Raw genomic sequence first — 72,089 nt, 5'->3', positions numbered from 1 at the left:
GGTTCTTGACACGTTCGAGGATGAATATTTATTTAAGAGGGGAAGAATGTAACGACCCGACTAGTCATTTTGAGAATTCACGTCCCGTTTGGTGGGTTAAGTCTCGAGCAACTTCGTATTATGTGTTATGACTTGCCTGTGTGGTCAAGTTCGGTTTTCGGATGGTTCAAGATTGATTTAGAATAACAATTCTTGTTATAGAAGCTTAAGTGAAAAGAGTTGACCAGAGTTTGACTTTTGTGTAGACGACACCAAAATGGTGTTTTGATGATTCCAATAGCTTCGTATGGTGGTTTTGGACTCAGGCGTGTGTCCGGATTTGGATTTGGAGGTCCGTAGGTTAATTTGATGCATTTTGGCAAAAACTGAAAAGTTGAAGATTTGGAAGGTTGGGAGTTGACTTTGTTGATATTGGCCTCGGATATTGATTCCGGGAGTTGGATTATTTCTGTTATGTCACTTGGGATGTGAATGCAAAATCTGAGGTTATTCCGGGCCGATTTGATGCGAATCGGCGCGAGTTGGAGAAATTTAAAGTTTATTAAGTTCGATTTGAGGTGCGATTCCTAGTTTCGATTTTGTTTGATGTGATTTGGGACCTCGAGCAGGTACGTATTATATTATGGAACTTGTTGGTATGTTCGGAAGGCGTTTCAGGGGCCACAGGTGTGTTTCGGCCGAGTTTCGAATTATTTGGATCATCTTTGGTGAGGTTGGATTAGGTTGAGATCTGGTGTGGTCGCACCTGCGGACCACTGGCCGCAGGTGCCGTGGTCGAAAGTTCGGACGTGAAGGCGCAGAAGCGAGCTGATGGGGAGTTGCGGTTTTTAGCATCTACAATGAAACTCCCGCTGCTGCAGCTCCCCAGGTGCGAGTGTTTATGTGTAGGTGCAAGTTTGAGCTTGATTGGAAGGTTCTGGAGATGCGGAGTTTTTGTCGTAAAAGCGACTGCGCAGGTGCGTTTCAAGGTTCACAGAAGCGACACCGCAGATACGATGTCTTGGACGCAGGTGCGATCAGATGGGATTTTTGTTATATGCACATCTGCGATGAATATTCCGCAGATGCGAAGCTGTGAGTTCGCAAATGCAGAAGTGATGGGCATAAATTTAAGTTTGAGGGTTTGATTTCATTACTCATTTTGGACATAGGGAGCTCGGTTAGTGACGATTTTCTGTGGGATTTTCAAGCAATTCATTAGGGTAAGTGTTCTTTACCCAAATTTTATTATGTTTCATGAATCCATTGTTATTTTCATCATTTAATTAGAGATTTAAGTTGGAAATTTGGGGAAAATTGTGAAAACTTCTTAGACTACCTTTGGAGATTTGAAAGGCGATTTAAGGTCGGATTTGAGTAATTCTTGTATGGTTGGACTCGTTATAGAATGGGTGTTCGGATTTTGTAATTGTGGTCAAGTTACGAGATGCGAGCCCGAGGTTGACTTTTTGAGTTAACTTCTTATTTTCCTTCAAGATTGAAGCTTTATTATCCGGAACCATTTCCTAGGATTTTTATTTATGATGTTAAGTTATTTTGGCTAGAATTGAGCCGTCCGATTGTAGTTTCACACAAGAAGGTCATTCTAGAGTATCGATCTAGCTTCTTTGAAGTAAGTATCTTGCCTAACTTTGTGTGGGGAACTACCCCTTAGGACTTCAATCATTTGTGCTAATTGTGTCATGTGAAGGCCGTGTACGCAAGGTGACAAGTGCACACTCAGGCTTATTTGTGGGAATTTGACCGTTTTAGGCTCTTAGGTTCTTATGTTCATTAAAAATGAAGTTGTCTTATCATGTTAAATCCTCTATTTACTAAATTCATCCTTAAGTGTCTTATTTGGAGTTGATTGATTCATGTTCTACCCTTGTTGCCAATAAACTCTTACGTGTCTTAATTGAAGTTATCGCCTCTTTATTACCATGTTGTCTTTTCCATAATTGTTTAAACTTATGTGAAGTTATTGTTATCTTTTCCATAATTGCTTAACCTTAATTTAAGTTATTGTTGTCTTTTTCGTAATTTCTTAGCCTTAACTGAAGTTATTGTTATCTTTTCCGTAATTGCTTAACCTTAATTGAAGTTATTATTATCTTTTCATAATTGCTTAACCTTAATTGAAGCTATTGTTATCTTTTTCATTGTTGACTATCCTTATTTGGAATCATCGATTCGTGTTATCTCTCTTATCATCGAGTTGTACTTATGTGGAATCATTGTTACACATTATCTCTCCCATTGTTAAGCTATTCTTGTTGAAACCATTATTACATGTTGTGTCTTTCGTTGTGAGCTTGTTCTTCTATTTCTTTGTGTTCTATAGTTCTTGTGTTGATTTAGTTGTCGTACTCTCGTGTTATTGTTGTTGTTGCTGTACTCAGTGTTGTTGAGCCGAGGGCTATGCGTGGTTGTGGTATTGAAATTGTTTTGACGAAAAGTTTTGGCATATAGGCACATGTGGTGAAAGATCTTATATTGTGTTGTTATGTTTTTGACACATGTGGTATTGTTGAGAGGATTGTCAAGGTGTTCGCACGTGAGTTGTCCATTATATTGTTATTATTGATATTTGTACATGTGCCATGACAACGCAGGCTATATATATGGGTTTGTGCATGTGGCTAGACAACGCAGGAATATTATTATGTGCGTACGCCGAGACAAGGCGAGCATTTACTTTATTGTTGCGCACGTGGCTAGACAAGGTAGGGTTTGTCGGGGAATAATTTGTGAGGACTTGTGATGGCCTGGGGGCATTGTTATTGACGATATTTGTGTAATGGTATACCTACCATGTGTGAGCTATACATTGCACATTTCGTGGTGATTGTTTCTTATGTTCCATTCGTCGTCTCTACTTGTATTTGTTGACTTGAGTTGTGATAGAACAATTGCACAAGCATACATATAATTAATCGCCCGTGTCAGGTTAAGAGGACGAATCCTGATGTTATGAACCATTTACATGTAATCTTGTTTACTTGCCTTCTGTGTGAGAGTTGTTCTAATTGCACGTGAGTTGTCCGTGCAGTCAAAGGTCATTGTTATTGCTGGCATGTGAGTTGTCCGTGCTGATATGAGATATTGTCACACCTTTGGCACGTGAGTCATCCGTGCGGTTATAAATTGTAATATGGCATGACTATAAGGTGAAGTACCACGGGGAAACCCTTGAACATATCTTGTGTGAAAGAGGTTACTCTTATTGAGTTGATACTTGTTCCCTTTACTTGGTTTTATCGGACTTAAACTGTGTTCAGCTTACTCTATGGCATTATTACCTTGTTGTTCCATGTTGCTAATAGTTGTTTCTAGTACTTTATTGTGAGTATTGTTCTGTTATCTTTACCATGACTAATCAGTATCACAACTAGCAAGCAGTAAAAGATCATAAGAGTTGTTGAGAAACACCCCATGATCAGGAGTGCCCTTTAAATACCTCAAAACATGCAAAGTGGCAATCATGTGAGAATTCCTAGGGGTTTGTAAAAATCGACTTAAATAATGCACAGTAAAACACAACTTGGTCTAGTATGAGTCAAGAAATGTAACTTCCCAATTAAACTGTTATATCTGTCAGGTTGTGGCAGTAAATCACCAAGGTCAGAATGTAACTTGTGAAAGATATCTAATGGAAACCTCAAAAACATCAAAACAAATGTACTCAAGAAGAGAATCAGCTAAAGCTTCTTTTGATGCAAAATTACACTTGAACTGTGATAATAAACCTTAATATCCAAAAAGTAATTAAGCAGACCTAAGTTTTTAATTCGCAACAAGGCATCCAAGAATGACTTAACAGCAGAAATTTCAGAAAAGTCATTTCCAGTTAGTATAATATCATCCACATAGACAACTACGAAAACAGTAGAACCCCCACTCTTCTTAGCAAATAGATAATAATCATTTAAGGAGTGAGCATACCCTCTAGAGCAAAGAACTTGAAATAACTTGGCATATCACTACCTAGATGATTGTCTAAGCCCATAAAGTGACTTTTGAAGCTTGCAAACTAAAGGGGCAGAACTGAAAGAATAAGAAGTAAGAGAAGCCCTGGAGGAAGTTTTATGTAGACCTCTTCATCCAAGTCACCATGCAAAATCTATTATTAACATCTAATTAGAATAAAGGGCATTGTTTCTTAATGGATACCACAATCACACACCTCACAGTGCACATTATTACAATACGGGAGAAAGTTTCATTGAAACCAATCCCATCTACCTGAGTGTCCCCTCTAACCACCAATCTAGCCTTATATCTTTCTACACTGCCATCAGCCTTATACTTGATCTTATACACCAACTTACAACCGATTGGTTTCTTGCTAGTAGGTAGTTCTAAAATCCTCTAAGTATGATTAGCTTCAAGAGATTCAAATTCTTTGGTCGTAGTTTTCTGCCAAGCAGGGATGGAAACAACCTGAATGTATGAATGAGGCTCTATATGAGCATGTTGTGCAGCAGAAAGGGAGGAAGTAGTGGAGCAAGAGACGAAACAAGGAAGTTGGACAACATAGTCTTTTAAATAAGATGGGAGTTAATGTGTTCTAGTACGTGAGTTAGAGTGGTTGATTGAGCAGGAGTAGGTTGATCCATAAAGGTTGGAGGATAAAGTATAGGGGAAGCAGTAGGAGTTACAGTAGGAACAGAATCAGGTGCAACAGTAGAAGAAGTATCACAAAAGAAAGGAGGAAAAAAGAGAAGGATTAATAGAAAAATAAGATGTAGAGAATACTAACTGATATGTGAAAACAGATTCATGAAAGATGACATCTCTGAAAAATAAAACAGATTTAGGGTGTGTTTGGTACGAAGGAAAATATTTTCCAAATTTTCCGTGTTGGGTTGGCCTAAATGTTTTGAAAAATATTTTTCTCCAATTGGAGGAAAATATTTTCCTATTAAGAGAAGGGAAAACACTTTCCACAACTCCTTCTCAACCTTCCCCACCAACCCCCACCGACCCACCCCCACCACCCACCAACCCCACCCCACCCCACCCAACCTCAACCCAAACCCCGCCCACCCTACCCACCCCACACCCACCCTAAATAAAAATATTATTAATAGTACTTTCTTTTCATGTTATAGATAGATTATTTTTTTCATTTCAACAAATGAGTATTTTTTCATGATATAAAAAGTAATTTTTTTTTTTAACAAAAATACTTTCTTTTCAAGTTGAAAAAGTATTTTTTTTCATTTCAAAAAAAAATCTTTTTCATGATGTAAAAAGAAGTATTTTTTTCATTTCAGCAAAAAGAATATTTTCTTTCATGATATAGAAAAAGTATATTCTTTTATTTCAATAAAACGAGTAATTTATTTTCATGTTATAGAAAGAATACTTTCTTTTTCAACCAAAAAGAGTATTTTTTTTAGTGATTTTTTTTAATTGAATCCACTAGGCATTGTGCCTAGGGCTGATTTTCATAAATATAAAATATAGTACAATAAAAGTGGAGGGGAACCTGTACCATACCTCCACACATAAGATGAAAATGCATTTGGTTAACCACATATGGTAACCAAATGACATCTGAACACTATGAAGGTTTAGACCTATAATGTTGGCCCAATTGTCTATCCAACATTGATAGACAATTGGAAATACAAAATACAAGAGTAGTAGGCCTAGGTCAACTATACAAAATTGCACATGAGATCCTAATTCTACTAAAAGATGGAGTTGGAAGATATTCTTCCATATAAAACAAACTCTATTTCTAACTAGAGAGTGAGTGTACCCTAGATGTTAGACAAAACCAAAGTGATAATGAGGGGATTTATCTTTAACCTTGATTTGACATTGGAATCAAAGAAAGCAAGCGTGAAGATATGATACAAAAGGGGCCCAAAAAATGGGCAGAAAACTTGCTGCTGCCTGCAGTTTGTGACAGAGGAGAGGGAGCACTTCCTTGGATGTACTGCTCCAATAATCCTGATTTCTGCATATTGGTGAAGGTGATGTGAGTGTGGCTGCTTCAGGAACTCAAAGGAGCAGATGGGCTCCAGCAGGTGATTGGTTGGTGGAANGCACATAGTCTTGTGGTTGTGTGAGTTTTATTGGGTGGGGGGGAGGGAGGGATGGGTGAGGAGAGTAACATAAAAATATATTTTCCTAAAAAAATATTTTCTACTCTCTAACCAAACATTAGAAAAGATTTTTCACTCACCAACCAAACAAGGAAAAATAAGTGATAAAACCACTCATTTTTCATGAAAATATTTTTTAGGAAATATTTTTTCATGAAAACATTTTCCTTCATACGAAACACACCCTTAGTGTGCAAGTTGTATATCTTGTAACCCTTCTTAGCATAAGGATAGCCATTGAATACACAAGGAAAAGCCCTGGGTTGAAACTTGTCCCTTTGACACTTGGGCACAGTAACATAACATAGACACCCAAAGGGCTTCAAACGTGAATAGGAAGGTGAGCTGCCGTATAAAATTTCAGATGTGGTTTTGTTTGATAATACTGAAGAAGGAAACCTATTTATAAGGTATGTTGTTGTTAAAACACAATCACCCCCAAAAATTGGTAGGAAGTTTAGACTGAAACAATAAAGCTCTTGAGGTTTAAAGGTTTGTGTTTCCTTTTTACCACACCGTTCTGTTGTGGTGTGTGAGGGCAGGTGGTTTAATGTATGATATTAGTGTAAGAAAATAATTGAGTGGCTGAACTAGAAGAGCCAAGTTCTAAAGCATTATCTCTCCTAATTCTTTTCACAGGAAGCTGGAATTGAGTTTTTATCATTGCTATGAAAGCTTTAAGCAGGGTGAAGGCATAATTTTTAGAGTGAATTACGTGTGTCCAGGTTGCCCTGCTGTAATCATTAACAAGTCAAAAAAATAGTTGGCCCCAAAATATGTTTGAGTATGGTAAGGCCCCCAAGTGTCAACATGAATAAGTTGTAACAAAGTAATGGAATGAGAAGAACTATTTGGCAAAGATAATCTAGGGGACCTAGCTTAAGGGCAAATAGGGCAAATAAAGGTTGCTTAGTTGACAAATGTATGACCCGACCGGTAGTTTTGAGCATTTGAACTTCGCTCAGTGTTTTGAGGGCATGAATAGCTCCGTATGATGTATTATGATTTGTGCTAATCGTCAATTTTGGTTTTCCATGTGTATCGGAATTGATTTGGAAGAATGATTCTCGTTTTTGAAGCTTTAAGTTGGAAGAGTTGTCCAAGTTTGACTTTTGTATATTTGACCCCGAACCAGAGTTTTGATGATTCCGTTAGCTCCGGATGGTGATTTTGGACTTGGCGTATGCCCAAATTTTCTTTTGGAAGTTGATAGAAGGTTTTAGCACTAATTGGCGAATGTTGGCCATTTGAAGGTTTGGAATGTTCATAAATTTGATCGGGAGTTGAGTTGAATTTGGTGATATCAGGTTCGGATTGTGGTTTTGAAAATTCGACTAGCTTAGTTATGTTATTTGGGACTTGTGTGCAAAATTTGAGTTCATTTTGAGTTGATTTGATATGTTTTGGCACGAGTTTTGGAAGGTGAAAGTTCAAAAGTTCATTAAGTTCGACTTGAGGTGCGATTCATGGTTTTGATGTTTTTATGTGTGATTTGATGTCTCAAGTAGGTCCGTGTTATATTTTGGGACTTATCGGTATGTTCGGACGAGGTCCCGAAGGGCTCGGGTGAGTTTCAGATGAGTTTCGGATCATTTCCATGTTCTTTGGCACTCTTGATTTCTGGTGTTTCAGACCTTCTTCACGATCGTGAAGATTGGGTCGCGACCGCGTAGTGTATTGAGGGAGCTGGCTTTTCCTTCATCGTGTTCACAACTGGTTTATTTTATTTGCATACCTTCGAGAGGGTTGAGCATCACGTTCGCGTTCGCATAGAGTTGACTTGTGAAGATGGGAAACGAAGGAGATGTCTTCGCGTTCGCGAAGTAGCCACCGCGTTCGCGAATGTTTGGATCGGTTATGCATCGTGTTCGCAAGGAATATGCCGCGAACACATGGGGTATTTTTGTGGCAGTGAGTTTTTGTGCATCGCGAACGCGATGGCCCTTCCGCGTTCGCGAAGTGTATACCTGGAGCAGACCGCTAAGTGCTTTATTTCAAAGGTTTCGGATATTTTAGCATATTTTGAGCTATGGAGCTCGGATTGAGGCGACATTTCACCACATGGATTGGGGTAAGTGTTTCCACTTGATTTTGATTATATTTCATGAATCCATCTTCGATTTTGGCATTTCATTGATGATTCTAAAAGCGCAATTGGGGGGTTTTTTCTAAACTTTCCTAAGGTGAATTTTGAGTTTTGAACATCGATTCGAAGTCATATTTGAGTGAAACTGGTATGGCTGGACTCGTAATTGAATGGGTTGTCAGATTTTGTGTGTTTTGTCGGATTCTGAGGTACGGGCCTAGGTTTGACTTTTTGGTTGACTTTGGGCTTTTGATTAAAGATTCAACCTTTATCGATTGGGTTCGTTTCCTTTGGCATTATTTGATATTTCTAAGTTGTTTTTGTCTAGTTTCGATCCGTTCAGAGGTCGATACGCGCAGGGTGGCATTTCTAAAGTATTGATTGGCTTTCTCGGTATTGGATTCGGCTCGTTCGAGGTAAGTAACATATCTAAACTTGGATTTGAGGGTCTTTAATCCTGGAAACTGTGGTTGGTGTTGAGGTGGCAGACGTGTGGACGTGCACCGTGGAATCCCTATGTGTTAGAGTAATTGAGCTGCGATCCATGATACAAATCAAATTTAGGCTATATGTGTATTCCACTAGGACCCGCTGAGGTCGTTTCTGCTAGTGGTGGGCATAATACTGGCCGAACCGTAAATTTTGGTTTTTCGGTTACGGTTTAATCGGTTATTCGATCGGTGTTCGGTTTTTAAATTATTAAATTTTGGTTTTTCGGTGCGGTTTACGATTTTGGTGTTTCTATTTTCTGTTAAACCGAAAAACCAAAAGTTTGGGTATAAGTTGAGAAAAATAGGTTTGAACATATGGGTTCTTGAGAGTCCAAAACTTATGTTACCCATCTGAAGCCTACCCAATTTACCCAAACCCTAAGCCTAATTAGCATGCAGACTAAGACTTACGTTACTTCCCATTTCCCTTCCTTGGGTTCCTCCTCTGTCACTCTGTGGCGACTGTTGCAGTGCTGCCGACGCCCGACTGTTGTGATGCCTTCTTCCTCAGTTCGTCACTCATCCTTCTTCCTCAAGTTAGTGGTTACCTCCTTCTTCTGAGTTTTCCTTATTCAGAAATCATTTAATGGCACGTCTATCTATATTCAATTACATAAATGGTGTATCTCTTGGTTTGTATTTCCATTTTCTGTCTTAGAATGTGTCACGATCCAAAAACCACTACGGGTCGTGATGGCGCCGGGCACCTCTGTCAGGCAAGCCAACTAAATTATCAATTAAATTCTCTTTTAATACCTTTGGAAAATCTAGGGTTTTTCCTTCCATTTTTCATAAATAAAACAATCTCTGCTTCAATTCAAATTAAGAAATAACTATTTGTACACATCTTTCGAAAACCATCCCAGAACCCGGTGTCACAAGTGCATGAGCATCTATTAATAAGGAAAATAAAATACAACATCTGTCTGAAATACAGTGGACAGGGAATAAATATAAAAATGCTAAAAGGAACTACACTAGCTGCGGGTCGCCTCGAACAATGCAGCTCACCTAGTCCTAGAGTCATCTGCGCTGCTACGCCAGTAGGCCACTAGAGTTACTTATACCTGTGCAACAAAAATGTACAGAAGTGTAGTATGAGTACGTAATCAACATGTACTCAGCAAGTATCTCGTCTAATCTCAAAGAAGTAGAGACGAGATGGTCAACTTTGACACTTACTAGAGGTCCAATGATAATATACTAAATGTACAAGCAAATCAGGGATTTTATATGGCAGTTCTAACTTACAAAGCCGGACGACAGGCAAAACACCTTCAACAATTAATAAAGGATTTTAAAGGTTACTCTTCTTTATCTTATCAATTTAGATCAAGCCATGAAAGGCAAAATTATCAATTAAAATTTCTCATGCATCAATATACATAAATATCATGCGCAAATCATGCCGAGGTCGACGGCCCGCTCCAGCAGATATGTAAATTATGCACTGCCGAGGGTCGAACGGCTCGAACCATAGATGCATCTATTTAATCTGCCGAGGCGTTCGGCTCGTTCCATAAATAAACACATACCCTGCTTGCGAATCATGGATGCGACGCAGGTACACATAGGGATACATGCTCAATCAGTCAAGTAAGAACTTATCAGGGAATATTTATCAAAATATATCAAATTCTCTTTTAACAAATTTTAAGAAGTAAAGTTTAATCCCTTTAGAAATTCATTTACAAATTCCATGTGATTTAAGCAATTCAAGCTACCATAGGGTTTACAAATAATCCAAGTATTCATACTTTAGGGTCCTAGCTACCCGGACAATAGCATAATAGCAGCTACGCACGGACTCTCGTCACCTCGTGCGTACGTAGCCCCGCAAGTAGGAGCACTTAATCAATTATATTCACCTATGGGGACAATTCCCTCTTATAAGGTTAGAAAGGAGACTCACCTCGCTCCGAAGACTCATAACCGGCATTCTACATCCCTCCGAAGATTTGCACCAACGCACAATGCTCCAAAACTAGCCAATGATTATACAAATCCATTAATATATGCTCAATTAAGCTTTACAACCCAATTTGTAACAATCCCTAACCCCGAACGAAAAGTTGACAAAAATGCCCTTGGGCCCACGTGCCCGAAATCCGAAATTTCTCGAAGATAAAGTTTACCCATGAACTCACGAACTCAAATATATGATTTTCTCTTACTTCCATGCTCAAAATCGTGATCAAAATTCAAGAACACTAATTTTCTAGGTCTTCCCTCAAACCCCCAAGTTTTTCTACAATTTTCATGCCCAAATCCATGTATAAACCTTGTATTTAACTCAAAGGTAGCATAAATTACTTACCTCCTAACAAGTGACGAAAATGGCGCCTCAAAGCTGCTCCCCATCGACTCTAATGGAAGAAAAATGGGGTTGAAATGAACTCAACCCCGAATTTTTAAAGACCTAACTGCTCCAGTCATTTCTGCTTCTGCGAAATTATTTCCGCTTATGCGGATTCCGCTTATGCGGTCAAAACGCCGCTCTGCGGCTCCTTCCCAAGCCACCCAGCTTCCGCTTCTGCGCTTCCTTTTCCGCAGGTGCGGTCCTGCATCTGCGGCTCCCTGACCGCATCTGCGGTCCCAGCTCCCCTCACCAAAATCCGCATCTGCGGTCTTCCTGGCCGCTTCTGCGGCTCCGCTTCTGCCGTCAAACCTCCGCAGAAGCGAAAATACCAGCAACCAGATTCCTTCAGCTGTCCACAAATCCCATTTTCGATCTGTTAGCCACCCGGAATCCACCCGAGGCCCCCGAGGCCACAACCAAACCTACCAACCAATCCCAAAACACGTTACGGACTTGCTCGAGGCCTCAAATCACATCAAACAACACTAAAACCACGAATCGACCTCCAATCCAAGCTTTATCAACTTTAGAATTTCCAACATCTATTCCTGATGCTTAAACCTATCAAATCACGTCCGAATGACCTCAAATTTTACACACCAGTCTTATTTGACATTACGGACCTATTCCAACTTTCGGAATTGGATTCTGACCCTGATATAAAAAAGTCCACTTCTGGTCAAACTTCTCAAAAACCTTCAAATTTCTATCTTTAGCCAAATGGCTCCAAAATGACCTACGGACCTCCGAATTCACTTCCGACCGCGCTCCCAACTCCAGAATCACCATACGGAGCTATTACCAGACTCGGAATCCCAAATGGACATCGATATCACTGAAATGAACTTCCACCCAAACTTATGAAATTTCTTCCAATATGCTAACTTCCACAATAGGCGCCAAAATGCTCCCGGGTTATCTGAAACCCGAACCGGGCATGCGCCCAAATCCGAAATCATCATACGAACCTGCTGGATCCTTCAGATCCCGATTCCGAGGTCGTTTACCCAAAATTCCAATCCTAGTTCATTCTTTCAACTTTAAGCTTCCGAAATGAGAATTCCCTTCCCAAATCAACCCTGGACTTCCCGAAATTCAATTCCGACCACGCGTACGAGTCATTATACCTAAAATGAAGCTGTTCATGGCCTCAGGCTGCTGAACGGAGCGCTAGAACTCAAAACGACCGGTCGGGTCGTTACAGAATGCATGCCAAAGAGACTAGTCACTGTTACAGCTTTCTAATTTTCATATGGAAATTGGAAATGAAAAAGCATTTCTTTGCAATTTTGTTTAGCTATAATCGCTAGCCAGAGGCCAACCTAAAGATTCGTAGTCTAATCGGATATAAAAATCTTGAACTGTTAATAACTAAAAAACTAAATCAGAAATAATCAAACCGAACCTTGAAAAAACCGCATCGGACCGTAAATACTCTGGTTTGATTTGGTTATTAATATTATAAAACCGAAAACCAATAAATCGAATACTTTTATAATAATCGACTGAACCGACTGACGCCCACCCCTAATTTCTGCTATTGAATTATATACTTAAACTACAATTATATTCTCAGTCACATTCATCATATGCATATCATATCTTAGTCTTTGTTGTCATTTATTATTACATCATGTTATCATTGTTTGGGCTGATATGCATGAGATTTGTGAGCCCGAGAGATTAGAGAGATTGATGACTGAGTTAGGGCCCGGGGGCCGCATTGTGAGTGATATTTATGGGATCGTGTTGTATGCCACAATAGGTTTTATTAATATGTGATAGAATCGGGCTGCATGCTGTAACAGATTTTATTGATTCATGATGGGATCGTGTTGCACATCGCATCAGGCCATATTGGCTTTATATTAGCACTTGGGCAGGATCCTTCCCCCCCCCCCCCCCTCCGGAGTCTGGCATATCAGCGGTGATCGCAGGTATCGAGTGTCGAGTGATTGAGTGTGAGATAGTGAGATTGAGCACTCTAAGAGTGTGAGTACATGAGTTCATCACTGTGATGCACTACATTTGACATGCATACTTGACATACAGACATAGAGATGCATTTTCTCATGCTATACGGTATTGTGACATTTGTGACTTCACATGCACATTGACATGTAGGCATAGAGATGTACTTTCTTCATGCTATCTGGGAATCAAATATCTTATCTGGTGTGGAAAGTTTTTGGAAAAATCACAGTTTTTCTGATATAATTATATTTTGGTGACTTCGGAGAAAGATTTGGGATTTACTATTATATTTGAAAATCATGCCTATTTTCCTTAACTGTGAACGAGTCGAGCATCATATCTTTGAGTTATTATACCTGAAAAGCATGCCTATTTTCCAGTTATAGCTGCCTCTTGGTCTTGGTAGCTTTAGATTTATAAATCTGTTTATGTATATTTCGAACAGATGACGTATTTATTTCATACCAGCTTTGTAAACTCTAAATCTTAGAAGCTCATAATTTTTACTACCAGTACTTGGGAGCTTGGATAAAAGTTCAGTTATTCCTTCATTTATTTTTCCCAGTAAATCTCATTTGCTTTGTGTTTTTGTTAATTGTCTTACCTAGTGGGTTGGGTTATGTGTCATCACGACTAGTTGAATTTTGGGTCGTGACAAGTTGGTATTAGAGCTCTAGGTTCATAGGATTTGTGAGTCATGAGCAAATGTCTAGTAGAGTCTTGTAGATCAGTACTAAGACGTCCATACCTATCTTCGAGAGATTACAGGGCATCTAGGTTGAACTTCTCATCTTTGTTTCCTTATCATGCTACATGGATTCAGCTTGAAGCGTACCTCTTTAATATACTTTCCCTCACTCGTATGTTACGTGAGTGCTCGATATCAGTTGTGCATCAACAGCTTGTGGTTCCATAGATGAGATGCGAGATGTGTTTGTCATGTTTTAGTGATGGGCCAGTCTAAAAGACTTGAGGCCAGATTTTGACCGTAGCTTGGGCTCGGTGATTTCAGTTGCGTGAGTATGTGCTTTTAGACTTCTACATATGGTTGTGTCACTAGGAGTGAATTTGTAGCTTGTGAGTGGTTGGATGGTCATACGATGAGTGTGATGTGATAGCGAAATGTGTTCAGATGGCTTGGATGTGAAGAGAATAATTTTCTTGGGATGTAAAGAGGACCATCGGGTGCTTGATTTCTTTCTTGATATATTGTAGGGTTTTGAGTTGTGAGAATGTTGAGACATCATTCAAATATACATTTATGGCATGATGTAGCTTTTTATGTCTTGTTGACGAGTTCAGATTCGGGAGGATTAAGTAATCGCAGAGTGGTGATGACCATGTTAGAGCATAGAGAAATGCCAGTTTGAGGCTAAGCAAATGGGTTATCTCCTACGGGATGTTCTGAGGTTGTGTGACCCTTATGATGTTATATGAAGAGTTTTCTTTCTATCAGTGGGTTATATGTGTTGTAATTTGAGTTTGGATTGCTTGAGAATGTTAGCTTGATTGTCATGAGGATGAATGTAGGTTTATCGGAGGAGTTGAGGTATTATGGACCTAGTGATATATGAGTTCATGAAGAATTTAGCTGAATTTCGGTGTGAGATCGTGGTATTCATGAAGCAAAGGTATCGTGGGTTATCAGATGATTTGTTATATGGCTTCGAGCCAAGTCGGTGAGCTTTCGATCGATGATCAGATTGCATAGCCATGTGTTGTATTGGTTTCCGTCTGAGGTATGTTTATGAATCAGTTATGACTTGCAGAGATTGAGATCGAGGATGACTCGAGTAAAGTTATTTCTAGATACATGATATATATTACACTTTATGGGTATTTGGAAATCATGGAATGATTTGAGTTTCTTATTCATACCGGATATAGTGCGCATGGAATAGGAATTTACTCGGTTGCATTAAGGCAGGGTTACTTCTTTGGGTATCTATTCTGCCAATGGAGCACATGTTATTCGGCCCATTTGGGTGGTGCAATTGAGATTTGAGTAGAGTGGATGACTCTCAAGAAGGATCGAATGGATTCAGGATTCATATGTGACATTTGAGGAATTTTGGGAATTGTATAAGGATAAGATCTGAGATTGCATTAGATGGTGTTGGGACCCGCGGAATTTCTATATCATTATGGATTATACATTTTAGCATCAGAGAGGTTAAGGAAACAATGCCAGATTCACATAAGGTCTCCTCAAAGTGGGTATCTCGGTAGTGGTACTTTGGGGAGCTTAATAGGGAATACAATGGCTTATAGGCTTCGGGGCGACTTGATTTCATGCTAATATCTCTTGTAGTGAGCTTTGGGTTGAGAATCATAGTCTTCTGGCAAAGAGAAGTGTTAACTTGAAGGCAATTCGGAAGGAACTCGGAGAAGTAGGACAACTTGGTGGTAAACTAGGTTAGCATGGTAATGGAAATGAACGGTTCTTTTGGTTCATATTATGTGGTGAGTCTCTTCATGTGTTTTGTGGCAATACTGTTGGGTTTGGGGACCTACATGGTTTGATTATGTGCAAATGGGTTTTGAAGTGTTCTCGATGATTTCTACCACGGCTTGAGATAGGTATTTTCTACTGGCATGAAGAGTATGTTGCGTATTGTGACTTTTCTCCTGGATGGAATCAAGTGGAAGGTTTCTAGCTGATTGAGAATGTATTCTACTTGTGACTCGGAGTTGATAATGGGGTTTTAGTGCTTTCATATGACGGCAGGATAGATGCGGTGCGTCGTATGAGATTGGGATTTGCATGCACAAGGCGGCGATTCAGTTTGGGAGAAGGTCATGAATTTTAGACAGCATGGACGGCTTCAGATGTTTAGATGAATGCTATTACCATTTGGTATTTCATGTGAAGGATGTGCATTTCAAAAGGCACACCGAGTTATGACTTACGGACGCTTCATTGGTATTGCGATACTCGCCCGGTTGATCGACTACTGATGTTCAAATTTTTTCCATATGGCGCGTGGGAAATTTTAGAAGTATTTCTTATGGGTTGATTGTGTATGAGAGATGTGTTATTCATTTGAGTGGTGGAATTGGGATCGGCTATGGTGATTCATGTGTTCTATGGATTTGGAGACTAGGAGTTCTCAGAAGGAGATTGTTTAGGGGTTGCAGACTGTGAAGATGTGGCCAAAGTTAGCCATATGGTTTTACATGTTATGGTCAGGTCATTGTAGGCTTTTGGAGTGCTATTTGTTCGTTTTGGGATGACATTTTACACTGGGTCGGATTTATTGACTCAGAATTGTTAGTGTTGAGGGGTGTGGCATTCGGTTAGATTTGAGCTTGTACGTGTTCTGATATGTTCTATGTGTTAGTCTTCTATGCTAAGAGGGGTTGTGATTTGTTGGTTATATGCACACATGATGCGGTTCTGTTTGGGCCTTTTAGTGGAATTCGAGCGAGATGGTTATTGGGGTGTTGAATGGTTGACTATGCCTTCGTTGTGGTATTTCATATTTGTGGTATATGGTGCTATCCATTTCTCCATGGTTATGATTATGCACTTGGTATACTTGAATTGCGTGTAGTTATTGATTTTGAGCATTGTGGCTTGAGGTATTTCATAGGGACCTGTGTTTGGATGGGGTCACACACTGTAGCAGGGGTTATGTTGGGGTACGATGCTTTGTGATAGATTCGTGTGTCTTGGTTCTACTGTGTGTGATGGGTTCATAGTGTTGCGTTGTGGTGGTACTTGTTGAGCTTGTGGGTCAGTTCTCTCATTTGAGTCATTTCCCATTTTTGGGTACATTTGAATTATTGCGTATTGGTGCATGGATTTCACGATTTATGGCTTAGGGTCGTATTGGTGTGGCATGTCAATAGAATGGTTGTGTTTGATTAGATAGGGTCATTGCACCTAGAATGGGTGCTATCGGATTTGATTGCGGTATATTTGGAAGGATAATGTCACTGATCGGCTTAGAATTTGGCTTTGGTTCTTGTCAGAGAAGAGAGAGCTCCATAACTTATTGATCAGATGAATGGTTATGACTTTCTGTGTGTTTCTTTCATCATCTGAAATGTATGAAGGTTTTGAACGAGGTTTTATTTGATAAGAGATTTGTTACCGGTAGCGGGTTTGTTTTGACATCTATTGTGATCGAAAATTATTGCTACGAGTGTGCGATTTATCTGGTATATCATGTGAATACATCTTGCGTTATGGTTATGGCTTGACACAACTTGTTCAGACCTATACAATGTGTAGATGCGAGATTCGAGTCTTGTAAGGAATTCCAGATATTGGATATTAGGTTCCAAGGTTTATAAGCTAAGGTTGAATTAAGGATCTTCAGTTATATTGTGTTTTCTGGATTATATGGATCGGGTTGAAGTGGGATCACCCCCGGGTATGTGCACGGTATGGTTACACAGTGGTTAGATGGCACTCTTTACACGTTCGAGGACAAACGTACGTTTAAGTAGGGGAGAATGTAATGATTCGACAGGTCGTTTTGACCATTTGCACTCCGTTCAGTGGTTTGAGTTCATGAGTAGCCCAGTATGATGTATTATGACTTGTGTAAATCGTTGTTTTTGGTTTTCCATGTGTTTCAGAATTGATTTGGAAGAATAATTCTTGTTTTAGAAGTTTTAAGTTAGAAGAGTTGGCCAAGTTTGACTTCTATGTATTTGACCCGGGTCGAAGTTTTGATAACTCCCCTAGGTTCGGATGGTAATTTTAGACTTGGGCATATGCCCGTTTTTGCATTTGGTGTTTCTAGAAGGTTTCGGCACTAATTGGCAAAAGTTGGAAATTCGAAAGTTTGTAATGTTCATAAATTTGACTGGGAGTTAACTTTGTTGATATCAGGATCGGATTGTAGTTCTGGGAATTGGAATAGCTTTTTATGTCATTTAGAACTTGTATGCAAAATTTGAGTTCATTCCGAGTTGATTTGATATGTTTCAGCACGAGTTTTGGAAGTTGAAAGTTTAAAAGTTCAGTAAGTTCGATTTGAGGTGTGATTCGTGGTTTTTATGTTGTTATGTGTGATTTGAGGCCTCGAGTAGGTTTGGTTATATTTTGGGACTTGTTGATATGTTCGGACGGGGTCCCGAGGGGCTCGGGTGAGTTTCGGATCATTTTCATGTTCTTTGGCACTGCTGATTTATGGTTTTTCAGACCTTCTTCAGGATCGCGAAGATTGGGTCGCGATCGTGTAGTGTATTGTGGGAGCTAGCTTTTTGCTTCATCGTGTTCGTGACTGGTTTATCGCATTCGCGTACCTTCTTGAGGCCTGAGCATCGTGTTCTCATCCTTAAGCTCGCGTTCGCATATAGTTGAGTTGTGAAGCTGGGAACCGAAGGAAATGTCTTCGCATTCGCGAAGTAGCCGCCGCGTTCATGAAGTAGCCAACTCAACTGCTATGCATCGCGTCTGGATTTGTTGTGCATCGCATTCGCGAGGTCTATGCCGCGAGCGCGTAGGGTTTTTTTATGGCGGTGAATTTTTGTTCATCATGAACACAATAGTCCTTTCGCGTTTGCAAAGAGTATACCTGGAGCACACCTTTAAGTACTCTATTTCGAAGGTTTTGGGCATTATAGCATATTTTGAGCTATGAAGCTCGAATTGAGGCAATTTTTTACCACATGGATTGGGGTAAGTTCCCTACTCGGTTTTGATTATATTTCATGAATCCATCTTCGATTTTGGCATTAGATTGATGATTTTGAAAGAGAAATTGGGGGGGTTTGTCTAAACTTTCCTAAAGTAAATTTTTGAGTTTTGAACATTGATTCGGAGTCAGATTTGAGTGAAACTAGTATGGATGGACTCGTAATTGAATGGGTTGTCGAATTTTGTGTGTTTTGTCGGATTCCGAGGTACGGGCCTGAGTTTGACTTTTTGGTTGACTTTGGGCTTTTAAAAGATTCAACCTTATCGATTGGGTTCCTTTTCTATTGCATTATTTGATATTTTTGAGTTGTTTTTGGCTAGTTTTGAGTCATTCGATGTTCGATACAAGCGGAATGGCATTTCTAGAGTGTTGTTTGGCTTTCTCGGTATTGAATTCAACTTGTTCGAGGTAAGTAACATATCTAAACTTGGATTAGAGGGTATTTAACACTGGAAACTGTGGTGGTGTTGATGTGACGCACATGCTAGGTGACGAACATGTGGGCGTGCACCGTAGAAATCGTGTTTAGGCTATATGCTTATTCCATTGGGACCCGCTGAGGTCATTTCTAGTGTTACAATATTTGCTTAAAATGCAATTATATACTTAGTCACATTCATCATTTGCATATCATATCTCAGTCTCTATTGTCATTTCTTGCTACATCATGTTATCATTGTTTGGGTTGATTGGCATGAGATTTGTGAATGTGAGAGACTGGAGAGATCGATGACTGAGTTGGGGCCTGAGGGTCGGATTGTGAGTGATAGTTATGGGATGGGGTTGCACACTGCAACAGGTTTTATTGATACATGATGGGATCGGGCTGCACACCGCAGCATGTCATATTGGCTTTATATTAACGCTTGGGCAGTCTGACATACCAGTAGTGGACGCAGGTACCGAGTGCTGAGTAATTGATTGTACCAAGTGATTGAGGTGCCGAGTGCCGAGTGATTGAGTGTTAGACAGTGAGATTGAGTACTCTGAGAGCGTGAGTACATAACTTCATCACTGTGATGCATTACATTTGACATGCAGGCTTGATATTCAGGCATAGAGATGCATTTCCTCATTTTATACGGTGTTGTGACATTCATGACTTTACATGCACATTGATATGTAGGCATAGAGATGTACTTTCTTCATGCTATCTGGGAATGAAATATCTTATCTGTTGTTGAAAGTTTTCGGAAAAATCACAGTTTTTATGATATACTCATATTTTGGTGACTTCGAAGAAAGATTTGGGATTTACTATTATACTTGAAAAGCATGTCTATTTTCCGTAACTGTGAACGAGCCGAGCATTACATCTTTGAGTTATTACTTGTACTGTTTTATTATATTGTTACGAGTTGTTCTTGGTTATTGGTGTTGGACTCTGACCGTTGTCCAAGCTCATCACTGCTTTCAACCTAAGGTTAGGTTTGTTACTTATTGATTATATGGGGTCGGTTGTACTCATACTATACTTCTGCACCTTTTGTAGATTTTGGAGCTGATGTTGTTGCATATGGCGGGAGTTGGCACTGAAGATGTACCTGCATTCCAGTTATAGCTACCTTTTGATCTTGGTAGCTTTATATTTATAAATTTGTTTATGTATATTTTGAATAGATGATATATTTATTTCATACCAGCTTTGTAAACTTTAAATCTTAGAAGCTCATGTTTTGTACGACCAGTCCTTGGGAAGTTGTATAAAAGTTTTATTCCTTCATTTATTTTTCCCAATGTATCTCATTTACTTTGGATTGTTATTAATTGACTTACCTAGCAGGTTTGGTTAGGTGTCATCACGACTAGTCGGATTTTGGGTCGTGACAACTAGAAGAAATGGAAGGTATATTCTTCATTTGCACAAAAGGAACATGGCCCAGTTTATGATGCCAAAGAATATAATTTTTATTCTATATTTTGGTGAGTATTACAAGAAGGTAATGAAACATTAGTGTGGAGAGAATCCATAACATCTACATTTGCATTAAAATGAAATTCATCAGCTTGTGCGATAGTGTTAAAGCTAGAAACATTTGCATCATAAATAACAAGAGAAGATTGTGTAGTACTATGTACCACATTATTGGAAATAGAAGCAGAGTTATCAATAATAGCAGAAATGAAATGTGCAGGAGAAGCAGAATGATTGAGGTAGAATTTGTATAGTCCTTGCTCCATTCTACCAAGCTCCAGAAGCTTCTTCATAAAATGGACTTGTAGAAGTATACAGGAATAGGAAGTGAATAAAACATAACAATTGAATTGAGCAATCAACTTACTCACTGAAATCATGTTGTAATGAAAAGTGGGAATGTATAAAACATGATGAAGAGCGAGAGAGGGTAGCAAAGTAACTAGTACATGTAACCTTTACTTTGTAACCATTAGGTAAAGAAACTAGATGGGAAACATGAAGAGGAGTAATATCGAAAAGAAGGTTCTTATTTGAAGTCATATGGTCAATGGCTGCAGAATCCACTATACAGACCCTTCATCTACACTAGTGCACATGCACACATTAGAACTACCATTTAGACACATAGGCATCAAGAAATACTACTAGAAAAATTTGCAGAACCCATAAAGACAGGTTGAGATCCTAACTCATTCAGACCAGACTGCTGAAGTAAGCTCATGAATTGAGTATACTGTTCTTTGTTTAGTCCAAGTACCAAGGAATCTTCTCCAGGTGAAGGAAAGTGTGGAGCACTACCAGAAACCCCAGATGTTTGCCCCTCAACATTAGCAGCAGTACAAAACTTTCTGTCCTTTGTGAACTTGAAATCTTGAGGGAACCCATATAATTTGTAACACTTTTCAATTGTATGACCTGGCTTCTTGCAATATTTGCAAAAACAAAGAAGCCTTGTTCTGATTAGGACTGGATCTCTGAGTAGGTTGATCAAAGTTTACCTTTTGTGTATATTTTTTTGTGGTGGAAATTGAGGAGGAAACTTGTTGGAATTTGCATGGAAAGAAGCTGACTCGGAATAAATTTGTGCATTGGGAAGGACTTGTCTCTGTTTTTCATCTTGCAGCAGTATGTTATACACATTGTCAAGAGATGGTAGTGGTTGCATCATTAAGATATTACTTCTAACTCCTACATAGACCTTATTTAAACCCATCAAGAATTGACTAACCTTATATTATTCCTTCTTTTTTTGGAGACCCTCTTTAGCAGCACAAGCACTTGCGTGGCTGCTACGCATAATCCCCAGCTCTCCCAGAGTTTTTTAAGTTTGTTAAAGTATGAGGCAACATCGAGGAATCCCTGGTAAGTAGAAGCAACTTTCCTTTTGATCTCAAAGACTTTGGTACCATTAATAGTTCCATATTTGTTATTCAACTGATTTCAGATACTCTTAGTTGTCTCTGAATATTGGACACTCTCAGCAATGTTCGGGGACAGGGAATTGGTCAACCATCATATAGCCATGTTGTTGCACATATCCCACTGCCTATACTGCGGGGAATCCACAACAGTCTTTGTGCATGAACCATATATGAATCCTATTTTGTTCTTAGCGGACAAGGACACTATCATATTACATTTCCAACCCCCAAAACTTGTGCTGGAGAAGGGCACACTAACAAGAGATATTCCTGGGACATCAGAAAGAAGAAGGAGCAGAGGACAAGTAGGCTCTGGAATATAAGGTGTTGTTTGCGAAGTAGAATCACCCATGATATTCAGAATAAATCAAAATAGCAACAGTTTTTCACAACAAACAATCAACCAACACATCAAAACCAATATATGTAGGAGAATAAAGGAAAGAGTGTACCAAACTTCATTGCAACCTGAAGAACTAAAAGTCCTTGGAAAATTACTCAGACGGAAAGACGAGAATCCCTAGCTTTGATAGAAAACTTCAAGACTCTGATGAAACTAAATGAAAAAAAGGGATTTAGAGGAAATGACGAGCTTGAAACACACACTTAAATTATGATCGCTAATCAAAGATAGTATAGTATAATATCGTATCCACAAAAATTAGATTAAAACAGTATTTCTGTAGTTCTAGCTTGATTGTTATCCAAGATGATCGACAGTTGAGATTTATATGATTAATACTAAAATTAACTAAGAAACTAAAGCTATTGGCTAATGACTATCGAAATAATGAATAATCAAAGAAGGTTATCAGTGGGAGAAAATAGGGTTTTGATAGGATAGGTGCAAGATAATTGTTTGGGATCTAACTCTGGATGATTCACTTCTAATGTTCAAGTGAGTCTCTCGGATTCACTCAATTATTAGTTCAAATGTTTTGCAGAAACTCCTCTCTCGATTATGGCTCAACCTCACAAGATGAACCAATTTAAGCACTGTGAAGATATGCAAGAATGCGTAGTGGATTGGTCTTTAGGAGAACCTCTCTTGATTATCCTCCTAACTAGGTTTAGTCAATGATTCAACTAGACTATTTCGATAACTAAGAAGAATTAATGAACTCAACCAACAATATAATGCAAAGATATCATAAGTTATGCCTCTCTCGATTACATGAACAAGTGAATATAGATGCAACAAGTAAATCATCCAAAAACGCTTCAATACATAAACCTAGAGTTATAATCCACAAACAATCATCAATACACCAAATCTATCAAACCCTAAAGGGAACTACTCCATAGAGATGGAGTAATTCATCACAAATATAATCAAAGTATAGGAAAACATAAATTCAATCCAAACTCAGGTATTGAGTGAGGAAGGAATGATGAAATTCTTGTGCTTGTGTTCTTCCAACTCCTCCTTAGCCTCCTTCGGTCGATTATGTGTCAAAAGTTCAGAATATAACGGTTTTCCATGTATTTATACCAAGTAGGGTCGGGCCCATACGAAACCACATTTTCCTAGCCGAAATAGGACAATCGCTATGGAAAAATTGCACAGGCGTGCCGCATGGGGCAACGCGCCACATAGGGCACTTGTGGGGATTATCAGGGAGCATGTAATTTTCATCAAGCAGCAAAAGTGCACAGCCACAATGCCCCAAGCGCCGCCCCACGCGTCGTGGCAGTGTAAAATCCTCAGAGCTTGGTGTTTTGCTTGATTTTTTATATCCAGACGTGGTCCTCGACCCGTGAACACAATCCCGGCCTAATCCTTTGGGATTTACTCAGACTTCAAAGCTCCAAATAGCTTAAATTAACTCCATAACATCTACATAACTCGGAATCACTCTTATAAGGCATACACACAATAAGTACAAAACACCACCAATTAAAGTGCAAATACAAGTAAAGTGGAGTGAATTAGAGTGCAATAAGTGACTAAAACACGAGATTATAGCCTACCATCAACACACCACACTTAAACCATCGCTCGTCCTCGAGCAATCAAACTACACTTTGTAAAGATACGACCTCTTTAAACGACTCTCCTAACTCATCATACCAAGAATATTTAAAATAGATTAAGCACTCTAACGTAACATCCTCGCCTGAGTTTGACTCAAAAGTACCATGCATTTTTCACAACCCGCTCACCTACATTAACATAGAAGTCAGCGACATTACCTTTCCTTCATGAATCAAGTTCACTCACACAACAATCGAGTTTCACACACAATAAAATTCAAGAACAATTAAGAACTCAAGATAGAAAGAATTCACTCACTCTCAGAAGCAACATTCATATGCCACAAAAGACGTACCATAAGCTTGCCCATAGTGTACTACTCTACTAATTGATCTCATTCAACCAAGGATCAAGTAGGACTTTAATTTGTTGTAATGTAGGTTATGGGACGGGTAGGATGCATTTAGATATTAGTGACGACACCTCCCTAAGCACTTTTAATACATACAATTAACCTTTCAAGACCCTACACTTATGTCAAACCATAACTCCACCTTCACATCAATGTAAATTAACTCCCTACTTATTTAAGCACAATTACATCAAGAGTTACCACTATCAAGGAATATTTTTCTTCACAACAATACAACTACTATTTTTCTCTTATTCAATTCAAGTGGCTCTCACTTTTTCAAAACAGTGCACATTTCTCCTTATTTAAGTAGCTCCACTCAAAAACCAAACCAACACCCTACACTTTAACTTTTACGAAGTTCATAATAAATTCAAGTGCTCACGAGAGGTACAAGGTTCAAATAGATGGTCAAATCAAATAAATGGGTAAGGCTTGTAAGGTGGTTGCCAAAGAAACAGGATTACAAGCTCAAAGGGGTTAACTAAGATACATAAACAATTAGGTGGGTAATAGCATATATCTGGCTCAACAAAGAAATGCCTATATCACTTCCAAGTCTAAACTACTTTTTTGCTTTGCAAACACGCGGGGCAAATTATAGACATCAAATGCAATGCACAGAATAACACAAAACCTCACACACATATGGAACATAAATCACTCAGGATCGGACTCATCAAGACACTCTAGTCAAAGCATTTAAGCAAGTTAAGATCGTACAATTAAAGGTACTTATACAAAAGTCAAAATTGAGCCTAAGCGTCACAACAAAAGCACTCACTATTCTCAAGGCATAATAAAGTCAAGAGATATTTACATCAATTCAAATCACAGCATAAGGTTTCCTACTCCTAACAAAAACAAAAACTAACTACACTGGTTCAAACAAAATCCTTGAAAAAGAACCGCGACACAAAGAAAAACCTAGGGAAAATTGTTAAAATACCTATGAAAGAAAATCTTTTTGTCTTTTTACTTTGACTTTAATCCCTCAATAAATTGTCGATGATATCCATTGTCGGGAAAAATCAAAAGTTTTAAAATTTTATGTTTTTTTCTCTATTTCTAACTACTAAAACTACGAAAAAGAAACACATATACATAAAATATACAAATATACCCCACCCCACACTTTAAGTTGTGGCATGTCCCCACGGCACACAATTAAAAAGCATAAGTTAAAGAAAGCTTCTCTGAATATCTAGTCGGGGTCTGAGTCGAAGTCGGGCTCCATTCCTCGCGTCGGAACTATTGCACACATCCATGCAGATAGCTTCTTCTCTGCCTTCTTGGGGTACAACCCACAGTTATCTTTCTCACTCACTGCACTTTTTCGAGCCCTTCACTTTCCACTCAGCAGTTGGAGCTGGTTTTTCCTTTTGTGCCCCCTTTTTTACATCCATCTTAAAAGTCACGGTCTCCTCACCAACTCTAAGCATGAGTTTTCTCTCTTGTATAACTAATATAGCTCTTCCCGTTGCTAAGAATGGTTTTTCTAGGATGAGGGGGACCTCCTCGTTTTCCTCCATCTTTACTACTATAAGTTCCACAGGAAATACGAACTTATCCACCTGAACTAACACATCTTCCATAATCCCCTCGGGTATTAGAGTCGTTTGATCTGCCAGCTGCAAAGATATTGGTGCAGATCTTTATCTCTTTGATCTCCTTCTCCAGTTTTCTGTAAATAGATAATGGCATTAAATTAATTAAGGGACCAGAATCACATAAGGACTTATCAAAATTAATAGTTCCTAACGAGCAAGGAATAATAAAACTCTTGGATCTTCATACTTTTTTGGGAGTTTATTTTTCAATATCGCGCTGCAATGCTCCGTGAGCTTGACCACTGAGGTCTCTTATATCTTCCTCTTCTTCGTTAGGATCTCCTTTCAAGAGTTTAGCATAAGACGGCATTTGTGAGAGCACTTCTGTGAATGGTAAGTTTACATGAACCTGTTTTAGCACATCCAGAAATATCTCAAACTGCTTGGCCAGATTTTCTCTATATAGCTTTTGCAGGAAAGGTAAGGCAGGCATATGCTCGCTCTCATCATGTTCCTCCCTTATCGAAGTTTCTCCCTTCTTCTTTTCCTCAGCTTTTCATCTGGCCCTTCGTCTTCTTATCAACATCACCTTTCAGTTGCTCCCCACTTCCTTTTTCAAGTTTCACATCTTTTGGGATAGGAGTGGAATCTTTCAACACTTGCCCACTTCTCAAGGTTACAGCATTCATTGTTTCTTTGGGATTTCTTTCAGTATTAGCGGGAAGAGTTCTTGGAACCCTCTCAGATAATATCGTTGCAATTTGTCCCACTTGCTTATTTAAATTCCAAATTGTTGCCCCTTGTACTTCAAATCTTTCATCAGTTTTCATAATAAAGGCCTTCACTAGATCTTCTAGACAGGCTAATTGGGTTGTTGAGGCTGAAACTGCAGCCTCGGCTGATTCATGAAACCAGGAGCTCTTTGTCCCTGAAATCTGGGGTTATTTTGTTGCTATACATTTGCAGTACCCCCAGGTGAACTCCATGAAAAACTGGGGTGCTTCTAACATATTGCATTAAAATTATAATTTCTCACAGCATTCACTTCCTCAGTTGAGGCTTGACACCCATGAGTAGGGTGTCCTCTTCCACATATATCACTCGCTGCATGAGGCTCACTTTGTATCATGGCTAAGGTTAGCTTTCGTATTTCTTTAGCCATAGCATCAAATTGTACCTGGACAAATGTATTAGCATCAACTTGGTGAACACCGATTGATCTTCTTCTTTCAGCACTCTTAGAGGGCCACTGATTTGCATCTTCAGATAACTCATCAAGAATTGTTACTATCTCACCTGGAGTCTTCTTCATCAAAGGGCCTCCGGCTGCATTGCTGAATATTCTACATGAGAATGGTGTCAATCCATCCCAAAAATCCTAGAGTTGCATCCAGAGTTCAATTCCGCTATGTTGACACTTTCGAACTATCTCCTCAAACCTCTCCCATGCTTCAAAAATAGTTTCAGTCTCTTTCTGGCTGAAGTTATGGATTTCTCTTCTAAACTTGCCCGTCTTAGCTGAGGAGAAATATTTATCAGGAAGTTTTTCAGTCATATCATCCCATGTTCTAATCGATCTCGTGGGCAACCTTCGAAGCCACTACTATGCATTATCTTTGAGTGAAAAGGGGAATGCCCTTAAGTACACTGCATCTTGTGATACCTCATTATTTTGAAAGGTGTTCATAATCTCCTCGAATTCCATCAGATACATGTTTGGATCTTCATTCATTTTTGCTCTGAAGACATAGTAGTTCCGAATGGTTTGAAGCAACCCTTTCTTCAACTCGAAATTGTTAGCTACAATTGGAGGCAGTCTAACACTTGATAAGGCTTGATTGTAGACCGGTCTACATAATCGCCAAGTGATCTCCCAGGCCCGGGAGCTATATTTTCAAACTGGCCTGCAGCCAAGGGTTGATTTTGGGCAATTTTCCTAGCCCTCTCTTCTTCATGGATAATCCGTGCATCTCTAATAGTTGCTTCCTCAGCATCTTAAGCAGCTTTTTCTCGTTGTTGGCCTGCCTCTCTTAGAGCCAAATCTACATTATCATCACTATTTCCAACCATACATTCTTTGGTTGAGGATTGCCCAACTTTTTCTCATGTATTGGTGAGATCTCTTCCCTTCCTCAAATATCGCAGTTGTTTTTCTATCTCAGGCTCGTAGGGTACCGCTTCTTTCGCAGAAGCTCGAGTCATGCATCAATCTTAACCTGTAACTTGCACACAGTCAAAGAACACCAAACGTAAAAAGAGAAAAATAAAATAAAATAAAATATTCCTGAATTAGCACTACAAACTATTTCAAACACTATAGATTGCCAATCCTCGGCGACGACGCCAAAATTTGACGAGCTCGAAACACACACTTCAAATTAAGCTCGCTAATCAAAGATAGTATAGTATAATATCGTATCCACAAGGATTAGATTTAAACAGTATTTTCATAGTTTCTAGCTTGATTGCTATCCAGGAAGATCGACAGTTGAGATTTATATGGTTAATACTAAATTAACTAAGAATATAAAGTTATTGACTAATGAATTGAAATAATGAATAAGCAAAGAATGTTATTAGTGGGAGAAAATAGGGGTTTGATAGGATAGATGCAAGATAATTGTTTGGGATCTAACTCTGGATGATTCACTTCTAATGTTCAAGTGAGTCTCTTGAATTCACTCAATTATTATTTCAAACGTTTAGCAGAAACTCCTCTCTCGATAAGTCTCATCCTCACAAGATGAACCAATTTAAGCACAGAATGTGTAGTGGATTGGTCTTTAGGCGAACCTCTCTGGATTATCCTCCTAACTAGGTTTAATCAATGATTCAATTAGCCTCTTTCGATAACTAAGAAGAATTAATGAACTCAACCAACAATATAATGCAAAGATATCACAAGTTATGCCTCTCTCTATTACATGAACAAGTGAACATAGATGCAACAAGTAAATCATCCAAACCCTAAAGGGAACTACTCCATAGATATGGAGTAATTCATCACAAATATAATCAAAGTATAGGAAAACATAAGTTCAATCCAAACTCGGGTCTTGAGTGAGGAAGGAATGCTGAAATCCTTGTGCGTGTGTTCTTCCAACTCCTCCTTAGCCTCCTTTGGTCGACTAAATGTCAAAAGTTCAGAAAATAGTGTTTTCCATGTATTAATACCGAGTAGTATCAGGCCCACAAAAACTGTCACAACCCAAACTGAAGGGCCGCGACGGGCACTTGGTACCCTACTTATAGTCCGTTTGGCCAAGCTGCAAAAATCAGCTTATTTTGAGAAGTGATTTTTTTCAAAAGTGCTTTTCTCGAAAGTACTTTTGGTGAGAAGCAGTTTGTGTTTGGCTAATTAGTTTGAAAAGCACTTCTGAGCAGCAATTAGTGTTTGGCCATGCTTTAAAAAACTGCTCTCTAAGTGTATTTTTCTCAAAAGTGCTTCTCAGAAAAGTGCTTTTGGAGATAAGCAACTTTTTTCTGCTTCTCCAAAACTGCTTCTGCTTCTCCTCAAAAGCACTTTTTTCCTTCCAACAGCTTGGCCAAACACCTCAATTTTTGGCCAAAAGTGCTTTTGGCCCAAAAAAAAGCACTTTTGGCCAAACAGGCTATTAACCGAGTACCAACATAAAGCATCTTTCGTATCATTCTATCATAGGTAAATGAACCGGAGTAAAGCATGAGGGAATACAAACTTATATATTCGACATACTGGCCTATAAGACCAAAATGATCACTTGTACACTAAATATAGGCCGACAAGGCCATACAATCTTTCACGTACACGACATATGTCTACAAGCCTCTAAGAGTACATAAATGCCATAAAGGTTGGGTAGGGCCCCGCCATACTAATCAATACATGTCCTAATCATACTGACCATATAAGTAACCCCGGAGCAATGGAGTGCATCAACATCTTCTGCTACGCTGATAAGTGATAGCCGACGTAGAGGACTCACCACCTGTCTATCAAGACCTGCGGGAATGAAATGCAGTGTCCCCAGGCAAAAGGGACGTCAGTACAAATAATGTACCGAGTATTTAAGGAATGAAAATCAGTAAATAATAGACATGAGAGAAACATGGAGTAAAAGACACGACATGTAAGTCTGAATAACTCTATAAATAATGAAATACTCATAATGTCATGCATATGCGTATGTATGTCATGTCGTGCATAGGTACATATGTTCATAACATCATCAAGCCTCTGAGGGCATCACATCATATCATCTCAGCCACTGTGGGCAAATCATCAACGTATACCAGCTGATCAGGTGGTGGTGCACATATAATGCTGTAACCTTTTCTCATATCCCACATACATATAATATACATATATACACGTGTATAATACCATATGGTCATGGGTCAATGTACATGTATAAATGAATGCAATGCATTAGAAGTACGTCAATAAAATCTTTCAGAATGTCATTAGACCATTATGCCTTGAGTAGTATCATGAAGTAAACTTTTTTTCAACTTACGTATTTTTCTGAGACCCATGAACAGATAATATGTGAGAACCCAAAGGGTCATCACCTGTTTCCTTACTCATTCTGTGCTTCTGAGGCCTGGAAAACCTCTTTTGAGATTGCCTCAATTTGCGTGCGCAGTCCGGGCACGTAGCCGGAAAGCTTAAATATGAATTCTGTGAGAAAAATGCTAAATTTGATATTAAATCGAATAAATTGACTTCGGTCAACATTTTGGGTAAACGGATCCGGACCCGTAATTTGACGGTCCCGGAGGGTCCGTACGAATATATGGGACTTGGGCGTATGCCCGGAATCGAATTCCGAGGTCCCAATCCCGAGAAATGAATTTTTGTGTGAAATTCTTTTCTGGAAATAATTAAGGAAAATGAAAATAAAATTTGATTAAGAGACTATGGTATCGGGCTCGTATTTTGGTTCTGGCGCCCGGTACAAGCCTTATATATGGTTTAAGTGCTTTTTGTAAAGTTTGGTTGAAAACGGACGTCGTTTGACGTATTTTGGACATAAAATGGAAATTTGATGTTTTATGAAAATTTAGAAGGAATCATGAAATTTGAGGCTTAATTCGATGTATATGATGTTATTTTGGCATTTTGATCGCACGGATAATTCCATAGGATGTTTTTGAGGTTGTGTGCATATTTGGTTTGGAGCCCCGAGGGCTCGGATGAGTTTTGGATAGGCCACGGGTGCATTTTTTTAACTTTGGAATTTCTGGTATTTTTCTGAGCAGCAGACTTCGCATTTGCAAAGAGGGTCTCGCAAATGCGAGCCCTGCATCCCAAATGCGAGACTAGGGACTTGGCTGCCTGATCGCAAATGCGATCTATTTGTTCGCAAATGCGAAAATGGGCAGGTCGCAAATGCGACATAAGTGATCGCAAATGCGAATCCTGGGATTTTGAAAGGGTTCGCAAATGCGAACAGATTTCTCGCAACTCCCATAACAGGTCGGGGTTCGCAAATGCGAACCCCAGTTCGCAAATCCCATATTTGCAACCTGCATATTTTTATACTTAGTCGAATTTTGAAGCATTTTTCACCCCATTTTCAAAACACAACTCCTTAGGCGATTTTCCAAGAACAAGACTTCTTCCAAATCATTTGTAAGTTGATTTTTACTCATTTCCTTCAATCATTAACATCATTTAACATGTTTTAAACTTAAAATCAAGGATTTTCATGGGTGAAATTGGGGGTTTTGGGTAGAACCTAGGTTTTCTAAAAATTGGGGATTTGGACCTCAATTTGAGGTCCGATTTCAAAACAATTTACATATTTGAGTTCGTGGGGGAATGGGTAACCGGGTTTTGGTTTGAACCTCGGGTTTTGACCACGTGGGCCCGAGGGCGATTTTGGAATTATGGGCAAAACTTTGGGAAATTCATTTTTTATGCATTCAAATTGATTCATTTAGTGTTTATTAATGTAGTTAAATAACTTGTGATTAGAAACGAGCGAATTGGTGGCGGAATCGAGGGGTAATGCCATAATTGAGACTTGAGTTGAATTCAAAGCATCGAGGTAAGTGTTTGGTTTGACCCTAGCTTGAGGGAATAGGAGTTGATTCTTAATTGCTACTTGCTAATTGTTGGGTACGATGTATAGGCATGGTGACGAGTATCTATACATTGGTGTCTAGCATGACCGTGAGTCCTTATTTTGCGCATAGTTGGGATTTTGTCATATTTTCCATGTTTAATTGATGACTTCTATATGTTGTAAAGATCTTGTGAAAGAAATTGTGATCTTTGAACTTCGTGGAGCGTTGGTTCAAGTTGAAATACAAATTGTGAAAGTATATGAAATAAGTAAATCTTTGGAGCATTGGCTCGAGTGATAATGTGAACTATGTGATAAAAGTGAAAGAAAGAGAAAGAGTTATTCATCTATTCCCTTGCCGGGACGTTGTTGATTATTGAATATTTTCCCTTGCCGGGACGTTGAGATTATTGATGTTGTACCCTTGCCGGGATTTAATTGTTTATTGTGTTCCCTGGCCGGGATTCTTATTATTATTTGTTTATTCCCTTACCCTTGTTTGTGATTGTTGTTTGGGTGAGGAAGAGAGTAAAGCACGAAGGGTGATGCCGTTCATTATTTGTTTGTTGTTAGGAAAGAGTGTAAAGCACGAAGGGTGATGTCGTGCATTGTGAGGAAAGAGTGTAAAGCACGAAGGGTGATGCCGTGCATTGTTTGCTATTGTGAGGAAAGAGTGTAAAGCACGAAGGGTGATGTCGTGCCGCACGATGTACCATTCCGTGCCAATTCTATTGATTACATGTAAGGAAAGAGAGTAAAAGCACGAAGGGTGATGCCGTGCACATTTTGTTATTCTAATTGCTTGGTGAGGATGAGACTAAAAGCACGAAGGGTGATGCCGTGCATTTGTCTTTGATTTTCCTGATTTCTTTGCTGATAATTGAGTTATGTTGTCCTTTACTTCTATTTACTGAATTTCTTGTTGTTATTAGCTCAAGTGCATTACTTGTCTTGTTGCATTATTTCTGTGATTCTTTACGTTGACATTTCCCTTTCTCGTGTTACTTGTTATTATTGAACCAAGGTTTCCTTGCGCAACGTTATGTCTTGAATTTATGCCTTAATTGCTACATGATTATGTGACCTAATTGCTACGTGACATTCAACATATAAATTACTAAATTGCCTAATTGCCCCCTTATAATCCATAATTAATTGCTATTTGTCATTATTTATTTTCCTTAGTAAATCAAAAATTTTGTGTACTTGTTGTCTTATGAACTCGTATTAATTGTTGCGTTTGTTAGAGTAAATTTTCTTTTAGAGGAACTGTTGATTTATTGAAATGGGAGCGGGTGGTACACCTACCACGAGATATTGAGAAATGAGATCGGGTTGCACGCCTGCAACAAGATGAGTTGAATATGAAAGTTGTCTTATCTCTTCATTTACTGCTAGAAGTTAAATTGTAGATGCACACTTTATTATTCCTGAAATTCTATTTCTAACTGTTGCCCCTGAAGCAGGCTCCCTTCCCCCATCTTAAATTGTTATTTTCTTGCTACGTCTCCGTTGTACTTGTATATATATCTGCTCAAGTTTATTTGGCGGTCTGGTCCTAGCCTCGTCACTACTTCACCGGGGTTAGGCTAGGCACTTACCAGCACATGGGGTCGGTTGTGCTGATACTACACTTTGTGCTATTTTGCACAGATCCAGGCTTCGGGCAGCAGCAGCAGTAGTGTGGGAGTAGGCTTTCAGCCCGGCGAGACCCGAGGTAGCCTTGCAGGCATTCGCAGGTACTGGCGTCTCCTTTCGTCTATATTCCTGTTTCTTTCATGTATTCCTGGAGACAGTGTCGACTTATTTCTTTCAGACCTTTATGTGTAGTATTCCTTAGACCGTCTGTGAAACTGTGACACCAGTCTTGGATAGAGGCTTTTGTTGAGATTTTTTTCCGCATATTTATTCAGTTTTCTATAATATTGAGACTTCCGCTTATTGATTAATTTCATTGCTTTGTATTATTGCCGATAGTGGTTAAAAAGGAATTACGTTATTGATGAAAAAAGTAATTAAATTTGGCTTGCCTAGCTCTCATTAGTAGGCGCCATCACGACTCCCGAGGGTGGGAAATTCGGGTCATGACATAATAGAATAATAAGACATATGGGGAATCAAGAACTTGAGTATCTCTAGTATTTCAATGAATAAAGGTATTTACGAAAATTGTGCATTTGCTCGTTTTGTTTGTGTCGTATAGATCATGCCAAAAGAAAGAAGGGATAGCCTTAACATACCTGAGCCGGTTCTCTGGACAACCCTTCTAGCACGCGACAATTGTGACAAAATTCGTGATGTCAATATCGGAGTAGGATAAAATCCGCATAATATTCTTGAGAAAGATTATATCGGGCTTCTTTAGAATTGCCAAAAAAATATCACGTTGCTATGAGTTTGAATTATTGAATTCTTGTTGAGTCAGCAAATGTCACGTCACTAATGTTTCATATGAAATTGATGAGAATTCAAATCCCATTCATTACTGAATTTCATCCATCTCCTTAAGTGATTTTTGGAGGCATTTTATTATGGGGGTGGACCCCACTTTGGCAAGGTGACTAAGACATTAGTTCACCATATTTAGCCACCTTGAAGTGTGGCTTAAGAGTCACTAAATTGAGAAAGAGGGGCTTCCACGATGGGGCCTCATTTAGGAATTAGGACTCATTCAAGTCTTAATTTACTAATCATTAATTCCTTAATTAATTAATTAATTAACCCCCCCCCCCATTAATCAACAATCAACCAATTATCCACCTAATTAATAATTCTCAAATTATTTAAAATATTTTTGATACACTTTATACATCATACTATCATGGTCATGTGGTACCTTGTATGGCAATAGTCTATAAATACCGGGTATTATAACTCGGACTGCATTTTTTTTCCAAATTGCCAAACTTCAACGAAACTTATTTTCTTCGACTTGCTTACCCTTTCACCTTCACAAATTTACTTATCTCTTGTTATAGTATAATACTTACAATACCAAAATAATCTCATTCCCGAACTTACGTCAATTTAGTTACGACGAAACTTTAACGTACGAAAATACGGGATGTAACATCTCATTTCCGAGTTTTCATCAATTTACTTATGGTGTAATTTCATGTAAGAAAATATAGGGTGTAATAGAAACCATCTTTTCCTAGCCGAAATAGGACAATCGCTCTGGAAAAAATTTCACAGACACGCCGCATGGGGCGACGCGCCACACAAGGCACTTGTAGGGATCATCAAGGAGCATGTAATTCTTATCAGGCAGCAAAAGTGCACAGCCACGGCGCACCACGTGCCGTGGCAATGCAAAATGCTCAGAGCTTGGATTTTTGCTTGGTTTTTTATATCCAGACGTGGTCCTCGATCCCTGAACACGATCCCAGCCTAATCCTTTGGGCTTTTACTCAGACGTCAAAGCTCCAAATAGCTCGAATTAGCTCTATGACATCTACATAACTCGGAATCACTCATACAAGTTAAAACACATATAAGTGCAGAACACTGCCAATTAAAGCTCAAACACAAGTAAAGTGCAGTGAATTAGAGTACAATAAGCGACTAAAATACGAAATTATAGCCTATCATCAGGAAATCAATGATGCTCCAACACAGACGAGCAACAAAAAATAAGAAAAGACTCCAATTGTAACATCGGCGAAAAAACGAGAAAATTCGGAGACCAAAACTAAATCAACAAAACTGACGAGGGGTAACACCGTTGAGTGTGGAAGACGGAGAATCAACGAATTGCCGGCTCTGATACCATGTTAAATTCTGAGATTAACTCAAATTGACGGAATAGTAACTAGAGTTTTTAGAAAGAAGGAAGAGCAAATTGAATGAGGGAGAATACGAATTTCATATGTGTATTGAAAATGAGTAAAATATCTGTCTAGAACATTCTCTATGACCTATTTGTACTGTGGGCATGTATTACATTACATCACATATTCGGATCAATTTAATAAAGAATAAATAGGCCTGACCCAACTAGCTAAACTATCTAAACTTAAACAGCAGCCCAATAGTGTGGTCGTCATGTAACTCCAACAATATGCTGATGTAGGATGGGCAGGGGATCCTCATGATAGGATTTCAACCTTTGGATACATTCTGTTTTTAGGAAACACTCTTATTTGCAGATCTTCTAAGAAGCAGCAAGTTGTTGTTCGCTCTTCCATTGAGGCTGAATACAAGTTTGTCGCCAATGATCTTGTCCAGCCCACTTGGTTAAGAACTCGTCGGATGAACTAAGCTACTCCATCTCCAAGATGCCCACCATATTTTGCGACAAATTTGGAGTTACATACTTGAGTCAAAATCCCATCTTTCACAACATAATGGAACACATAGAAGTTGATTTTCACTTTACTCGTAATAAGGTGAGATCTGATGAAGTAGTTGTGAAGCACACTCCCACTTCTGAAGAAGTTGCAGATACCCTCACAAATCCATTGCCCAAGCCAGCCTTCTTGCGATTTTTAGACAAGTTAGGTGTCGTGGCGGCACACTTAACTTGAGGGGTGTATAAAGATAAGCTCATATCTATCTGTTAGCTAGGCTTAGTTATTCATTAGATTTGGTTGCTATATTTTGAATTTAGTTGAATTATTAGATGATTAGAAATAGTTGTTAGATTAGTTCCTAGAATCTCTCTAGTTAGTTGCTTCTAATGTATTTAAAGGAAGTTGATCATTGAATAAACTCTATTGCTTATTTTCTCATTCACTCAAACTCTTTAGTGAGAAGCAATTTTTATTTGGCTATTTAATTTGAAAAATATTTTTGAGCAGCAAAAAAGTGTTTTCCAACAAAAGTGCTATAAGGAAAAAAAATTCGTTTTTAAAAAATTATTTTTGTTTGTACTCCAAAGCACTTTTGCATCTAAAATCTTGGTCATACATCCTAACTTAAGCATTTTTTGTTGGAAAAAATTAGATGATTATGGAGAATAAAAGGTTTAGCTTGAGGCGTGTTAAAGACACTGTCCTTAAGGATATTTCACCCACACCGAGATAAATAATATTAGGCGTATCCCCCAGGATTCAACAAACTCTTCTAGTATCACTAGGAGCAGAAACAACAAAGTTTAACGAAAAGAAACCCAGCACAAAGAATATGGAAGAAAAGTTTTTACTATTTTCATACTACTACCATTAACACAAGTTGATAGCTCAATATATATATATATATAGTCCAAAAAACAATCTGAAAATGAAGATAAAAGCTTTTCAATTACAATACATTAAAAACCAAAAGTAACGTATAAGAAAGAAATAAGATGGCCAGTATCACAAACACTAATAAAAACCATTAAGGCTATAGATTTATATTGTTAAGAAACGGTAAAATCAATAAAGGATACCAAACCGTTAAGACTTAAGTCCATAACGTTAAACTTATTAGCATTAAAATATAGTTATGGCCTCCAATCATCAGTTTTAAAATATTAAATTTGTAATTTGAAAATTATGCCATCAGTTGCATTTTGTAATAAGACCAGTTAATATTATTTTAAGAGAATGAACCTAGATATAATTTTAAACAATTCTTTTTGAGATATTAAAACTATTTTTGTCTCAACAATCCCCCACATAGCTCAAAAAGAATATTATAATAAAATAAGATAAAACTAAATTTGTTGGGTTTTCACAAATGAGCATAATGCGTCGCATCTGGTGTCTCTTGGACTATGAACCAGACCTAGATAAAATAAGATTAAACTCACAGAATAATTGGTGAAGTTTAGAACTTCTATGAACCAAGAATTCTTTTGTAAATTTAGTGTCTTATCTATCACATTATACCCACACACACTTTGTTGTTTATCGCGGTTTTGCGCTAATAGGCCATGCGCGCGCCTGGTTTTCATGAGTGCTCTAGAAATTTCGCCACAAATTTCATAGAAGCGGCCCCACTTCACACTCATATAGGTCCATCCATCAAGTGTATTCTGCAGCACAATACACCACCTATAAAGGCTATGGATTATTAGATTAAGAGTTTAATAACTCAGGCTCTCATTGCTTGCAGTCTTGCACTATATACGCACACACACCATAGGAAGGGATATAATTTAATAGTGCACATTTGATCAACTAATGACTTGTTATTACCCATATGAACCTACTTCATGGGATCTCCAATCACATAGCTTGGGTTACCATCATAGTTGATATAACTCAAATTGGCAAAAGTCTCATTCCCCTTGATGTTTCGGATATTAATTTTCTTCCCAAAGGTTTAGTCAGAGGATCGGCCAAATTCACTTCTGACTTCACATAATCTATGGAAATAATTCCATCTTTCAGCAGCTGCTTTATCACATTATGTCTCAATCGGATATGTCTACTCTTCCCATTAAAGAATTTATTTTTGGCAATGGCTATTGCAGCTTGGCAATCACAATGCATCGACACAGAAGGTGTCGGTTTTATTCCTAGTGGAATACTTGCCAAAAGGTTCTTTAACCACTCGGCCTCATTGCCAGCTAATTCCAATGCCACAAACTCAGATTCCATGGTAGATCTAGCTATTATAGTTTGTTTAGCTGATTTCCATTACACAGCACCCCCACCGAGGGTGAACACATAACCTCTAGTGGATTTTGTCTCATCTGAATCAGAGATCCAGTTAGCATCACTGTATCCTTCTAGTACAGTGGGAAATCCACTATATTTAATACCATAGTTCATGGTACCTCTCAAATATTTCATTACTCTTACTAATGCATTCCAATGATCATGACTTGGGTTTTGAGTATATCTACTCAATCTACACACAGCATATGCAATATCAGGTCTAGTAAAATTCATCAAATGCATTAGACTACCAATAACTTGAGCATATTTATTTTGATCTACAGCATCTCCCTTATTCTTTTTTAATTGACTACTAGCATCATAAGGAGTGCTTACAGGTACCACATCAAAATTATCAAATTTTTTAAGAATTCTTTCAACATAATGTTCTTGGGTCAACATCAAACTATTGCCATCTCTTATAATTTTCATGCCTAAAATAACACTAGCTTCTCCCATGTCTTTCATCTCAAAATTAGAAGACAAGAAAAATTTGGTTTTATGTACCAAATCAAGGCTAGAACTAAAAATAAGCATGTCATCCACATAAAGGCAAATAATAACACATGTACCATCTACACATTTTGTATAAACACATTTATCTACTTCAATTGATGAAAAACCATCATTAATCAATACTTGATCAAATTTTTCATGCCACTGTTTAGGCGCTTGTTTTAGACCATATAAAGATTTTAACAATTTACATACTTTATTTTCTTGGCCAGACACTATACAACCCTCAGGTTGCTCCATGTAAATTTCCTCTTCCAAATCACCATTTAAAAATGCAGTTTTAACATCCATTTGGTGAATAAAAAGTTTATAAATAGAAGCCAAGGCAAGTAAAACACGAATCGAGGAAATTCTAGTTACAGGAGCATAAGTGTCAAAATAATCAATATTTTGCTTTTGGGTAAAACCTTTTGCAACAAGTCTAGCTTTGTATTTATCAATGGTACCATCCGGATTGAGTTTCTTCTTAAAAATCCATTTACAACCAATGGGTTTAGCTCCCGGAGGTAAATCAACTAAAGTCCAAGTTTTATTTTGTAAAATTGAGTTTAATTCTACATCAATAGCTTCTTTCCAAAATGAGGCATCAGACGAAGAAATAGCTTCAGAATATGTTAAAGGATCATTATCCACAAGATATGTATAAAAATCATTACCAAAAGATTTTTCTTTCCTTGGTCTTTTGCTTCTTCTTAAATCCTCACTTTCAAGATCATTTTGAACAATTGGAACATGTGAAATATTATCACTTGGAATAATCGGAGCATCAGAAATTTTCTCAAATTTTAAAGGAAAAATACTTTCAAAAAATTCAGCATTTTTTGTTTCAACAATAGTATTGTTTTCAAGTACATCACTTTTGACTACTAAAAATCTGTATGCTGCACTGTTTTCAGCATACCCAATAAACATACAATCAGATGTTTTAGATCCTATTTTTCTTTTCTTAGGATCAGGCAACATAACTTTAGCAAGGCATCCCCACACTTTCAAATATTTCAAATTAGGTGGATACCCTTTCCACAACTCATAAGGAGTTTTACCCGTTTTCTTATAAGGAATTCTATTTTGTAAATGACAAGCAGATAAAATGGCTTTACCCCAAAGATTATCCGGAGCACCAGAGCTAACAAGCATACTATTCATCATTTCCTTTAAGGTCCTATTTTTTCTTTCCGCTATACCATTTGATTGTGGAGAATATGGCGGAGTTATCTCGTGAATTATGCCTTCTTTCTCACAATAATCATTCAACAAAATAAATTCACCACCTCTATCGGATCTAACTCTTTTGATTTTCTTATTCAATTGATTTTCTACTTTAGCTTTATAAATTAAAAACTTATCAAAAGCTTCATCTTTATTTCTCAACAAATAAACTTTTGTATATCTAGAAAAATCGTCTATAAAAGTCACATAATATTTTTTCCCTCCTCTAGTCATAGTTTGTTTCCAGTCTCCTAAATCAGTATGTATTAAACTTAACAATTCAGATTCTCTAAATACTGAAGCACATGATTTCTTAGTTTGTTTAGCTTCTGCACAAACTTCACACTTATCAATATTCGAAAAATTAATATTTGAAATAAGACCTTCAGAATGCATTTTTTTAATATAAGATAAACTAACATGTCCTAATCTTGCATGCCATAAATTAAAAGAATCAATCAAGTAAGCAGAAGTACTAGCATTTTCATTGATAACATTGAGTACAAACAAGCCGTAGTTATAATAACCCTTGCCAACAAAATTATTATTCTTGGTCAACACGACCTTATCAGATTCAAAAGAAACCTTCACCCCCACTTTTCCTAATAATCCCACAGAGACCAAATTGGCTCGGATACTAGGAACATGCAACACGTCATTCAATGCCAAAGTTTTGCCAGATGTGAGTTTGAGAAGAATTTTGCCTTTTCCAAGAAGTTGAGTAGTTCTTGAATCACCAAGATAGACAACTTCTTCTCCCTCCTCAACTTGGGTGTATGACACAAAGTCTTTTTTGTTAGCACATATGTGCCTAGTGGCACCAGAATCTAACACCCAATCTTTCACATTGGCCACAAGGTTCACTTGGGAAACAACCGCAACAATTATATCATCCACTTTGGCTTCAGTCAAATTTACTTTAGCCTTAGTGGGATTGTCATTCCCAACTCTTTTTCGGCATTGAGCAACATAGTGGCCAAGTTGATTGTTGGTTTTGGGATTATAACCATTTCTTTTATCATACCTGTTACTTGATTTTCTCTGACGGTTGTTGTCCTCCACAAGACTGCTTCTAGTAGCAATTTCTTTTCCTTTGTCAACAACAACGTGCTTGCGGTTAAAATTATCTCCACAAAAAATCATAACTTTTGAAACATCGGGAAAAGATTTGGCATAGGTAATTAGTGAGGGAACAATAACAGAAACAGTAGGCGCAGCAGGTGCAGTAGCAACAACAACAACATTAGCAGCATTATTCTCCATAATAACAGCGTGTAATTATCCTTAAGATTGTTGGAAAAAATTAGATGATCATGGAGAATAAAAGGTTTAGCTTGAGGCGTGTCAAAGACACTGTCCTTAAGGATATTTCGCCCACACCGAGATAAATAATATTAGGCGTATCCCCCAGGATTCAACAAACTCTTCTAGTATCACTAGGAGCAGAAACAACAAAGTTTAACGAAAAGAAACCCAACACAAAGAATTAGAAAAGTTTTTACTATTTCACACTACTACCATTAACACAAGTTGATAGCTCTCTCTCTCAATATATATATATAGTCCAAAAAACAATCTGAAAATGAAGATAAAAGCTTTTCAATTACAATACATTAAAAACCAAAAGTAACGTATAAGAAAGAAATAAGATGGCTAGTATCACAAACACTAATAAAAACCATTAAGGCTATAGATTTATATTGTTAAGAAACGGTAAAATCAATAAAGGATACAAAACCGTTAAGACTTAAGTCCATAACGTTAAACTTATTAGCATTAAAATATAGTTATGGCCTCCAGTCATCAGTTTTAAAATATTAAATTTGTAATTTGAAAATTATGCCATCAGTTGCATTTTGTAATAAGACCAATTAATATTATTTTAAGAGAATGAACCTAGATATAATTTTAAATAATTCTTTTTGAGATATTAAAACTATTTTTGTCTCAACAAACCTATTGATCAACTCTAGGCTGAGCTTCTAGTGAAAAACTAAAGTCCTGCCTTATAGAATGAGGTTCCGCTGTTTTACAATAACTTGACTTTTTTCTTTAATTTTCAAACCCCAATTATGGAATATATTGGATTTGTTGTTGTTGTAATTTACAGAGGAGCAAAATGCTAATGTGGCGAATAACGCATTATAACCCGACACCAAAAATTTGATCTTCTGGTCTTTGCATTATTTGAACAATTCAAACATAGATTAATTACTTTAATATAACAAAACCTAGTGATTTAATCGTTATAAAGTTCATACACCTTAATGTAACAAAATATGATTTTATGAAAATATTATTACTATTACAGCGAGTGGAATCCAGTAATCAAAACCCATCCTTGAAGCTAAAAATAGTAGAAATAGGTTCTTAAGGTTGGATAAGAAACTAAAATAATAAGATAGATCTAAAAATAGACAGTTTCCTTTTGTTTTTCTTCTAAAAATTGACAGTTCAAAGAGTAAAAAAAGACAGTTCAAAGTGTAAAAAGGTGAGCAGCCTAAATCATACGACAGCAGTCCTACATCTCCGAATGGGACATCATCGTATATAAAACACATTCTCACATCCCTATCACTAATCACCCCCACCCCCCTACAACTCCCCCTACCCCCACCCCACCCCCACTCCCCCACCCACCCCTAAAAAAAAAAACCCATTTTTTTCTTTTGAAAAATGCTCAGATTTTTGTCTTCTTATCCGAGATTGTTCAACAAAAAAAAAAATTCGTTATATGTATATGCATGTTAATCTATATTAAAAAGATTGACGTAAATAATAAATGGAGAACTTACGGTATCTTCTTGTAGCGAAAGCCAAAAAACTGGTTAAATCGTGACTAAAATTACTGATCGGTGATAATTCGCACGGCATATCGGATGTAACTCATATACCTTAGTCTAAACTCTAATCTTTATACGATAGAAAGAGAGCGTTTTAAGACGAGAGTTCTTTCTCTCCTATATATTAATCGTAAGCTATCAATAATTATTAGTATTACTTACTATACTTTAGGTTGTTACTTGAGCCAAGCGTTTATCGAAAACAATCTCTTTACTTACGTATGACAGGATATGAATAAGATCTGCGTACGCATTATCCCATATATTTAGATTATACGGGACAAATTTGACCCTTTTTCGCTTTACTCTATTCTAACTTCCCTATATAATCCCCCACCTTCCACATTCCCCCTTTAACAACCAATCTCAGCTCAACTCTATATCCATCACCAATTCCTCCATTTTTTTCACGCACTACACACACTAATACTCAAAGAAAACACCTTTCATTTTCATCTTATTTTCTTTTATTCTTTCACAAAGCAAAGAAGAAAAAAATAGAGATTAATTATGGGTTTTCCACTAGGCTACACTGAACTTTATCTTCCCAAATTACTCCTCCACGTTATTATAATTTTGGGTTTCATTAAAGAACTCATTTGCACACTATTTAAGCTTTTGGGCCTCGAGGGTTTTGTCGAGCCCGAATTTTCATACCCGACCCGACCCGAATCATGTTCGGTGCCCCGGTTTCACTCATTGTCGGCGGCGTTGATAAGGGAGATATTACCGGTGGTGAAGTACTCGGAGATAATGGACCCGCCGGGGAAGTGCGCGGTGTGTCTGTACGAGTTCGAGTTGGACGATGAAATCAGACGGCTGAGGAATTGTAAGCATGTGTTTCATCGGAGCTGTGTGGACCGTTGGATGGATCATGATCAGATGACGTGTCCGCTTTGCAGAGCAGTTTTTGTACCGGAGGATATGATGGAAGTTTTTAATGAGAAGTTGTGGTTGGCTTCTGGAGTTTCTGATTTTTATGACGAGTATTCATCTGTTGCTGCTGGTTTGTAGTAGTCATAATAATTTGTTAAAATCTATTTGTTGTTTGTATTCGGGATTTGATTTATGTTGCCTCGACTCTTCAAAATATTATTGCATTCGCATCAGATCCTTTAAAAATGCACAATTTTTGAAGGATTCAACACACCCGGCGATTTTTGAAAAGTCGAGCAATGTAGGATTTGATAGTGTAAAATATACCAAAATGTATATACTACAAGAGAGAAAAAAAAAAGTAAAAAGAAAAAAGATTTTGTATAGTCTGCAATTCTATGGGAATGTAGAATGAGAATTGATAGTTTTATTTTCAAGGATTTTCTGATAACGTTTTATTTAATTATCAAAAAATACTTAGGCAACTAGTTTGAATTTGTATCTCAGTTAATAAAGTATTGCTCATAATTATTAGTTTTTTTTTTTTGTAGTAAATAGACCTTTTTTGTTTATTTTGTAATTGGTAGACCTTTTAGATCACCAGATTTCCGAAGAGGGAGGAGCATTTGATTACTTTCCGGAGTATGGTGGCTAAGACTCAAATTGATTATCTCCTCCTCAGGAGATGTGATAAGGGGTTGTGCGAGGATTGTAAGGTGATCCCGAGTGAGAACCTCGCGACACAACATAGGCTCCTCGTGATGGACGTCGGTATTTTGATAAAGAAGAAGAAGAGGCATGTACGGGGTCAACCGTGGATCAAGTAGAGAGTTTTGACTGAAGACAATGCGCAGGAGTTGGAGAGGTAGTTAACGGCTATGGGGGCTTGGAAGAGTGGTGAGGATGCTAGAGTTATGTGGACGGAGATGGCGGACTGTATAAGGGAGGCAGCGAGGGAGGTGCTAGGGGATCTCGAAGGGCTACTCTGGCGGACACCGAGGCGACTGGTAGTGGAATGACGTGGTCCAGGGTAAATTCGAAGCAAAGAAAACGGAATACTTTAAGTTAGTGGATCACACCGACGAGGAGCAGAGGAGAGCGAACAGAGAAAGATATAAGGAGGCTAGGAGGGAGGCGAAATTAGCGGTCATGGAGGCTAAGACTGCTGCGTTTGGTCGGATGTATAAAGAACTGAGGGCCAAAAGCGGGGACAAGAAGTTATTTCGGCTGGCCAGAGCGAGAGAGAGAGAGAGAGAGAGAGAGAGAGAGAGAGAGAGAGAGAGGAAGGCTCCTGACCTGGATCAAGTTAGGTGCATCAAAGAAGAAGAAGGTCGTGTATTGATGGAAGAGGCTCAGATTAAGCAAAGATGGCAGTTGTACTTTCATAAACTGCTGAACGAAGAGGGGGACGAAAACATCGTATTAGGGGGATTGGGGCACTCCGAGAGTCACTGAGACTTTAGGTATTGTAGGCGTATTAAGGTTGAGGAGGTCGTGGGAGCGATTTGTAAGATGAGTCGCGGCAAAGCGACCGGACCAAACGAGATCCCAGTAGAATTTTGGAGGTATGTGGGTAGAGCGGGCTTGGAGTGGCTGACTGGGTTGTTCAGTTGTTGGCCCATGATCAGTTGAAGTTTTGAAGAATGACAAACGAACTCAGTGAAGGACCAGGTTCATCTAAGGAGACACAGTTGTTATGGCCCATACACATGAGATGCACGTGAAGAAGATAAGTCCTTGAGATCAAGCAGCAATATCTTGATGAATATCTTCTGAACTGATCGAAAAGATTGCATATAGGATAAGGAGTTGAAGTCTCCTTATGAAAAGAGAATTACATCCGGATCAAGAATATGGATTAGGAGTTAGAGTTGTTCTTGGACTCGAATTGTCAAAGGATCCACAATTCGAGTTCTTATCAAACTCTGATTACTAACTTTATAAATATAACGATTGTTCTCTTTTACAGGTGAATGCACATAAGCAGAAGTTAAGCATATTTGAGAGCAAAAAGATCAAGTCTGATTTGCAAGCAACATATGCGAGATACAAGTGTGCACGTCTGAAGCTACATGAACTAAGATAGAAGAACCAGTTTCATCATTGTGTTTATTCTAAGTCTATTTCAATTGTAGTAGGTTTTCATATTGTACCTTTCAGCTTTCTTAGAAGCAATTGTATTAGGTACTCTGAGTATTCAAGTTAGAGTTAACTTGAAAGTATCGCAACAGTTGAGGTTGTGTGCTACACTGGGATTAGAGTTAATCCTTAGGTTTACAAAGAGTTTTGTAAATGCAGTTTTTGGCTCAGTGATTTTAGTGGAGTTTGGGAAAATCCTACTGAGTAGTAGGTCGTGGTTTTTTCATCTTTTGAGCCAGGTGTTTTCCACGTAAAAATCTCTGTGCACTTTACTTTCAGTATTTATTATTCCGCAAACTGCTGTAGTTAGAACACTTAGAAGAACCAGGTTCTTCTAACGTGAAAATTATGTACCACACAAATCACCCCCCTCTTGTGTGGTATTGACGTTTATAATATCAATTGGTATCAGAGCGGGTTATCCTTGAAGAGGCTAACACCTTAGGAGAAGATCAAAAATGAGCGCACCACCTGAGAACTGGGAAGGGCAATCCACAGCCATACCTCCACTTTTCAATGGTTTGTATTACTCTTGGTGGAAGAACAGAATGAGAGATCATATCATAGGGGAAGACTATGAACTTTGGGATATAATTACTGATGGTCCCCTAGCTACCACTAAGAAGAATGCAGAAGGAATTGATGTGCCAAAAACAAGGGCTGATTGTACTGCTGAGGATCTGAAGAAATGGGAGAAAAATGCTAAAGCCAAGAAGTGGCTAGTGTGTGGTCCAGGACCAGATGAGTACATCAGGATTAAAAGTGTACAACTGCTAAGGAAATATGGGACACTCTACAAGTGGCTCATGAAGGAACACCTCAAGTGAAAAGGTCAAGAGGAACTCTTCTGTATTCTCAATATGAGAATTTCACTATGAAGGAAGGAGAAACTATCCAGGAGATATATACTAGATTCACTACTCTGACTAATGAGCTTAAATCTCTTGGAAGGACCATCCTTGAAGAAGACAAGGTTGAAAAGATTCTGACAAGAGTTCTGCCAGTCATTTGGGAAAGCAAGATCACTGCCATTCAGGAATCCAAGAATATTGCTACCCTTAGGCTGGATGAACTAATTGGGAACTTAACTGCCTATGAAATGAGGAGACAAACAATGAAGATGGATACCCCCAAAAAGGAGAGAAGTTTAGCTCTCAGAATCACTGAAGGTGCAGATTTGGAAGATGATGAAGCAGCCATGATCACTAGGGATTTCAAGAAGTATCTGATGAGAGGAAAGGGTGCTTCAAGAAGTACAAACTTCAACAAAACAAGAGCTCCGGAGAAACAGATCAATGAAGGCTGCTACAAGTGTGGTAAGACTGATCACATGATCAAAAACTGTCCTCAATGGGAGATTGAGTGGAAGAAAGAAAGAGCTGAAAGAAGAAATAGGAAGAAGGAACAGGTTCAACCAAAAAGAAAGAAAGGTTCAACTAAGGCTATGGTTGCTGCTTGGGGAGAAACATCAGATGAGGACTCTGAAGATGAAGCTGAGGAGGATCAAGCTCTAATGGCCATTGGAGAATCAGAGGATGAACAAGAGGTAAGTATTCTTCATCTCAAAGACAAGATCAAATTCTTGTCTAAAGAAAGGCTAGCTGAACTCTTAATAGACTTCATTGATGAGTTTGAGATAATTAATAATGAAAAGGAAGTTCTGTCTAGGGAATGTGTGATTTTAAAAGCTAAATGTAAAAGTCTAGAGTCTAGGGCAAATGAGAGTGATAACAAAAATGCTGAGTTGAAGAACCAGGTTCTTGAACTTGACAACAGTGTCCTAGAACTTAGATCTGAAAATCTGAAACTGAAATTAGGAACAGGAAAGAAGATAGCTGATCACACATATCTTACTCTAGAAGAAAATTTAGGAAAAATGAAGGATGAATTATATAAGAAAGATGAATTCATCAAAATCTTAAAAGAAGATCTAGGAAGGGTAAAACATGAACTAGACAGAACTTGCAAGTGGAACAAAGCATCTGATGCTCTCTCTTGGTTGCAAGAGCATCATAGCAGTAACAAAAGAGGACTTGGCTATGGAACTCAAGCTCCTAAATGGGATCCAAAAAGCAAGTACCTCACTCTTCCTGAAAATAAAATCTGCACACACTGTGGCAAGACTGGCCATTACAAATATGAATGCAATGAAAAAGAGAAGGCCAGTCAAAGGAACAAGTCTTTTGTTAAAGAAAAGAATAAATTGCCTGAATGGGCAAGAAGGAATTTAATTCATCCTTTTGCCTATAGAAAGGGACCCAAACTAGTTTGGGTTCCTAAGACTAACCCCTGATTTCATTTTGTAGGTTCAAGTGAAAGGGAGGAGCCAAATATGGTATATGGATAGTGGCTGCTCAAAACACATGACTGGGGACAAGGACCAGTTCCTTTCACTTGAGGACTTAAAAGGAGGTAATGTCTCCTTTGGTAATGGAAAGAAAGGTGAGATCATTGGGGTTGGTAAGGTAGGCAAGACTGATTCTCATTCCATAGAGAATGTCTACCTGATAGATGGTTTGAAATATAGCCTAATAAGTGTGTCACAACTGTGTGACAGAGGTAACCTTGTAGCTTTTACCTCCACCAAGTGCTTTGTGATTAATCTCATCACTGACAAAATTGTTTTGCAGGGAAAAAGAGTTAACAATATTTACATTGTAGATTTGTCAACTCTTTCAGAAAATGAACTCACATGCTTAAGCGTGTTGGTTAATGATCCCCTCCTATGGCACAAAAGACTTGGTCATGCTAGTCTGAATCAGCTAAACAAATTAGTCTCCAAGGACTTGGTTGTAGGTTTACCTAACATCAAGTTCAAGGAAGACAAAGTCTGTGAGGCATGTGCAAGGGGAAGCAGGTAAGGACATCCTTTAAAACCAAGAAAATAGTGAGTACGTCCAAGACGTTGAAACTGGTTCATATGGATCTATGTGGTCCAATGAGAACCATGAGCAGAGGTGGAAAGAAATATGTAATGGTGCTAGTTGATGATTATTCCAGATTCACCTGGGTTTTATTTCTAACCTCTAAAGATGAAGCATTTGACATGTTCTTTGCATTTGTTAGGAAAACTCAGAAACAATTAGGAAATCAACTTGCATCCATTAGGTCTGATCATGGAACTGAGTTTGAAAACTATAAGTTTGCTGAATTTTGTGATGAAAATGGCATAGATCATAATTTCTCTGCCCCTAGGACTCCACAACAAAATGGTGTAGTTGAAAGGAAAAATAGAACTCTTGAGGATATGGCCAGAACAATGTTATTTTCTAGCAAATTACCTCACAGTTTCTGGGCAGAGGCTGTAAATACTGCATGCTACATCATAAATAGATGCATGACCAGACCACTAGTAGAGAAGACTCCCTATGAGTTACTTAAAGGGAGAAAACCAAACATATCCCATCTTAGGGCTTTTGGTTGCAAGTGCTATGTGCATAATAATGGAAAAGACTCTCTAGGAAAGTTTGATCCCAGAAGTGATGAGGGAGTATTCTTGGGATATTCTTCACATAGTAAAGCTTATAAAGTTTTTAATAAAAGAACACTGTGTGTAGAAGAGAGTGTGCATGTAGTATTTGATGAAATTAACATTCTTTCTGAGAGACAGGAACAAGAAGATGAAGCATTGGACTAGTCAAAGATCTGGCTGAATCATCAGCTCAGGTCAAAGTGGTACCTGCAGAAGGAACAGGTGATGGAACAGGTTCATCCTTACAGGGCAACCTGACAGGGGGAAGAAATCAAAAGGGAACTGAAATAAACTCCTTAAAAGAACTTGCTCATGAACCTGTTCCTTATCAAATTGATGAAACATCCAGCAGAAGCCAGTTGGTTGTAAAGCCTCACAAGTATCAAAGTTCTCATCCCATTGAGAACATTCTCACTGATCCAACTTCTGGAGTCAAAACCAGATCACAATTAAAGAATCTGTGTGCTTTTGATGCCTTCTTATCTATTATTGAACCTAAAAATATTTCTGAGTCTTTGCAGGATGCAGATTGGGTAAATGCAATGCAGGATGAGCTAAACCAGTCTGAAAGAAGTAAAGTTTGGCACCTAGTTCCTAGACCCGAGGACAGATCAGTCATTGGTACTAAATGGGTCTTTAGGAACAAACGTGATGAAGATGGAACTGTCACAAGGAACAAGGCAAGATTGGTAGTCCAAGGCTATAGCCAAGAGGAAGGGATAGACTATGATGAGACCTTTGCCCCAGTTGCAAGACTAGAGGCAATCAGACTCCTCATTGCCTTTGCAGCACATATGGAATTCACTCTCCATCAGATGGATGTCAAAAGTGCTTTCTTAAATGACTACCTCAAGGAGGAAGTGTTTGTGAAACAACTTCCAGGATTTGAAAGCAAGGAATGTCCTGAGCATGTGTATAAGCTGGACAAAGCTCTATATTGGCTCAAACAGGCCCCAAGATCTTGGTATGAACGACTATCAAAATTCCTACTGGAGCATGGGTACAAAAAAGGTAAAATTGACAGCACTTTGTTCCTAAGGGAAAAAGGTAAAGACCTCCTTGTTGTACAAATATATGTCGATGACATAATATTTGGGGCCACTTCTGATAGGTTGAGTAAGGACTTTGCAAAATTAATGGGAAGTGAGTTTGAAATGAGTATGATGGGCGAACTAAATTTCTTCCTAGGCTTGCAAATCAAACAAAGTCCAAATGGAACCATGATTCATCAGCAGAAGTATACAAAAGAACTGATTAAGAAGTTTAAAATGGAAGACTCTAAAGAAATAGATACACCTATTGCAACTGCCACTAAATTAGATGTTGATGAACCTGGTTCATCAGTTGATCAAAAGTTGTATAAGGGTATGATTGGTTCACTCTTGTATCTTACTGCCAGCAGACCTGACATTGTTTTCAGTGTAGGACTTTGTGCTCGTTTTCAAGCTAATCCTAAAGAGTCTCACTTGACTGCTGTCAAGAGGATATTGAGATATCTGAAGGGGACTACTGAATTGTGCCTATGGTACCCTAAAGGTAGTAATTTCGATCTAGTAGGTTATGCTGATGCTGACTATGCAGGTTTCCTAGTGGATAGAAAAAGCACCTCAGGTATGGCTCACTTTCTTGGTTCATGTCTTGTATCATGGGCTACCAAAAAACAAAATTCAGTAGCCTTATCTACTGCTGAAGTTGAGTATGTGGCTGCAGCTTCTTGTTGTGCTCAACTACTGTGGATCAAACAACAATTAGTAGACTTTGGTATAGAAGTGGGATGCATACCAATATTTTGTGATAACACTAGTGCTATAAGTATGACAAAGAACCCTGTTCATCATAAAAGAACCAAGCACATAGATGTTAGACACCACTTCTTAAGAGATAACTATCTATAGACTTTTGTGCTACTGATAAACAAATAGCTGACATCTTCACTAAAGCACTGAGTAGAGAAAACTTTGAAAGGAACAGGTTGGAATTAGGGATGATTAAGATCACCTAAAAGGTCTAGTTCAGAATGCACAATGAAAAAAAAATGATGAAAAAGATGGGAAAAAAAAAATTTGGTTAGGAGTTCTTAATTCAATGTAAATATCTAGACTAATTCTTACTTAGTCTCATACTTGATTAGTATACTCCTGTGACATGTGTTTATATGAATCCTTAATCTCTTACAAAGTTTTTCTATTCTGACATTTGAGGCATGATCAAGGGAAGTTTTACTTGAAGAACCTGGTTCATCAGTATATGCTCATAAGAAAGTTCAGGTATGTTTCTATACTTTGCACAATTATAAAGATAAAATTATCAACCATGAGCAGAAGTCCTAATTACACCAAACTTTCATAAATTCTATCCGTTGAGCATTGAACGAGTTTCATTATCCTAGGAGTCTAACTAAACGGGATTTTTTTCCTAAAAACTAGCGTCACTCATTTATCTCTAAAGAGACCGGAACTTTAATTTGATTAGACTTCTTATTGACCTCTGAACAAGCTACTGTTACAGGCTTAATCATGATCCCTCTTTAAATACACTCCAAACCCTCTCTCATCACTCATAACAGTCATTTCACTTCTCTAATCCTTCTGATAAACCCTTTTCTTCTCCAAAAATCCCCAAAATATTTCCAGAAATTATCCGCCATGACTAATCCTCAAGACAATCCTGGAACTCCCCCACCTATTTCCTCTAATACCTCATCATCAACACCTCCAGTTGAAAGTCCAAAACCCAGATTTCGCAGGCAAAAGATGTTAGCCAGAAAAACTGTAGCATCCGGCCCTCTCAGAAAAGCCTTGAACGAGAAATTAAAGGCTAGTCAAAGAAAAGAGGCTTCATCTGAAGAATCCCACTCAAGCTCTGAATTTGAAAAGTTCATCTCTGCTAGTGAAGGAGAAGAACCTGGGTCATCTGACAATGACAAGAGTCAAGAAAACCCAAGAGAGGTAAACACCTGTTATGTATTTTCTGATATAGCTGAGAAGGTAGATAATGGGTTTGTGCTTGTGGGTGCTGTGAAAAATGTTGAAAGGACTGAGACTAGTAGGAGGAGAAAGAAAAAGAAAGGGGAGGTTCTTGCTATATGTGGTGGTGGAGAAGAAGGTGGCTTGAAGTCAGGGGGAAGCGGATCAGGAGAAGCTGCTGAGGGACTTGTTAAGATGAGTGAGCAACAAGAAGAACTTGGTTCTTCTATGGAGGAGACTTTAGCAGATATTCTAAAGAAAGTAGGGGCCAGTTATGACCCAAAGAAGCGCAAGGCGTCTTCACAAAGGACCCCAGTTGCTGACAAACCATCAAAGAAAAGCAAAGTAACATCTCCCAAGACTGCTGCTACTTCTGTACCTAGGGGAAGAATAAAGTAAGGCAAAGTGAAGCAGAATTACAGGAAGCATTAGAGAAGAGTAAGAAAAAGAAGAAGGAAAAAGGAAAGGAAAAGGTAGTAGAAAGTTCTAAGGCTGCTGTAGAAGAGGAGGAGGAGATGGACCTGGTCCATCAAGAGAGAGGCACAACTGAAGAAGTGGTTCCCACTGTCAAACCAAAAAGAACCAAGACTCCTGCAAAGAAGTCTTCAAAGTCTGTGCCTGCTGAACCTTCTTTGGCTGAAAGAACAAGGTCTGCTGTAAAGGGAAAACAAGTGAAAATTACTGAGGAAGAAGATGAGGAGTGGAGTGAAGAAGAAGAAAAGGAGGACTCTGAACAAGAGCAAGATCGCTTTGTTATTTTTAGCAGGAGGAAGATATTGAAGGGAAGGCTGCTGAAAGATCTGGAGGAGCCAGGCATGGTTAGGCTGGTAGATGCTTTAGCTGCACAGGGCTGGAAGGACATGGTCCTTCAGATGGATGGGAGACTAGCCAGAAGAGAGTTGATTGAATTTATGGCAAATGGCTCTGAGGAAAATGGGCGAGTAACCAGTATAGTGAAAGGTGTGAAGGTGGAGTTTGATGCACCAGAGCTGGGCAGGATTGTAGACATCCCAAGTGAGGGCTATGATGATTACACTAGACAAAGGTGGCCTTGTCTAGATGATCTGCCCACAGCACTCCAAATTACCAGGAACTTCTGTGACACAAAGGATGCTGAAGAGGTGCCTAAAGCACGATTTGTTCAAAAGAGTGAAATGAAGCCAGAGCATAAAGTGCTCTTTGAGTTTGTGAACAAATGTCTGTTGCCTAGACAAGAGAGGAGGCACACTGCAAATTATATGGACCTGGTTCTCATGGAGTGTCTTGTGAGGGGTAAACAAATCAATTGGCCTGCTTTCATAGTCAAATTGCTGGACAGACGTCATAAAGGGTTCAAAGGCTCATGCTACTCCTTATGGATTCATTTTGACAATTGTACTGGACAGGATGAACGTCCCTTTGAAGAAGTGGGAAAATGCCTCCAGTAAGGAGCACTTTGGAATCAAGACTCTCCAGGCCTGTGATTATCTGCTAAGTGTTGCCCCTGTTGAACCTGGTTCATCCATAAAAACTCCAGTTAATAGCAAAGTTAGAGCTTTGATGCAAGAATGTGGGACCAAAGGTGCTGAGATTGATAGGCTTCAGGCTCGAGTAGCTGAATTGGAAGAAGAAAGGAATGAGCTGAAGGCAGAACTTGCAAAAGAAAAGGATCCCAACCCTCCCAGTTCTTCTAATTCGTCCTAGTTCCGAACCATTTCAGTTACCCCAGTGACCCAGATTAGGGAATTTTTCTTGTTTTTGGCTATGGTTTGGTAGTTTTTGTTCTTTCTTTTTTGTGGACTGTACTGTAGAAGCAGATGCCTCATTCAATGACAATTTGCATTTTCTGTTTTGTGATGATTCATGCTTCTTAAATAGTTTATTTTTGTCAAGTTGATTTTTGATTTATCTAAAGCATGCTTTCACTTGCAGTTGCCCCAGTGGCCATGAGTAATGATTAATATTCTGGGATTACAACATATTATGCAACTTTTCGATTGATGCCAAAAGGGGAAGATATTGTGCTTTAAAAGAAATTGTGTCTATTTTCTGAACAGTGATGTTTATGACCTAATTTAAATCTGGCCCTTAATGATAAGTAAAAATTTTCGAGTGATGATATTTTAGTGAGTTCCACAGGTTCTATAATCAGTAAAAGCAACAGAGTTTGTCATCATCAAAAAGAGGAGAATTGTGTTGGCCCAGATCAGTTGAAGTTTTGAGAATGCACAAACGAACTCAGTGAAGGACCAGGTTCATCTAAGGAGATACAGTATGTTATGGCCCATACACATGAGGAATGCACGTGAAGAAAGATAAGTCCTTGAGATCAAGCAGCAATATCTTGATTGAATATCTTCTGAAACTGATCGACAAAGATTGCATATAGGATAGGAGTTGAAGTCTCCTTATGAAAAGAGAATTACATCCGAATCAAGAATATGGATTAGGAGTTTAGAGTTGTTCTTGGACTCGAAATTGTCAAAGGAATCCACAATTTCGAAGTTCTTATCAAACTCTGATTACTAATTTTTATAAATATAACAGATTTGTTTCTCTTTTACAGGTGAACTGCACATAACAGAAGTTAAGCATATTTTAGAGCAAAAACGGATCAAGTTCCCATAAGCAGAAGTTAAGCATATTTGAGAGCAAAAAGATCAAGTCTGATTTTGCAAGCAACATATGCGAGATACAAGTGTGCACGTCTGAAGCTACATGAACTAAGATAGAAGAACCAGTTTCATCATTGTGTTTATTCTAAGTCTAGTTCAATTGTAGTAGGTTTTCATATTGTACCTTTCAGCTTTCTTAGAAGCAATTGTATTAGGTACTCTGAGTATTCAAGTTAGAGTTAACTTGAAAGTATCGCAACAGTTGAGGCTGTGTGCTACACTGGGATTAGAGTTAATCCTTAGGTTTACAAAGAGTTTTGTAAATGCAGTTTTTGGCTCAGTGATTTTAGTGGAGTTTGGGAAAATCCTACTGAGTAGTAGGCCGTGATTTTTTCATCTTTTGAGCCAGGTGTTTTTCACGTAAAAATCTCTGTGCACTTTACTTTCAGTATTTATTATTCCGCAAACTGCTGTAGTTAGAACACTTAGAAGAACCAGGTTCTTCTAACGCGAAAATTAGGTACCACACAAATCACCCCCCCCCCTCTTGTGTGGTATTGACATTTATAACATCATCAGTATTATTTTCAGGACGAAGAGGATGCCAGATGAGTGGAGGTGGAGTACGATAATTCCGCTATACAAGAACAAAGGTGATATCCAGAAGTGTAACAACTATGGGGGTAACGAGTTACTGAGTCATACCATGAAAGTTTGGGAGAGGGTGGTAGAAGGAGGGTAAGGATGGCGGTGTCTATATCAGAGAATCAGTTCAGGTTCATGATGGGTCGTTCTACTACGGAAGTTATCCACCTTATTAGAAGGTTGGTGGAACAGTACAGAGATAGGAAGAGGGATTTGCACATGGTGTTTATTGACCTAGAGAAGGCTTATGACAAGACCCCTAGGGACGTTCTTTGGAGATGCCTGGAGGTGAAAGGTGTACCAGTAGCTTATATTAGGGCGATAAAAGATATGTATGATGGAGACTCAGGTTAGGACTGTGGGAGGTGACTCAGAGCCTTTTTCGGTGGTTATGGGGTTACACTAAGGATCTGCCCTCAGCCCGTTCTTATTTGCCCTGGCGATGGACGCACTGACACGCCACATTCAAGGGTACGTGCCTTGGTGTATTTTGTTCGCTAATGATATAGTTCTGAGTGATGAGACGCGAGGCACCGTTAACGAGAGACTAAAGGTATGGAGACAGGCCCTGGAGTCTAAAGGTTTCAAGTTGAGTAGCACCAAGACGAAATATTTGGAGTGTAAGTTCAGCGACGTGTCGGGGGAAGCGGATGTGGAAGTGAGGCTTGACTCACAAGTCATCCCTAAGAGAGGGAGTTTCAAGTACCTAGGGTCTATTATCCAGGGGATGGTGAGATCGACGGGAATGTCACGCACCGTATCGGGGTGGGGTGGATGAAATGGAGGTTAGCGTCTGGAGTCATGTGTGACAAAAATGTGCACCAAAACTTAAAGGTAAATTCTACAGAGCGGTGGTTAGACCGGCTATATTGTATGGGGCTGAGTGTTGGCCAGTCAAGATTTCACATATCCACAAGATGAGTGTAGCAAAAATGAGATGTTGAGATGGATGAGCGGGCACACTAGGATGGATAAGATTAGGAATGAGGATATTCGGGAGATGATGTGGGTCCCGTGGATGACAAGATGCGGGAAACGAGCCTTAGATGATTCGGGTACGTGCCGAGGAGGAGCCTAGATGCTCCGGTTAGGAGGTGTGAGCAGTTGGCTCTGGCAGGTACGAGGAGGGTTAGAGGGCGGCCTAAGATGTATTGGGGCGAGGTGATCATGCAGGACATGGTGCAACTTCAGATTTTCGAGGACATGGCCCTTGATCGGAAGGTATGGAGGTCGAGCATTAGGGTTGTAGGTTAGGGGGTAGCCGAGTGTTTCTCCTCACTGCGCCGGCTAGTCTGATAGTGTTTTGTCTAGGACTGCTAGCGATTTTTGTTGTGTTTCACATTTTTGTTGTCTTTCATATTTTGGCATTTCCAATTATTTAATGTATTTTACGATGCTGATACTATTTTTCTGATTTCTGTTGTTGTGGCGGATCTATTGTCTTTGAGTCGAGGGTCTCCGGAAAATAGCCTCTCTATCCCTTCGAGGTAGGGGTAAGATCTACGTACACTTTACCCTCCCCAGACCCCACTAGTAGAATTCTACTTGAGTTGTTGTTGTGGTTTTAAATCACCAGAGCCCAAAAAGCTACTCTTCTTATATACTATAAATTAGATATTTATGTATTTATTATTAAGAATTTTTTTCAACCATCTATTGCTACATTGTCACCAATAGCTAATCACATAGTTTTATATTTTATGTTGTCTTTTTTTCGAGTTGGTTGAGAAAATTCAAAGGAAAGTGAAAGGTAATTGCTGCAGTTACTTTCTAGTTCTTCTTACTCCAACTTGAATAGATTTTATTTACTACTCTAACTTTGTAAGATATTTTTTTTAAGGTCTTTGTAGGTACGCTTCAAGTTAATTGTATCGTAAAAGCTATAGTTTATTCGTTTATCATCTTTGTAAATACTATTTTCGCATGATTGTTATTTTGGGAGAGTTACGTTGACGGTCTTGCGGGAAAGAATAATTCAAAATTAAACTAATAAATTCTTATCAGATGTTAGTAGTGTTTCAACTAAGATTATATAGGTTGGCTACATCGTCAAAATTAAATTGCATCTCAAAAAGTAAAAAGTAAGCTTCGAAAAAATATCTAAAATTATTAAACAAGTTTAAGACCTTTTATTACGGCTTGACTTTAGCCTTCAACACAGTCTAAAGATTTTTTTGAATAAATTAAAATTGTCACAAGAAAATTCTAAGCCACGGTCTAAAGATTCTTTTTTGAGAATGTTAGACCATAGTGTAAATTTTCTTATAGTTATTATAAATGTTAGATCACAGTCTAATATTATGTGAGCAAACTGAAATTTTATGAACAACCGTTAGATTCGAGTCTAATATTATCCGGAAAGGATAATTTTCTAAGGATTTTATTGAGAAATTTTCATAAAGCACTATCTTTTAGTAGTAATTAGCCATCTATAGATACCATTTGTTAAATTACGGATTATAGATATCTTTTATGTGGTTATATTATATATTTGATGTATTTAAGCTATTGTATTCATGAATACAGTAGCAAAAATAAGCGTGAATCAGGGAAATCCAGCTAATCAGTTGTTGTATTCGAGTGTATTCGACTGTATTCATGGCGTGAAACATGGGATTACAGTTGGATAGATTACTGTATTCGACTGTATTCACGGCGTGAAACAGGGGATTACACTGTTTTTAAACATAAAGTGTATCAATTAACATAATAGACTACTATTATAACTCAACAAACTCAATTATAACACACAAAATTTGTATTTTCGGTTATAAAAAAGATTCTCAACTGGAAAAACCCCAAAAACATAGCAATCTTCAGAGAAATTATATAATACATCTGAATACATAAATTATATTAATTGAAAAAATATATGAATACATAGAATACAGCGGGATACATTGAAATACAATGAAAAAAAGACATTGAATACAATGAAATACACGGAATACAGCGAGATACATTGAATTACAATGAAAAAAAAGACAATGAATACAATGAAATACATCAAGCCGCTCCGGCGAATCTGTGGCGGCCTAAGAGGAGAATTGGTTCGAAAACTTTGTAACGGAGGATTTCATGCTGGACTACTCGATCAGAACGTCGTCGATTTCGATGAGGCCTTTCCACTCCTAGGGCTTGATTTCCATGGCCGTTGCTTTGATTTCGATCCTCCATCTGAAAGAATGAGAGATCTAAACAATACACTCCATAGGGATAAAGAACCCATGATTATACAAACAAGCCTTGAATGACGTGGGAGTGAAGGGATAAACATACACTCGAGAAGCAGGTGAACAAGACATTCTCCATAGGATTCTGACTTAGGCCAGCCAATCTCCTTGTAATTAGAACCAAATTGTCTGAGAGTGGACTCCGTAGAGCACATTTCCGTTTGAACTTATCTAGTTTTCTTGGGTTGTGATTTTTTGCTTGCCTGCCGGTGAAGATCCGATGAATTTAGCCGAAGAATTTTCCGACGAGGAGACTGTTCGCAATTGATAAGTGTAGTGAAATTTTGGAGGGTACTAAGATAAAGGGTTATGTTTTACAATGGGATGTATCAAAGTAGAGAGAGAAAGAAAATAGTGTAACTGATTAGCGTATTTAGTGGCTTAGGGCTAGGAGGTAATCAAAATTAAATATTTTGCTATAAACTTTAAAAGGTATCTATAGAATATAATTTTTTTAAATGATATTTATTTAAAATAAATAAGGTGTTAACCTTTGCTATATGAGGTAAAAATTCCACACTAAGACTGGCAAATTGATGTGGGCCGAAAGGACCGTGTATTTTCTGCTTCTCCTCTTGTGTCACCTGCTTGTAATGAAAGAAAATTGAAGAGTAGAAGTCCACCATTGAAGATCATTCAAAGTTTTGCTTTTGAAAATGGGTTGTTTTGAATTTGTTAGTTGTTTGGATTGGGTATTGTTCCAATTGATTGAAAATATCAAAAGGAGTACAAAATTTAAATTTGAAGTGATTTGGAGTAGATTTGAGCAAGATTTGAATTAAATTTCAGAAAAGACGCAAGAAAGAAGACGAAGTCAGTTTTTTGTATAATTATGTATAATCTTGTATAATATTGTATATGAGTGTAGAAACACACCTTATACACTGTTATACACTTTTATACACCTTTATACAAGCGTCTGTAGACGAACTTCTTCCACGATTTTCAGTTACAATTCTTATTCAAAACCAGTCCAAATCTCCATTAAATGACTTCAAATTTTATATACAACCTCCTTATACTATTTCTAACAAGTCTAAATAACACCCACCCCAAATTTTTCATAAAATCAAATTCGAAATTTAAACCCACATATTTAAGCTTGTTAAAAATCTAATTTTCACCACCCAAATGAAGTTGGTTTGTTGAATTAATATTTGAGTCACAATTACTGATTCGAAAAGTAATTTAAAAGCTTGAGGAATCTTTTTTAAAAATTAAATAGTAATTTTAAGAACCTATTGGAGTTGGATGTTGAATCTTAGCCTATTATTTATGGGCTAGTTGGTTGTAAATTGAAATATGGGCTATAAAATTAAAAAGTATGGAGCCCAGTTGTTCTAATGTGAAATTTTCCCAAGAAATAAACTAACCTTAAAAATTCTTTAATCTTGTTCATTTTGACCCGTCTTCTCATATCCGACCCGCCTGTTTGACACCCTATTGTTGCACAATGCAATATTGGAAATAATTTGGAATGATATATTTGTTCCTCTTATGAATGTCGGTATCTCACTTTTTGAATATAAAGTAGAACCTATTCGCGACACATAATATAATTCAATAGAATATAATTAATATTTCCTGAGGGAGGGGAAGGAAAAGAACAAAAATAGAAATCCCTTCATTGATAAAGCTTTTACATACAACTTGATAATTTATTCACATAAATTGACATCTGAATAGAAGAAAAATACACATTTGCAGACACAAGAAAGATAAAGAAAATGGGATACAGAATCTTGAAAAGGCAAATGGCAGAAGAATCTTAAGCCTTGGTCTTGAATGGAATGGCTCTGATAATAATCTGGTGGTAAACTGCAGCAAGAGCAGCTCCAATGAATGGTCCAACCCAGAAGATCCACTGAAAATATCAGGAAAAAGAAGCACATTGTTAGCTATGAAAACAAAGAAGTGAAAGACGCCGGGGCTTTAGTTCAGCGGTACCAGTACAACACGTGATATATGAATTAGGCGCATGTCACGAGTTCGAACCAGGCTATGGACAAAAGCTTGGTATTTAAGTGGAGAAGGATAGAAGCAGGGGCGGATCCACCTTGCGATCTACGGGTTCACGCGAACCCAGTACCTTTTGTCCCAACAGTATAAATGTGTTCGAAAAATTTACTCAATATCTATAAAAGTTTTAATGTGAACCTAGTTACTATTGAAAATTAACTTGAGGTTATTGCAGGAACCCGTAAACATTAAATCCTAGATCCGCCTCTGATAGAAGGGAAGGCTCATTATCCACCGAATTTCGACCCGTGCCCTAGCTAGCCCTCGAAAATTTCTTGATTATCAATAATAAAAATGGAAGTTGTTGGGGCTTTGGTTCAGTGATAAGAGCGTAATACGTGATGTGCGCATTAGGCGCATGTCACGAGTATGAATCTGGCCGCAGACAAAGCTTGGTGTTCAAGTGGAGAAGGGTAAAGGAGCAAACTCATTATCTACTAAATTTCAAACCTTGCGCCAGCTGGCACTCGGGAATTTCTCGGTTATTAAAAAAAATGAAACATGATCATCACATGCATGTGTAAGTTGAAGGGCTTACATGGTCATCCCATGCCTGTTTATTGTTGAAGATAATAGCAGCTCCAAGACTCCTGGCAGGGTTGATGCCAGTTCCAGTAATTGGGATGGTGGCCAAATGAACCAAGAACACAGCAAATCCAATAGGAAGAGGTGCCAAAATCTGTAAGAATGTATGAAAGTTAGGAATGCAGTTCTTTACTCTTCAAACAACAGTAACTACGCCTCAATCCGAAACAAGTTGGAATTTTATGCATTTGTTATCTCATTTTAGAGCTCTCAGCAAACCTCAATAGCACATGCTAGTATGAGCATTCTTTTTCTAGACCAAAGGCATGGAAGGGGAGCCTTGGAGCAATTGTAAAATTGTCTCATGTAACCTATAGGTTCGAGCCATGGAAGCAGCCACTAATGCTTGCATTAGGGTAGGCTGTCGACATCACCCCCCTTGAGGTGCGGCTCTTCCTCGGATCATGCATGAACATGGGATGCCTTGTACGCCGGGCTGCCCTTTAGACCAAAGATGTTCACTCATTCTACTCAACCAAAATCTCAAAAAGAGGAAAAGACAAGAGAAATCATTGCAGAATTTGCATCCAAATTGTCTCCTCTTACTAGTTACAACTTACTACAGATAGTATGATGATCCAACGTATTAAAGGGCAGTCCGGTACACTAAGCTCCTGCTATGCGCGAAGTCCGGGGAAGGGCCGGACCACAAGGGTCTATTTTACGCAGCCTTACCCTGCATTTCTGCAAGAGGTTGTTTCTACGGCTCGAACCCGTAACCTTCTGATCACATGACAACAACTTTACCAGTTACGCCAAGGATCCCCGGATACGGATGATCCAACATATTATCAGTAAAAAAAAAAAAAACTGAATTAAAAAAACAAAAGTAAAGTTATTGGTAGGACAAGAGGGCACTTACAGGGACATGTGAATCTCTGGCATTTCTCTTGGCATCAGTAGCAGAGAAAACAGTGTAAACAAGAACAAAAGTACCAATAATTTCAGCACCAAGTCCATCACCTTTAGTATAGCCAGGGTTAACCACATTAGCACCACCACCAAGTCTTTGGTATGGACCTTTCATGAAACCTTTAACAACACCAGCACCACATATTGCACCAAGGCATTGCATTACCATGTAGAAAACTGCCCTGGTTAAAGAAAGTTTCCTTGCTAAGAACAGACCAAAGGTCACAGCTGGATTAATGTGGCCTCCTGTTTCAGTACAAAAATAGAGAGTCAGTTCTTGAAACTAAAAAGATAAGTGAAAAAAGACGGCAAAAAAAGGGCGGCCTGGTGTACAAAGCACCCCGTATTCGATGGCCCGCACCCCAAGGGGTGTGTTGTAGACACCCTACCCTAATGCAAGCATTATTGGCTGCTTCCGTGCTAGAACCCGTGACTTATAGGTTACACGGGGCAACCCCACCTATTCTAAATCTTGAATCACTTCTGAAGAAAGGCTGGATCTTGAAGCAATATATAAATCAAAGAAGGTAAATAGTCCATATTTTGGGTGAGAAGTTGGAAAATAACAGACTCAAGAACAACTTTTGGGCTCCAAAAACAAAGAAAGCTGAAATTTTTGTGTGGGTATGTATTCAAGAATTCATAAAACTAGTTGCCAAAAATAGGATGAAACATAAGAAGTAACCAACAAGCTAAATTGCACTAAGCTAAAGAAAGGAAAACAATGAAAATCAGTCACAAAATTACATAGAGAATAACCCATGATACACACAAATCACATTTTTACTACATGATATACAAAAACTATGAAAACTGAATTTTTTTTTTTTTTTGGGTATATATTGAAAAAATCCATTAAATTATTTGCCAAAAATAGAATGAAGCATAAATAACCAAAATAAACTAAGCTAAAGAAGAACAATGAAAATCAGTCACAAAATTACATAGAGAATTACCCATGATACACAAAAACAAAGACTGCCGGAAGGGCAGCCCAGTGCATAAAGTATCCCGCGTTTACGTAGGATCCGGGGAAGGGTTGCACCCAAGTGGGTGTGACGTAGGTAGCCTACCTAATGCAAGCATCAATGGCTGATTCCACGGCTCGAACCCTTGACCTATAGGTCACACAGACACAACTTTACCGTTGCGCCAAGACTCCCCTTCCACCAAAACAAAGACTGAATACTTATTGTATTCAAGAATTCATAAATTGCCAAAATTAGGATGAAGCACAGGCAATTAACCAGCAAACTAAAAGATAGGGAACAACAATAAAAATATGATACACAAAAAAAAAAAAAAAATTTAGAGTAATGTAACTGACCTGAGATACCAGCAGTACAGTAAACAAGAGCAAAGATCATACCACCAAAAGCCCAAGCAACACCTTGAATACCAACAGAAGAACACAAACTATCTGATCTTTTAAGTCCCATTACAGTCAAGATTGTAATGTACAAAAACAAGAAAGTGGCCATAAATTCAGCAATTCCAGCTCTGTAAAATGACCAAGATGATAATTCACCAGGTTCAAATAATGGTGCTGGTGGTGGTTCAACATAATCTTTATTTTCTGTTTGTGCTGCTGTTCCTAAGGGTTGTGTTTCTCTGTATTTGTTTGCTCCAAGATTCACATCTTCTTCTTTGTTTTGTGCCATTTTTTTACACACAGACACACACTAAGGTTTCCTTTTTTTCTTTTTTCTCTTTGAGGATTGCCAAGAAAAGCAAGTTAGGTACTGAGAAAAGAAAGTGTTTGTGTGTTTTTATAGTGGAGAAGTCATTATTTGATAAATGAAAAATGTGCCAAAAGTTTCTTTTTTCTTTTTTACTCCATCTCCTTGTGAAAACAAAATAATGACATACTCCCTCCATTTGTTTAAGTATTCTTGAATTTATTTCCTTCTTGGTCCGTCCAAAAAAGAATAATTTTTTTAAAATTTAAAAATAAATCAAAGCTTTCAATTTTACCATCACTGAAAATTTTTTATAGTCGCACAAATAATTTGGCATGTTTAACCCCACATGTTTCTAAAGAACTATAGCCACACAAATATTATGACTTATTTAGGATCACAGATTTTAAAGGTCTTTATTTTTTTAAATCGTGTGCACATTCAAATAGGTTCACATAAATTAGTAAGAGCGAGTAATTTAATAAGTAACAAATGTTTTTTAAATCGGTATATATAGATTATACACTAATTATATACAGTTGCATACATATATTATATATATCCGCCGGTTATTTTTAGTATAAGTGATTTGGTGAGCAGCTATAAAAGTTAATTCTTCAACAAAATAATGATATAATTTGATAACTATCGATGGTTGTAGTAGGATGGATAGAATTTTTTCGCTTTTAATCAAAAGTTTAGTTGGAACTTTAGGTATGAAAAAAATTATGACAGGAAACTTTTCCTTAAATGGGCTTTATGAATGCGAATTTGGATTAGTGGAAGCTCCAATGCAAACACCGGAGATCAAATGAACAAAAAATTGACATAATTTGACATGAATTGAGCATCCATTTATTTATATTTCTATAATGTAATACGAGATAAATGTTTAGAAATGATGTAAAAATATTAGTAGTTGTCTAAAACAGAATAACGGATTAGAACATATGACAGTCATCACATCTAATGTTTCATTTGATTTTGGATAATAATTTCTTAAGCTTTTGGAAATAAAATGTGTATATTTAGAAATTTATAAACACCATACTTTAACCAACTTTTTAAAAGATAATTTTCTTTTTTTTTTTAATTTTTTTGATATTTTAGCTGTAAAAGAAGTCGCAAAGTAAAAATACTATCAATCATTGTGGGAAAGAGAGAACACAAATTATAATTTTTGTTTTAAATGTTTATATCATTGATTTATATAATAAGTTTCACTTAATTTAAAATGACGTTTACATGACTGATTGTTAAAAAAAAAATTAATAATTTCTACAGAAGTAATTATCAAATACTACAAAATATCTGATTCTTGAAATGAGAATTTTGTCATATAAAATGAGTCAAACAACAAAAAAAATGTTACTTCATTAGTGTAATTTCTGAAACAAATTATTTAGTTAATGATATTATTATCAACATTATTTAGTAGAGAAAGTAATTAAAGGGCACCAGAGGGGAAGGAGTTGGCAGATATATTCTTGTCTGGTTTTATTTCTTGTTCTTATCTTTTAAAGAGTCTCATTATTTATTTAATTAAACTTCATTAGCTGGTCTAGCCCAAATTATTCACCTAATCTTCAAATAATTCTGTGAATGTGGCCAGCTAAGCAATAAAAATTTGAAATTGATTAGCTATTAGATAATGATTGCATAACTTTCTTTCTTTTTTTTTTCTTTTTAAATAAACCTCCCTCATATTCTCAAAATAGTCATGATTTACTAGGAGTATTTCTATTTGGCTCAAAAGATTGTTCTAGTATTTGGTTAAACTTTTAACTTTTATGTTTATCATAAATGTAATGATATTTTGGAAGGAAAATGATAAAATAAGAAACATATGGAGCAAAAAAAAAAAATTGGCTCAACCATCCGGTTTCGAAAACTCGCTAGCCCTACTAATTCAAATTATCAATGAATAAAGTAAATCGCTCTCTATCAAAAACTTCTTTATTATCGGTTTGGAACCCGATGATGAAGCAATATTACTTTCATGTAAAGTGAGACTAATCCGTAAAGTCAACTGTAAGAATGAGGTTCGAATTGGATATAATTAATTTTTTGAACTTAACTAAGTTTTGTTTATTCAATTTTTTTTTTTAAAAAGATAAATCAAAGTAGCAAAACTTACACAAAATGAAGTTTTTATATAAATGCTGCTTAGCTGAGCAATGTAATAAAGCTCAAATGTCAAACACTAAAACCCAGTTTTCTTTATGTGGAGTTGGTACATGTCCTTTCAGAGTTGTTAGAGATAAGTAATTAAAAATTAGTTACAAATAGATGTTTAAATTAATTAACCATGTGCCAGTAACTTAAAATGATTATTGGTAATCTTTGAAACTAATTACTCCTATTATATTGAGCATGTATAAAATTCTTTTTAACTGGATAAAATTTATAAACAGGCTATTTCTAATTTTAGTCTGATTTACCATTCGAAAGTTAGCTAGAGTTTTAAAAGTAATTAAAATTTAACTGCTTTTTTATGCAGAAATAAAATCGGAACAAAAACACTTAATCTAGAAAAGTTCCAGCATAATATGTTGGAGTGCAAATTTTTACATATGAGTAGGGGTGTTCATGGTTCGGTTTGGATCGGTTTTTCCCTAAAAAGCAACCAAAATAAGTAAGTCGGTTTTTCAAATATTAGAACCAAACTAAACCAATTAAGTCGATTTTTCTCGATTCGGTTTATGTCGGTTTTTCGGATTTTTCAGTTATTTGTCGGTTTTTTCTTAAACATAAGACATACACTACCAAACACATATTTCGGCGACCACATGTTCAATGTAACACTATCAAATCAATTGCCCTTTGAGAAATCTATTATTTACCAAGATATATTGATGATATAATTGAATCAAATAGTGATGAATAATTTAAGGACTCAATTAAAAATATGTTATTTTTAACACGAAATGGATTCTTACACTAAACAAAAGAAAACTACCAATCAAACTAGAATGTAAAGGTAAAGAACTATATTAAAAGTGCAAACTATTAACATTTACCATAAATTTTTTGAAACTTTGTATAACAATATACATAGGTGTAATAATAAATTTGAAATAGCTACTCCTATAGTCGGTTTGGTTCGGTTTTTTTCTGATTAAAACCAAAACCAAACCAAATTTGATCGGTTTTTAAAATTCAAAACCAAAACCAAACCAAACCAAAAAGTATCGGTTTTTTTGGTCGGTTTGGTTTGGTTTTCTGTTTGGTTCGGTTTTTCGGGTTTTTATGAACACCCCTACATATGAGATTCCAGCATAATTTATTGGTATTTCATAATGTGCTAGAGTTCAACGTAATATAGTGACTTTTAAATGACTTTACCGAATGCTGATTATTTTTCAATTACCAGTCCGAAAACCGGTTAGCCCATGCTATTTTCACACGGTGTACGGGTTATATTTAAATAAATTTTCATGTAATTTCAACACTGTGTGTGAAGTACTCTTGTCCTTTCCTTTAAGGAGATAAAAACAGGAAAACAAACAATAGATTAAAAATTTAAAAAAAAAAGATTAATTATTCAATCTATAATACATATAAATAAACCGCCCAAACCTTATCAAGACCATTAATTATCGACTAATTACGTAACACATCATTAGTAAATTTCGATAATGGGTCAGCAGAACCGCCCTAATCAAACCGACCAATCAATTATGTTCCACAGAAAAACAGAAAGAACAAATTTAAAAAAAAAAAATTCATTATCGAATTTTATAAGATGGAAATTATTATAAGCTAGAAAATATGAGAATAGGAACCCCTTTATTGGGTTTATTATTTATTTTACTGGCAACTCTTAATGGGTTTTCGATAATGAATATAATAGTAATAACAATGATGATGCTAATTATAATGGATGATGATAATAGTTCACGTCTTAATCACTAGTATTTTCATAGACGAAATATGTGGCCATAATTTTTCCTAAGTAATAAGAAAATCCATGCCAACAAAATTTTGGTTTGTGCTTGATCACGTCCAACTATTCCTTATAAAAAGGACTAAGCGGTCGCTGCAAATATAATCCGGTTTATAAGTTCGGAGTCGAATCCCACAGAGAACTAAGGTTTAGCTACAGCTGTTTACTATCACCAAGAAGACAAGCTTGAACAATTCCTAACTTATAGATATTAAGATTCTTGTGTTTAACTAATTAACTAACAAATTAAAATAGTAAATTAACAACTAACGATACTGAGGGTTAGAGAAAAGATTAAGGAGGTCTAGAGCTATGATTTCCCCTATTGTCGGAATCCTTCCCGCTATGTCTTCTATAATTTCGCCTAAGTATTCTCTACCGATCATGAGCACTCTTATTACCGTAAATCTCTCCCGAGTAATTACGACAATTTACTAGACGCACTCTCCCGAGCTAAGCTAGCTGGCTTTTAATACAGCTCACTCCAGATCGCACCCAAGGCTTCGTTATCCCTAATCCCACCTTTAAACCCTCGGTTATTGATCCCTCATATACTCTGGGAGTGGTGTTGTTCAACAATTACCTAAATATGCACTCTCTCCCGAGTTATGCATACTAAATAGGCACAGGTAATTGAGAGCTCTTCAACCAACCACAATATAAACGTAGTTGAACAAATAGAGAAAAGCTATGGCTCAATTATATAAAAACATAACAAGAATTTATCCTACAAAAGGTTCTATCAAAACTCTAGATAACAAATTAGCTATTCATAATAGTATGTAAAACTACAATACTAAAAGTCATAACCAACAATGAAAAATAGGAAGAGGAAGGAAAAACTCGTAGAAGAATTCTCCGCCTTGCTCCCAATGTGTTCTTGCCTCCTAGGTCGAATCTATGTCTCAAAATATGTCCCCCTCCTTCAAAATAGGTTTAGGACCCCTTTTATACAAGTTGGAATAGTTTAGGGCCGAAATAAACTTGTCCGGGCGAAATAGGACTTCTTTTTGACGCCTGGAGGGGCGCGGCCGCGGTCAAAACGCGGTAGGACCGCGGCCAGACAAGCTCTCTGATTTCTGCCGCGGTCAGTTCCGCGGTCGCGGTTTCGACCGCGTTTTTTACCCTCTTCCGTTTGGAATTTGGAAAAACGTAAAACATGAAAGTTATAGCCCTTTAAATTAGCTTTCCAACCATATATTGTGGAGCCCAAATGGAGTTCTGAGCAAAAAGTTATGTCTATTTTACTAGACAGTGCGCAATATGCCTCCTCAAGTCTTAGTTCGTACTTAATTATCAAATTTGACCCCCGAACACGATCCCGACTTAATTCCTTGAGCTTTTACTCAGACTTCAAAGCTTAAAATCACTTAAATTCATTCCATAACATCTATATAGCTCGGAATCACACCTACAAGGCATAAAATACACAATTTAAGTGCAAAACACTAGCGATTAAAGCGCAAACTCAACTAAAGTGCAGTAAATTCGAGTGTAATAAGCGACTAAAATATGAAATTATAGCCTATCATCAACACCCCACACTTAAACCATTTCTCGTCCTCGAGCAATCAAACTACACTTTTTTATAGACACGACCTTTTTAAACAATTCTCCTAACTCATCACACCAAAAGTATTTAAAATAGACTAAGCACAAAAGCGTAACATCTTCACCTCAAGATTTGACTCACAAGTACCACACGTTATTCACAACTCACCCACTTACTCTAATATAGAGGTCGCTGACATTACCTTTCCTTCATGAATCAAGTGCCCTCACACAACAAAAGAGAGTAGTTCCACACAATAAAATTTAAGAACACTTAGGAACTCAAGATAGAAAGAATTCACTCACTCTCAGAAATAACATTCATATGCCACAAAAGGTACACCATAAGCTTGCCCTTAGTGTACTACTCCACTAATCGAGCTCATTCAATCTTGGATCAATTAGGACTTTATTTGGTTGTAATGTAGGCTACGGGACGGGTAGGATACATTTAGATATAAGAGTGACTACACCTCCCTAAGCACTTTAATACATATACTTTAACATTCAACCCCATACTTATGTCAAACCAAAACTCCACCTTCACATCAATTTATATTACCCCATACTTCTTTAAGCACACTTACGTCAAGAGCCACCACTTATCAAGAATTTTTTTTTTTCACAACAATCCAACTATATATTTTTTCAATTCAAGTGGCTCTTCCTTTTTCAAAACAGTGTACCTTTCTCCTTATTCAATTAGTTCCACTCAAAAGCCAAACCAACCACCCCACACTTTAACTTTTACAAATTTCATAACAATTCAAGTGCTCATGAGAGGTGAAAAGGTTCAAATAGATGGTTAATTCAAACAAATGGGTAAGGCTTGTAATGTGGTTGCCAAAGAAAAAGGATTATAGGCTCAAAGAGGTTAACTACGATACATAACAATTAGGTGGGTAAAATATACATATCTGGCTCAACAAGAAAACGCCTATATCACTTCCAAGACTGAACAACACTACTATTTCGCTTTGCAAACACACAGGGCAAGTTCTAGGCATCAAATGCAATGCACAGAATAATGCAAAACCTTACACACACATGGCACATAACTCACTCAGGATTGGATTCATCAAGACACCCTAGTCAGAGCAGTTAAGCAAATTTAAGATCATACAATTTAAGGTACTTATACAAGAGTCAAAAACTGAGCCTAAGCGTCACAGCCAAAGTACTCACTATTCTCAAGGCATAACAAAGTCAAGAGATATTGCTTCAATTCAAAACACAACACAATGGCTCCTACTCCCAAAAAAAAAACTAACTACACCCGGTTCAAATAAAACCCTTGGAAAAGAACCGCGACACAAAGAAAAACCAAGGGGGAATTATTACACTACCTACAAAGAAAATCTTTTTGTTTTTTTCTTTAGACTTAAATCCCTCAAGAAAATTGTCTAATAGATCCATCGTCGGGAAAAGTCCAATCTTTTAAAAAAAAAAAACACAGCTAATGTAGCATGAAAAACAACCCAGACAATCTCCTCACCCCACACTTAAAATTGTGCATTGTCCCCAATGCATATCCATACATACAAGAAGGTAAAAGAAACTCCCTGGTAGGCCAAAGGCCGGAGCACTAGCAGTTCATGGGGTACTCAGACTTCTCCCAAGCTTGGTCCTTCGTGTGGGTACCTCACACTTAGTTCCAACCATTTGGTTTGCTGATGCATCCTTCCAATACCTTTGCTTTCCATGCTCCTAGAAAATAAAAAATTGACACTACAAAAATAATACAATTAAAAAAATAAAAAAATAAATAAAAGAAAGCAATAAAGCTGGGTTGCCTCCCAAGAAGTGCTTGATTTAACGTCGCGGCACGACGTGAATCACTTTCTGCCTCCACTTTGAACTTATGAATCGGACCCCAAGTTTTGATTCTGCTCTAATGATCATGCTCCTGGGTGGTGGAACGAATCTGGCTGGCCAATAAATATAATGTAGTATTCTGCACTCTTGCCTTTAGATGAGGTTGTAATCCGATTTTCTGCAAGAAGAATTCCGGAATGTAAGCACTTTGTTCCTCATTCCTCGACTCCTCAAATGGCTCGACGACTCTATTTCCATATCATCATCTAAACACAATGTGGAAAAAAGCTTGGAGTGAGGACCAATGCGCTCAACTACATGAACATTGGGACTATCTCATTCTCAATACTAATGACAATAGAGTCAACTAAATATGTATCCTCAATATCCTTGGTTGACTCTAGTATCTCTTCTACAACATCGACATCCTCAAAATCTAGTGTGATTGATGTTGGTGTTTCTACTCTAGCCTCCTCCTCTAGCGCAGCAATTTTGTATCTAATTCACGCTCTTC

General features: G+C 37.7%; 2 protein-coding genes across 2 annotated transcripts; one reads left to right on the top strand and one right to left on the bottom strand.

The window, feature by feature from the left end:
• The first annotated feature begins 43,489 nt into the window (after positions 1 to 43,489).
• LOC109242870 (E3 ubiquitin-protein ligase RHA1B-like) lies at positions 43,490 to 44,212 on the top strand. Its single transcript, XM_019409749.1, has one exon. It carries the CDS (start codon positions 43,654 to 43,656, stop codon positions 44,155 to 44,157), a length of 504 nt encoding a protein of 167 aa, XP_019265294.1. The 5' UTR covers positions 43,490 to 43,653; the 3' UTR covers positions 44,158 to 44,212.
• A 16,456-nt stretch (positions 44,213 to 60,668) lies between these two features.
• On the bottom strand, positions 60,669 to 64,326 carry LOC109242873 (probable aquaporin PIP-type pTOM75). The gene is made up of 4 exons (XM_019409752.1): positions 63,912 to 64,326; positions 62,535 to 62,830; positions 61,626 to 61,766; positions 60,669 to 60,932 (listed from the first exon to the last, which is right to left on the bottom strand). Exons 1-4 carry the CDS (start codon positions 64,243 to 64,245, stop codon positions 60,837 to 60,839), a joined length of 867 nt encoding a protein of 288 aa, XP_019265297.1. The 5' UTR covers positions 64,246 to 64,326; the 3' UTR covers positions 60,669 to 60,836.
• Positions 64,327 to 72,089: the final 7,763 nt, after the last annotated feature.

Source organism: Nicotiana attenuata, unplaced genomic scaffold (assembly GCF_001879085.1).
Source record: "Nicotiana attenuata strain UT unplaced genomic scaffold, NIATTr2, whole genome shotgun sequence".
Lineage (NCBI taxonomy): Eukaryota > Viridiplantae > Streptophyta > Magnoliopsida > Solanales > Solanaceae > Nicotiana > Nicotiana attenuata.
This window is presented reverse-complemented; position numbering and strand designations above follow the sequence as displayed.

Coding starts and splice junctions, on each gene's coding strand:
- LOC109242870 (XM_019409749.1), top strand. CDS start 43,654: ATGGGTTTTCCACTAGGCTACACTGAACTTTATCTTCCCAAATTACTC.
- LOC109242873 (XM_019409752.1), bottom strand. CDS start 64,245: ATGGCACAAAACAAAGAAGAAGATGTGAATCTTGGAGCAAACAAATAC. Junction 61,767..62,534: donor CCAGAGATTCACATGTCCCT/GTAAGTGCCCTC, acceptor ACATTCTTACAG/ATTTTGGCACCTCTTCCTAT. Junction 60,933..61,625: donor AACAGGCATGGGATGACCAT/GTAAGCCCTTCA, acceptor TGATATTTTCAG/TGGATCTTCTGGGTTGGACC.